Here is a 72,089-nt window from a genome sequence, read left to right as displayed (position 1 = left end):
CCCACATGACTATAAAAATTTAGATCCTTTAGAAAATAGGATCTTTATGAAAACATTTGATCTTTTGAAAATTCAATCTAGCTTTTACCCTAGATAAGTTTTCTGATTTGATCCACCATTGGTGTTGCAAAATATATTTGTGGATCAATATTTTGGCTAAAAACATTTAGGTTCGTGTAATCCACTGCTATCCCGGTATCGGAAAGCACACATCCAGTTTACTTGTTCCGTATATTACCTTTCGGTAAACTACCGTCCGGTTGTAAAGGAAAGCGATGAACAAGAAACTGTTAAGGCAATGTCCCGTGACATGCAGATGATTATGGTCTTTTAACGTGTCGGATGCTAGAACTATCCTTGGTAGGAGCGATAGTAAAGATCATCCTATGATTTTTCGGTCTGGCACAAGGTCCTGTCTCCGACCATGCTATGCAACCACCGTTCTTACGGTTGACACCCGATTTAGTTCAGGTGACCTAATGAATTCCAGGTGAATTCCTAGGATTTTACGTTCAATGGTAATGAACGCATTGAAAATGGTTTTTCAGAAAACAAATCGGTTTGTAATTTTTGATCAAAATATTTTCTCGTTCAAGCTTGAGTTTAGATATCATTGAATTCCATGAGTTTGAATTCTCAATCTTTAAGGTCAATCTCAAGGATTGAGTAATATCAGGCTTAAAAGCTGATTTTTGATCTTTAAGGAGATTATCCTTTCTGGGGATCTGATTCATTAGTCTTATCAAGCTAATTTGCACGGTGCCTCCCCATTGTACGAGATAAATCCTTCTCTTGGTTAGGATAAATCTGACCACATGGCGACCCTGTTTGATGCTGAGGTCCGTGGATTTCCTGCTGATTTTAGTGATGACTTTTCTAGATTTTTCGTCAACCTACAGCTGGTCTGGACGACAACTTCATGACCTAAATCAAGAAGCGCGTGTCTTTTTCGGAAGACTTTACTTCCTTCAAATGATGGAATTGATTCATCGTGTAGATCCATCTCTTCTTTTCTTTCATCGGATAAAACAGTTGATTATCGTTCAAAACAAAAGTATTTTCAATTGTTTGTACAAAAATATGTGATAGATAGTTTTTAATTGAATAACTTGGTACATTCTCCCCACACTTAGTTTCTTTCTTTGCCTTTTTATTCTCCTTTATTCCATTTTAAATGAATTCAAGCGTTTTAAGTTGTTTCTCAATTTATGTCCTTTTCGAGGTAACGATAATTTCGGTATTAACACCTAGTTTTCATCGTTCATAAATATGTATAAACATGATTTTGAGTTCATTTAGTTGAAAATTTTTCAAATTTTTACAAAATTTGGCAAATAAACCAAGTGTAAACCCGAGAGAATTTATAACCCTTCCCCACACTTGAGATCATGCAATGCCCTCATTTGCATGAAATCAGACTACAATTATAAATTCATGAGGGTGATTAGCGTAGAAAAGTTATTAAAAATACCGAGTTTGCAAACATATTGTTGTTATCTCACATTTGATATTGTCGTCAAAATTATTAGCTTTTGCTGAACTTAATGCTAGTCTTTGAAAGTGCGCTGTTTTACCCTGTTTTGTACATAACATAAAATACAAACATATATACATATTTTTGAAGTTTGGTATATAACCCCACGTTCAAAAATTTATAAAACATAGTATTTTTTTTTTGGCATACTTTAAATCAATAAAATTAAAAATAATGATAACAAAATTTTTCGTCCCGCCCTCGGGTAAAGCAATTTCGGTTCAACTACCTAATCTTCAACTCACGACGAATTTTAGAAATCAATTTTTTACTTAATGAAATAAAGTAAATTTTGTTTTTAAATTCACACAAAACTTAAATTTAAAAAGCATATTAATTTCATATAAAACCTACAAAATAAAAAAAATCAGAATGGGGGGAGAAAACTAGTTCTTTAGTGTCTGCTAGCGGAAAAGACCAATCGAATTCCATTCTCGGAACTACACGAGAACAGAACAAATAACTCTAGATAACATTTTCTTAGAACATTTGAATCTCCCCACACTTAGGTAGCTGTGGTGTCGAAATTGTGATTAACTTCATCGTCAATTTCTTTTGGTCCATAATCAACTTGCCTATCTGTGACTTTTTCTTTAAGCCAGTGCCCGGCTTCTTCCGTAATATCCCAAAATTCAACTAGTTTCGCCTTTTCTTTAGGCGACAGATTGGATACTAACCGGTTACATAACTTAAAGTTCCCCTTACTTCTAGCATCGATAGCCCGTTTAAAAAGTTTCTTCATTGAACTGTTAATAACGGGGTCATTTAATTTCGTATCAACAACGGGGTTCTTTATTATCAAGTCATCATTAGGTTTTACTTCATTTTCCCCACACTTAGGTGTTTTATTATTGCTAAGCACTACCGTTGGAGTTGGTAAAACAACATGGTTATTACCAATCGTTTTTACTGGTTTAACGGTTTTAGTTGGTGGAGATTTAGACTTTCGAATCATAAAGGTGATTGATTTGTTACCACTTTTAAGTGTCATTCTTCCATTTCCTACATCAAATAACGCCCCGGTGGACGCAAAGAATGGTCGACCTAAAATTAGAGGAACGTTTGGGTCCTCTTCTATGTCAATGACAATAAATTCGACTAGAAAGGTTAAATTGCCTACTTGAACGGGTAGGTTGTCAGCAATTCCAACTGGGTGCTTAATGGTTTGATCAAAGAGTCGAACACTCATATCCGTTGGACTTAACTTACCTACACCTAATCTCTTATATAAGGAAAGAGGCATAACACTTACACTTGCACCTAAATCTGCTAGTGCATCATACATGACACAATCACTAAGTAGACAAGGAACAATAAATTCACCCGGATCACCTACCCTAGGTGGAGGTTTTGGTGGAACTGTCTTCACCGGGTTTATATTTACGGCTTTTGTTTCTTGCACTTTCTTATTCTTTTTCTTCTTCTTCTTTCCAGAGGTATCACAATCTTTATTACCTATCACTTGCTCATACTCAACTCCTTTTCTTGGAAACGGGATGGGTGGTTTGTATGGTGCCACCACTGGCTTTACATACTCGGGTGGTGGTGGTGTAACTTCTTCATTGTTACTCTCATCTAAAACCTTCCCATCTTCTGGTGCTGGTTTTTCAGAATTCGTTGAAACCATATTAACATTCTCATTCCGAGGATTTACTTCAGTATTACTCGGTAGCTTTCCTTGTTCCCTCTCACTCATCATGCTAGCAAGAGTACCTACGTGTTTTTCTAGATTCAAAATGGAAGCTTGTTGAGTTCTTAATGACTGATCAAATCTCTCGTTCGTTTGGGTTTGAGTTTCAATAAATTGTGTTTGAGATTCAACTAGCTTGAATACCACGTCTTCCATATTTGACTTTTTCTCTTCGGTTTGTTGTTGTGGTTTATATAAGCCAGGTCTTTGTTGATTGAAAGTGTTGTTTTGAGTTGGTTGGTTATTCGGACCTTGTTGGTTATACCAGTTATTTTCGGGTCCTTTTGGATTGTAAAGAATGTTTTGATTTCGATTGAAGTTTAGCTTTGGCGGTTGATAATTATTTTGATAATTATTTCCAGGCCTTTGGTTCATATAGGAAACATTCTCTCGTTGTTCCAATGTTGGTTCAATGTGACAATCTTTCAATAAGTGTGGTCCACCGCATAGCTCACAACTGATTCGTATTGCGTGAATATCTTTATTCATCTTTTCCATTCGTCTTTCGAAAGCATCTATTTTTGCGGAAACGGAATCAAAGTCATGGCTAGAATCGGCTCTAGCCACTTTAGATGAACGAAAAATATCTTTTTCTTGGTGCCACTCATGCGAGTGGGAGGCTGTGTTATCAATAATTTTGTAAGCTTCAGTTGCGGTTTTCTTCATAATGGATCCACCAGCGGTTATGTCGATGTCTTTTCGTGTGGCGATGTCTACGCCTTTATAGAAGATTTGTACTATTTGAAAAGTATCTAATCCGTGTTGAGGACATCCTCTCAACATCCTTCCGAATCTTGTCCACGCCTCATATAATGTTTCATTTGGCTTTTGCGCGAACGTAACAATTTCTCCTTGAAGTCTCACGGCTTTAGATGCCGGAAAGAATTGTTTAAGAAATTTTTCAACTAAAACATCCCATGTGTCAATCGCCCCTTCAGGTAACGATTCTAACCAATCTTTGGCTTCTCCCTTTAAAGTCCAGGGAAACAACATGAGATAGATCTGCTCATCTTCCACTTCTCGGATTTTGAATAGTGTACAAATTCTTTTAAACGTACGAAGGTGTTCGTTAGGATCTTCATTCGGTGCACCACTGAATTGGTATTGGTTAGTTACCATGTGTAGGATTTGTCCTTTAATTTCATAATCTGGAGCATTAACTTCTGGTTTAATAATGGCGTGACCTTGGCCCGTGCGTGTGGCTCTCATTCGATCTTCCATACTTAGAGGTTCCGTTACTTCCATAATTGAATTTGTTGAATACGAATCACTAGAGGATTCTGATTTAATGGTTTGTGGCTCAGGAGGAATAATTAGTGGTTCAGGATCTTGGAATTGTCCTTGAATATGCTCCGGGTTCTTAATTGTGAAGTCGGGTTCAAAAGATGGATTATCGGAAATTTGAGTTGGAGTTCTTGTTCGACTAGATGACGATTCTAAAGAAAAATCAACGGCGACAATATTTGCTAGATGTCTTGATCGAGTTACAGGTGGTGAACGTATGAAAGGTGGTGAACGTTTTGCTCGGTGCATTCACAGAATATCCTATTAGTTATAAAAATAAGAAAAACTTATATAAGTTATCCAATCAATAGACTTTTCTGATTTTGCCCACGTTTCGAATAGCCAAAAGATGCAGCAGAGGGGCAGGATTCGTTTGGTCTCAATATAATTGAGTACTGTTTGGCTCCAATAACCCGGTCCACGTACAAATCCAACTATTACTACGAACCAGAAAATTTTGATGTCTATCAATTTAACCACTTAAAATAAATTTTCGTAATTTTAAGAAATTTAGAGAAGAAGTAGAAAAAAATCTAAGTCCTAAAAACTAGAATGGCGAGAAATAAGAAAGAAAAAGATTGCGCGTCGAAAAAGGTCGAAAAATAAAAAGGTCGAAAAATAGGCGTCGAAAAATAAAAATAAGAAAGTAGTGCGAAATACGGCGTCGTAAAATTCTAAAGCACCTAAAACTTAATCTAAGGAATAAGCACTTAAGGGATTTTACGGCAAAGCCTAAAAATTCTAGAAGTAAAAATAACTATGGTAAAACTAAACTTAATACTAAAAGTTGCGACTATAGTCTAAAAATCTAAAGGTAATAAAACTAAAAAAAAAACAATTTTTTTTATAGACAAAATCTTAAAATATATATATATTTTTTTTTAATAATTTTTTTTTTTTTTTTTACGTTTTTTTTTTACGTTTTTGTTTTTTTTTTTACGTTTTAGTTTTTTTTTTTTAAGTTTTTTTTTTTTTACGTTTTTTTTTTTTTTTTAAAACGAATTTTTTTTCTAAAAAAAAAACGTTTTTTTTTTTACAATTTTTTTTTTTTTTTTTTAAAAAAATGATTTTTTTACAAATTAATACTTTTTTTTATAATTATTATTTTTTTTCAAAACTTTTTTTTTAATTCATTTACTATTCATGAATAGTAAATGAAAAGAAATTAATTAATTTACTATTCACATGAAAGCGACATGATAGAAATTATTAATTACAATTTACATAATATACCCCTGAAGTATTTAATAAATACGACTTTTTAAAACTTTTACGATTCAAAATATATTCTAAAATATTATTATATTATTATATTCTATTTCAATATTATTATATTATTATATTCTATTTCAATATTATTATATTATTATATTTTATTTCAATATTATTATAATTAAAAATATAGCGTTTTAGCGCTCCCCGGCAGCGGCGCCAAAAACTTGATGTTGTAGCGTGAGGGTACGAAATAGTATTATTTTTAATACAAAATACTACAAAATATGACACAAGTTTTATTAATTTACGGATGGGATATACCTAAACCTTGCTACAACACTATAGGCAGTGTACCTAATCGTAGAGTAGTGTAGTTTTTAGTAAGTCCGGTTCGTTCCACAGGGAGCTGGTGATACTTACTATATTTTTAACTATATTTATACAAAATATATATAATTATATAAGTAGTAATATTATTATAAAAGGGGGGTTTTACCGTTTAATGACCGGTTTGTCGATTTTAAGCGTAAAGATAAATGACGATAATTAAAGTGCGTAAAATAATGACAATAAATAAAATGACAGTAAATAAAATTGCGAGTAATAAAATGACAGTAAATAAAGATACGATGAGAAATATAATAAAAGAATTATGCTTATTTAAACTTCCGTAATCATGATGTTTGACGTGTTGATTTTAATTTATTACCATGGGTTAATTGTCCTTTGTCCTGGTTTATTTGATACGTCTATCTGGTTTTTGTCCATAATAGTCCATCGGTCATAAATATAAAGTGCGAGTATCCTCGTCAAATTACCCTTATACCCGAAGTCAAATATTCCAACTGATTAAGGATTTAAACTGTGACGCAGTTATCACTTCTGTCAACAATTACACCAGTTATCACTGTATGTAATCCACCCCTGTTTTAATTAGTTTATGAATATTAATTCATCCACTTGATCAGAATGAATAATCAATTACCCAACCCAATTGATTAATTAAATGATTATAACAGATTCCATATGAACATCACTAAATAGGACAACCATAATCATTATTAATTATTAGGTTAATTAATTTGAAGATAGGTTCGACAGACTCCAATGAGTTGTCACTCAATTAGACAATACCCCCCATCTATTAATAGTCAATAGTTCAATTTCCACAAGTGTCGGTCTTTTGCCCAAACCTTAATTATAGTACAAAGCCCAATTACCCAATTTTAGTAATTAGCCCATCATCATGATTACTTCGTTTTAAATAAGCATAATAATAACTTAGCTACGAGACATTAAATTAAAAAGGTTGAACATAACTTACAGTGATTAAAAATAGCGTAGCGTTACACGGACAGAATTTCGACTTACACACTCAAACGATCTCTATCATAAATCTTATTATTATCATAATTTAAAATTAAAATTAAGATTATTGTTATATCTTATTAAGTTAACATTATGATAGAGATATAGAATATAGATATTGATATTTGATATTAAGGATAAAAAAAAAAGATCGAATAGAAAAAGGTAGAAGAAAAAAAAAGATCGGGAAAAAAAATCTCATTTTCCAATTCATCGTAAATCATCGTTTTATAGCGAAATTAGAATTTGAAATTTTCATTTACGACCCCTGAACTATGCTCAATTAACAACTTTTTATTATTTAATATTATTCTTATTATGAATTATTTAAATATTATATTTTATTCTTGTGCATAGTTGACTCGTAATTTTTACACCGTTGCGTCGAGCGCTGAAAGTTGGTTCATGCCTCGGTTCCGGATTTTCGAACGTCCTTTCGTACAATTTTATATCTTGTACTTTGCGTTTTGTAACTTGTACTCTTGTCATTTTTAGACGTTCTTCATCAATAAATTGAACCTTTTGAATTGTATCTTGTACATTTGAGCTTTTTGGACGTTTTGGTCTTTCAAATCTTCGTTTTTGTCTTTAAATCTTCATTTTCGAGCGATTTGCGTCTTTCGTCTTCGCACTTATTTATTTAACTATTACAACTAAAAATAAGGAAATTACATTTAAAAACTTTACATATTGGAACGATATTGCTACTAAATATATGTTCATTTGGAACACTATCAATCTTGCTCAACCAATCCATACCGATGATCACGTCAAAACTTCCCAATTTGATGGGTATCAAATCAATTTCGAAATCTGCACCAGCTATGTTGATAATAGCTCCTCGACTAATATGGTCAACTTTCTCAAGTTTTCCATTGGCGACCTCGACAAGCATACTCTCTTTTAACGGGACTAATGACCAATTAATCTTATCGCAAAAATGTCTACATACATAACTTCTATCGGCACCAGTATCAAATAAGACAGAAGCTAATAGATTGTTTATAGTGAATATACATGTCACCAAGTCGGGGTTTTCTCGGGCGTCCCTTGCGTTAACGTTGAAAGCTCTACCACAGGGTGGTCTGCCGTCTTTTCGCTTGTTTGGACACGCATTTCTGAAATGGCCCGTCTGTCCGCATTCGTAGCACTTTTTAGGTCCATTGGTGTTCGGCTTCCCATTCAAAGTGGTGACCTTGCAGTCCTTCCCGATATGCCCAGTCCGTTGGCACTTTTCACAAACAACGTTACAATACCCAGTATGGTGCTTGTAGCACCGCTTGCATTGTGGTAAGGTTCCCTTGTAGTTAGGGTTGGAGTTCCCACTGTTGTTGTTTCCTTTGAAACCCTCATGTCATTTCGCCAGGTTCTGATCATAGGTCCTTCCCCTGTTGTTATCCCATTTGCGCTTCTCACTACTACCCGCTTCAGACTTAGCCTTCTCCGATTCATTGATAATAATTTGATTCATTAAAGTATGCACCATGCACATCGCTTCTGGGACATTGGGCGGCTTGGACGAGGTGACGTTTCCCTTAATGCTCTTAGGAAGTCCCCAGAAGTACCTTTCCATTCGTTTGAACCTCGGTGTAACCATTGTCGGACACATCAGGGCTAATTCCAAAAACCTCCGGTTGTAACTATCAAGGTCATTCCCAACGGCCTTTAACTGCATGAATTCAATCTCCATCCTCTGGATCTCGGTCCTAGGGCAATATTCCTCAATCAGGGCCCCTTTGAACTCCTCCCAGGGGGTAGCAAACTCCTCATCAATACCCTTTGCTTGAGCCAACGTGTTCCACCACGTTAGTGCGCCATCAGACAGCGTGCATGAAGCAAACTTGGTCTTTTTCTCCTCTGAACAGTTACTGACTCGAAACACAGATTCTAACTTCTCGAACCATCTAGTGAGACCAACCGGCCCCTCTGTTCCACTGAAGTTGTGTGGTTTGCAGCTTTGGAACTCTTTGTACGTACACCCATTACGAACGGGCTGAATAACCGGTGGCGGTAGCGGTGGAGCTTGTGGTTGCATTTCCGCAATGGCTGCGGCTACCCTTTCGGCAATCATCTCCTTGATTTGGGCTGCGGTAGGTGTTGATGTTGATCGTCCGTTGGCCATGACGTTCTAAACAAAATTTTTGACTCAAGTCAAAATCCAGTATTCAAATAGTAATAATACAGTATAAGTAACCAACACGGAATCAACACATCACATGTTTATTAAGTAATGCAATCTAGGTACAAATACCACATAATCATACAGTAACGTAAATAGAACATCGTGCAAGAATTAAATAACGCAAAGTTCCATTCATTAATAATAATAAGTTGCATACATCTGTATAAGTTCGTACAATACATAAGTGAAACATAAAACTACAACTAGATTACATAAAAAATCTACTACAAAAGTCCTACGGTGATGGTGGGTGTATGATGTCCAATACATGAGACATCTGGTCCTCGAGCTCAGTTACCCGAGCACGGAGGATCTCCACCTCCCTCATTAGTGCCTCGACAGAGGGAGTGGGTGGGGTAGGTGGTGCTGTCGGTACGGTTGGTGCTGGTGGAGCTGGTGGAGCTGGTGGTGCAGACGGTCCGGCTCCGGAAGTAGAGGCTGCGAGGCGGTAAGGCTTACGAATGAAAGGATCAGCAGGATACGGCACAAGCCGCTTACGGGCGGTAACCCTACGACGCCGACCAAATGCGTCAGTGAATGCTCGTCCTCCGTTGATCCCCGGAATAATGGTGCCATCGAAGCAGTACCGCTTCTTCGGCGGGGTGGAGGGTGGCTGAATAGGTGCATCGTCAAGGTCCTCCTCGTCGGAGTCATCATCACTCGAGTCGTCTGTGGATGAATCATCGGATGAAGGATCATCTAAATCGTGTGGAGGTGGCTACACGGGCGGCCCTCCTTGGGCGGATATCATCTGTCAGTAACGGGCGGGTCCGATTGGAATGAGATGTCCATCAGGGGCGCATCGGCACCAATGGCGATACTGGTTACGGAATGGACCCTACCCAAATTCTGCGGGAATCACAACATCACCGGAGCGAGGCTGTGACCCCGAGGGTCCTGGGGCAGATGGAGCTGGAATCTCCGGGGGGTCCTGGGTTCCGTCTACAGTAACCACTGGAGCAGGCGCATGACTGCTAGCTCCGGAAGACGAAGCGCCGGGATCACTGGTGGGTAACGGGATCGGTGGATCGGCAACAGTGGCAGGTGTAGTGGCTGAAGTGTCTGAACTGCCCAAAATGATAGCAGGTGGAATATCCGACATCTGAACAAGGAAAAATAAATTTTCCATGTCAGTAAGTCATAAAGCAAGCACGTATTAGGCCAACAGTCTAAATCATGTATAACGGTAAATAGCATGGCAATAACAGTAAATCGTACAGAAGTAGTATGCAATCGAAAGCAAGTAATATCATGCAGTAGTGAAATCATGTAGTAGCATACGGCATATAGCAGTAAAAGTAAGCGGCAGCATGCAGTAAGTTCAACAGAAACAAGTAAACTAGCAAGTTGTAGATTAGTCCTATTAGTGAATCCTACTCGGGTCGGTCTTAGACTCACTAATGCAACCTAATTCCCTACAACCAATGCTCTGATACCAAATGTGATGCCCCGCACAAAACCATCGTGTACGAATCATCAACAACAGGATCATTACAAGGTCAAACACTATATGCTATTTCAAAATACGTTTGCATCCAAGATAAAAGGTGACGTCATAACTAACGTCGAATGTTTTACATCAAAAGTATGCTTCAATGAATGGAAGCAAATATAATAGTGCGTGACCCTTAGGTCGTTACAAATCATAGTTCAAAAGTATTATAGTTATGAATGCAAGATAAACAGTTCATGCAGTGATAACTCTAGAGCAGCGGGTGTCTACAGTAAGACTAGTATACAGCGGAAGCAACCTTAAGCACCTGAGAAAAACATGCTTAAAAACGTCAACACAAAGGTTGGTGAGCTATAGTTTAAGTATAACAGTATGAAAGGTAGGCCAAGCGATTTCAGCGCTACAAAGAGCATTTCAAAACAGTATGATAAAGTATATGTTAACCGTGGGCACTTGGTAACTAACTTAACGTTTATACCCCCTGAAAGTACACTTGGCAAGTGCGTATGTATATGAAGTATTAAACACTCGTTAAATACTAGCTCTACTAGCCCGAGTGGGGATGTCAAACCCTATGGATCCATATCTAAGATTCGCGTTCACCGGTTCAAAAACCAATGACTAAACGTTACCGAGCTAAAGGGAATGTTTATGCCGTTGTATAACCCACACATATATAAGTTTAAGTACTCATGCCTAGTATGTAAAATGTAAAATGCGCATGTATTCTCAGTTCCCAAAAAAGTTAAAGTAAAAAGGGAATGTTATAACTCACAGTGGTAAAGTAGTGGTAAAGTCGAGTCGGGAAATAAGCAAGTACGTAGGTCCGGAAAGTCCTCAACCTAAGTCAAATAGTACTAAGTCAGTAAATCGTCCCAAAAGGTTTAAATGTATGTCAATAAGGTCTTAAAGGTCATCATCAATCATCATCAAACAAAAGGTGTAAAGTAAGTTTCGTTCAAGTATAGAGTTTAAAACAAAGGCTGAGTTCGATCAGTCACCACGGGCTCTATACCTATTGAAATAAGGTGACACTAGTGGCCATGGCTCCGTATATGAGTCCTCTAGTTGTGGAAAAAATTCCAGAAGCAAACTCATCTTCGTTTGACCGTGGCGACGGTCTAAGTGCGAGTAGGTCAGAATTTTCAGCACAACGTTAAAAGGACATAGTGACGATCGGAGGGCCATAAATCCTAAACCGTAACTCGGATTAAGACGAGTCCTATATGAAAAGTTATCTAATAGAACAGATATATCTGAAAATCATCTTTACAGTAGCCCAGGTCGTACTGATCAGACCCAGAAATAGTAAAACAGTAGGTTCCGGGGTTTCTTGGTACTCGATGCTTATCACGGTTCTCATCCTTGATGCATATAGCTTCAAGTGTACAACTCGTTGATGTGTTTACATCATATTTACCAAGTTTTGACCATCATAACCCAATTGTAAGTCTAAGACAAGTAGCACAACTCAATTAAGTGTTGTATGTAGTTTGATGAACCAAAGTTACATCAAAGTCTTAGATTTAACACATGCATGAACTATAAAAGTAATATTGAACTACAAACTTGAAAGTAAACTAACTAATCAAGATTCTAAGATGTAGAACATAGTTCTTAGTTAGATCTTGAAGATACAAGAGCCAAAAGTCTAGATCTAAAGTTATTAAGTTAAATCTAACACAAGTGTATGAAGTTATAACTAAAGAGTTACACTTCCATGTTCTTGAACTTTCAAGTTAACTTTTAGTTCCAAGAAGTATGAGATCAAGACTAACTTGTAATACTTGACCAAATCACAACTTTAAAGTACATAATATGAAGAAATAATCTAAATAAACAAGTAACAAGTTCATGGGTTTCATACTTTAAAGATTCAAGCCAAAGTCTTGATCTTTAAGAAAGTAAACCTTAAGTTTACAAACATGAATTATAAGTATGCTTTTAACAACATATGAACTTTAATCTTTTAAAACATTTAGTGTAGAACATAAACTAGAAAGTTAATGTTCTTGAATGTCTTGTAAGAATAAGTTAATATGAAGAACAAACTAAAGAGTTTGGTTCTTAGTAATATGTAAGTAAATAACAACAACTAACAACTACAAGAAATCAAACAACAACAAAAACAAAAGATGATGATGATTATGTATGCATATGTTTCGGTTTTAAAGGGAAAAGAAGAGAAGAAAAAGTCTTATGTTACTTACAAACTTGAGAGAGAAAGGTGAGAAAATGAAATGCAAGTTGAAGTATGTGTGAAATGTGAAGTAAAAATGAGAGCATAAGTAATCAAAATTTGAAACAAACACTCCCCCATGTGGACTAGAAGCTGACGGTTTGTAGAGGGAGAAGGGGGAGGGATTTGTCCACAAGATCATTGTATGTAAAGACTTCAAAAGTTGGTTATTTGGTGTATGTGCTTGGGAAGAACAAGTAACTAGATTCTTTAAGTCTTAAACTAACTAGTTAATCCTTAATGTGATACTTACATGTGTGTTGGGTTAAAAAGTCCATTATGATGTAGGGTGAGATTATAAGCCCAAGTATGTATGTAAGTAACAAGTTAAATAAATAAGCCCAAGTCCAAATAAATAATAATCCAATAAAAGCCCAAGTAATTAACTAGTAACTTTAGTTAATCAAAATGATTAATAAAACTTAATCATGAATGTAAATAATATTCAAAAATATTATTCGTGTATTGTACGTGTGTCACAAAGACGTTTCGGGCATTTAAAGTCAAGTATGATCAATCATGGTAACAAGTAAATGTATAACAATACATTCGTTAAATCACAAGTATTAATAATAACAATTATTAATAAATAAGCATTGGAAAAATCCAGGGTCATTACATAATCTCCTTAAAGATTAAAAATCAGCTTTTAAGACTGATATTACTCAATCCTTGAGATTGACTTTAAAGATTGAGAATTACAAACTCATGGAATTCGATGATATCTAAACTCGAGCTTGAACGAGAAATTATTTTGATCAAATTAAAACTGATTTGTTTTCTGAAAACTTATTTTCAATGCGTTCATTACCATTGAACGTAAAATCCTGAGAATTCATCAGAATTCATTAGGTCACCTGAACCTAATCGGGTGTCAACTGTAAGAACAGTGGTTGCATAGCATGGTCAAAGACAGGACCTTATGCTAGACCGAAAAATCATAGGGTGATCTTTACTATTGCTCCTACAAAGGATAGTAATTGCATCCGACACGATATAGACCATAATCAAAAGCATGTCACGGGACATTGCCGTAACAGTTGCTTGTTCAACGCTTTCCTTTACAATCGGACGGTAGTTTACCGAAAGGTAATATACGGAGCAAGTATACTGGACGTGTTGCTTTCCTAATACAAGGTTAGTAAGTGGGTGACACAAAACCATAAGTTTTGAGCTAAAATTTTCAAATCTGAAACCCACAAAACCCACAAAAGAAATTTACAAACACCGGTGAAGGGTTATTCTGGAAAACTTATCTAGGGTAAAAGCTAGATTGAATTTTCAAAAGATTAAATATTTTCATAAAGATCCTATTTCCTTAAAGGATCTAAATTTTCATAGTCATGTGGGACTGTAAACCACATCGTTACTATCATTGTTCATACTGTAGTGACCCGAACTTTTCCGAACCTTTCTATGATTATATGTTTAATGAAAACTATATTTACATAATTAAATGTTTCCAACATGTTAAGCAATCAAACTTGTTAAGACTTGGTTAATTGAAACGGAAATTTTGTAAACGTCTGATTACCCAGTTTGACCAATGATTCACGAACGCTATAAGTTGTATATGACATGATGATACATAAATGAATAAATATATATGTTTAACATGATATAATGATCATCAAGTATCTCATTAAAAATAGTAACAATAAGTTATATACTTAAAAAGGAGACTATTGACGTATGAAACTCGAAATGATACATATAACGATTATCGTTATAACCACGTCTTACTAAATATATATGAAGCATATTAATACATTGTTATATTATATATAACATGATAATTAAATATATCATTAAGTGTATTAACAATGAACTACATAAGTAAAAACAAGACTACTAACTTAAGGATTTCGAAACGAGACATATATGTAACGATTATCGTTGTAACGACATTTAAATGTATATATCATATTAAGATATATTAATATATCATAATATCATGATAATATAATAATTTAAAATCTCATTTGATATTATAAACATTGGGTTAACAACATTTAACAAGATCGTTAACCTAAAGGTTTCAAAACAACACTTACATGTAACGACTAACGATGACTTAACGACTCAGTTAAAATGTATATACATGTAGTGTTTTAATATGTATTCATACACTTTTGAAAGACTTCAAGACACTTATCAAAATACTTCTACTTAACAAAAATGCTTACAATTACATCCTCGTTCAGTTTCATCAACAATTCTACTCGTATGCACCCGTATTCGTACTCGTACAATACACAGCTTTTAGATGTATGTACTATTGGTATATACACTCCAATGATCAGCTCTTAGCAGCCCATGTGAGTCACCTAACACATGTGTGAACCATCATTTGGCAACTAGCATGAAATATCTCATAAAATTACAAAAATATGAGTAACCATTCATGACTTATTTACATGAAAACAAAATTACATATCCTTTATATCTAATCCATACACCAATGACCAAAAACACCTACAAACACTTTCATTCTTCAATTTTCTTCATCTAATTGATCTCTCTCAAGTTCTATCTTCAAGTTCTAAGTGTTCTTCATAAATTCTACAAGTTCTAGTTTCATAAAATCGAGAATACTTTCAAGTTTGCTAGCTCACTTCCAATCTTGTAAGGTGATCATCCAACCTCAAGAAATCTTTGTTTCTTACAGTAGGTTATCATTCTAATACAAGGTAATAATCATATTCAAACTTTGGTTCAATTTCTATAACTATAACAATCTTATTTCAAGTGATGATCTTACTTGAACTTATTTTCGTGTCATGATTTTGCTTCAAGAACTTCGAGCCATTCAAGGATCCGTTGAAGCTAGATTCATTTTTCTCTTTTCCAGTAGGTTTATCCAAGGAACTTAAGGTAGTAATGATGTTCATAACATCATTCGATTCATACATAAAAAGCTATCATATTCGAAGTGGTAAACTAGTAATCACTAGAACATAGTTTAGTTAATTCTAAACTTGTTCGCAAATAAAGTTAATCCTTCTAACTACACTTTTAAAATCAACTATACACATGATTTATATCTATATGATATGCTAACTTAATGATTTAAAACTCGGAAACACGATAAACACCATAAAACCGGATTTACGCCGTCGTAGTTACAACCGGGGGCTGTTTTGGTTTGGATAATTAAAAACTATGAAAAACTTTGATTTAAAAGCTATACTTTTGGGAAAATGATTTTTCTTATGAACATGAAACCATATCCAAAAATCATGGTTAAACTCAAAGTGAAAGTATGTTTTTCAAAACAGTCATCAAGATGTCATTCTTTCGATAGAAATGACTATCTCTTTCAAAAATGACTTGTAACTTGTATTTTCGACTATAAACCTATACCATTTCTGTTTAGTTTCATAAAGTCAAGTTCAATACAAAACCGTGGCCGCTTAAATCACTCAAAACGGATTAGAAACGAAGAAATGGCGAGCAAAACAAAATTGGTAAAAACTACTCATTTTAGCTACGTGAAAATTGGTAACAAATCTATTCCAACCATAACTTAATCAACTTGTATTGTATATTATGTAATCTTGAGATACCATAGACACGTATACAATGTTTCGACCTATCATGTCGACACATCTATATATATTTCGGAACAACCATAGACACTCTATATGTGAATGTTGGAGTTAGCTATACAGGGTTGAGGTTGATTCCAAAATATATATAGTTTGAGTTGTGATCAATACTGAGATATGTATACACTGGGTCGTGGATTGATTCAAGATAATATTTATCGATTTATTTCTGTACATCTAACTGTGGACAACTAGTTGTAAGTTACTAACGAGGACAGCTGACTTAATAAACTTAAAACTTCAAAATGTATTAAAAGTGTTGTAAATATATTTTGAACATACTTTGATATATATGTACATATTTGTTATAGGTTCGTGAATCGACCAGTGGCCAAGTCTTAATTCCCGACGAAGTAAAAAATATGTGAAAGTGAGTTATAGTCCCACTTTTAAAAACTAATATTTTTGGGATGAGAATACATGCAGGTTTTATAAATGATTTACAAAATAGACACAAGTACGTGAAACTACATTCTATGGTTGAATTATCGAAATCGAATATGCCCCTTTTTATTAAGTCTGGTAATCTAAGAATTAGGGAACAGACACCCTAATTGACGCGAATCCTAAAGATAGATCTATTGGGCCTAACAAACCCCATCCAAAGTACCGGATGCTTTAGTACTTCGAAATTTATATCATATCCGAAGGGTGTCCCGGAATGATGGGGATATTCTTATATATGCATCTTGTTAATGTCGGTTACCAGGTGCTCACAATATGATTGAATTTTATCTCTATGTATGGGATGTATATTGAAATATGAAATCTTGTGGTCTATTATTATTATTTGATAATATATAGGTTAAACCTATAAATCACCAACATTTTTATTGACGTTTTAAGCATGTTTATTCTCAGGTGATTATTAAGAGCTTCCGCTGTTGCATACTAAAATAAGGACAAGATTTGGAGTCCATGCTTGTATGATATTATGTAAAAACTGCATTCAAGAAACTTATTTTTGATGTAATATATTCTTATTGTAAACCATTATGTAATGGTCGTGTGTAAACGGTATATTTTAGATTATCATTATTTGATAATCTACGTGATGCTTTTTAAACCTTTATAGATAAAATAAAGGTTATGGTTGTTTTAAAAATGAATGCAGTCTTTGAAAAACGTCTCATATAGAGGTCAAAACCTCGCGACGAAATCAATTAATATGGAACGTTTATAATCAATATGAACGGGACATTTCAGTTGGTATCCGAGCGTTGGTCTTAGAGAACCAGAATTTTACATTATTGTGTCTTATCGTGTTTGTTAGGATGCATTAGTGAGTCTGGACTTCGACCGTGTTTACTTGAAAAATGATTGCTTAACAAATTTTGTTGGAAACTATATATTTTTAACATGTGATTATTATGTGATATATTAATCTCTTAACGTGTTTGATATTATGTGATAGATGTCTACCTCTAGAACAAGTCCCATTGACTCACCTAATAATAATGAAGAGTTAAATATAAATTGGAATGATTCGTGGACTGATTCACAAGTTCCCAAAGAGGAACCGGAAGAAGAGTCAGAACCGGAAGAAGAATCGGAACCGGAAGAAGAATCGGAACCGGAAGAAGAAATAGAACCAGTGGGGGAAATAATAAAACGGTTAAGTAGAAGAAAATCCTCAACCAACCGACCAAAGTTAATTATGATCAATGGTGTTTCCGCCAAGGAAGCAAAGTATTGGGAGGATTACCAATTCTCCGATGAATCGGATCCCGACAAGGATTCCGATGATGTTATAGAAATTACCCCAACACAATTTAATAAGGCAAAAGAGAACAATAAGGGAAAGGGCATAAAAATAGAGAAATTTGATTCCAAACTCGATGAACTTTATATGTATCGTCAACACCCGTATTTCTTAAGTTGTGACAATAACCCGGGAACCTCTAAACCACCAGGTTTTTCTAAACCAATGTGGAAAACGACGGCTCGTATTAGGGGAACATCATATATCCCTAGAAACTTGGCAAAACGAACCAAAACCGAAGAAGAAGAAACGAGCGAGTCGGAATAAGATAGTTGTATTCGTGTGGTGTAATATATGTAATATAGTGTGCTTATGCTTTATGATATATGTAAAAATTGCTTGTATTAATAAGTATTTTTTTTATGAATCTAACTCTTGTCTATTTTACAGTATAAAAACACAAAATGGATAGACAACCCAATATTTTAAGAGACCTACCCGGAGACATGATTGATGAAATCTTGTCTAAAGTCGGTCAGAATTCCTCGGCACAACTATTTAAGGCGAGATCAGTTTGTAAGACATTCGAAGAACGTTCCAAGAATGCCTTGGTTTATAAAAGGCTTTCGTTCGAAAGATGGGAGATATCACATTGGGAAATCCATAAGTTACGATGTGTTTACTTTGACGCATATATTGCGGGGAACCCAAATGCTATTTTACGCAACGGGTTAAGAAATTATTTTGACTCAATATATCCGAATATAGGACTTCGTGATTTAGAAAAAACAGCTAACATGCAACATAAAGAAGCATGTTATGCTTACGGGTTAGTAATGTTCGCTTCTCACCAAAGTGAGAACAAGAACATCGGGCTACAACTATTAAACAAAACGCTCCCACAAGTGACGGACTCAGTAGTTGGGGTGAGAAACAAGGTTTTTAGATTGTTACGGGACTGATGGACATTACGTAACCCTCGTCCCTTTGACGACGTTACAACACGCTGTCTTATCAACGGCCATAATGGTTATGTTCCACAAGACCAAGGATGGGAAGTAGTCCTAGTAAAACCAGAATGCATGACTTGTTTCTGGACGTATGAATTACGTGTCTTTATTGCCTTTGCTGAACGACTTGTGTACTAGCTAGAATTATCTTCACAACTATCTTGTATCAAAGTTATTGTGTGATATATTTCATGTTATATGTAAAATAAGCGGTATTGTAAGTTTGTAAAATATTGTGAAAAAGTTTGAACGCGAAATATTATTATAATCAGTTTTTCATATAGAATTGTAGTAGTTGAATTGTATATTAGCTACTAAGTATGAACTTAACGGGTAGGTACTACCCGAATTTAAACTTATAAAACGCTAATATGAAGAAAAAGCTTTTATAAATGAGTTCATATTATGCTACAAGATACTATTGACTACTCTTAATATTCTGTATGATTAACTTGTTTCACTTGACTATTTGAAAGAAATGGCACCGACTACTCGACAAACCATGAATATGAGCGAAGAGGAATTTCGTACCTTTCTTGCTGCAAACATAGCCGCAGTACAGGCTGCGCTACATACCAACAATAACCTTAGATCTAGCAGTACAGGAAATCGTGTAGGATGCACCTACAAAGAATTCACTGCCTGCAAACCTTTGGAATTTGATGGAACCGAAGGACCGATCGGATTGAAACGGTGGACCGAGAAGGTCGAATCGGTGTTTGCCATAAGTAAGTGTACTGAAGAGGACAAAGTGAAGTACGCTACGCATACCTTCACAGGTACTGCGTTAATATGGTGGAATACCTATCTAGAGTAAGTGGGACAAGATGATGCTTACGCACTACCGTGGTTAGCATTCAAGCACTTGATGAACGAGAAGTACAGTCCCAGAACCGAGCTCAATAAGCTCAAGACAGAACTTAGAGGGTTACAAACCCAAGGATTTGATATTACCACGTATGAAAGTACATTCACAGAATTGTGCCTATTGTGTCCGGGAGCGTTCGAAGATGAAGAAGAGAAGATCGACGCGTTTGTGAAAGGATTACCGGAAAGAATCCAAGAAGATATAAGTTCACACGAGTCCGCCTCCATACAACAGGCATGTAGAATGGCTCACAAACTAGTGAACCAGATTGAGGAAAGAATTAAAGAACAGGCGACTGAAGAGGCCAATGTGAAGCAAGTCAAAAGAAAGTGGGAGGAAAACGGTGATAAGAATCACCAATACAACAACAACAGCAATTACAACAATAATCGCAACAACTATCCCAACAATTGCAACATCAATCGCAACTACAACAAACGGCCCAACAACAACAACAACAACAACAACAACAACAACAACAACAACAACAACAGCAACTATAACAATCATCCCAACAACAATAACAACCGCAACAACAACAATAATCAGAAGCAGCTATGCCAAAGGTGTGAAAAGTATCACTCGGGGTTCTGCACCAAATTTTGCAACAAGTGTAAAAGAAATGGTTATAGCGCGGCGAAGTGTGAGGTCTACGGACCAGGGGTTAACAGAACGAAAGGAACAAATGGTGTCGGAACGAGTAATGGTGGAGCAAGTAGTGTCAGAGCAAGTTATGCCAATGTAGTTTGCTACAAATGTGGAAAACCGGGCCACATTATTAGAAATTGCCCGAACCAGGAGAACACGAATGGACAAGGTCGCGAAAGTGTTTTCAATATTAATGCGGCAGAGGCACAGGAAGACTCGGAGCTTGTTACAGGTACGTTTCTTATTGACGATAAATATGCTTATGTTTTATTTGATTCGGGTGCGGATAGAAACTATATGAGTAGAGAATTTTGTGCTAAATTAAGTTGCCCATTGGCGCCTTTGGATAGTAAATTTTTACTCGAATTAGCAAATGGTAAATTAATTGCAGCAGATAATATATGTCGGAATCGAGAAATTAAACTGGTTAGCGAAACATTTAAGATTGACTTGATACCAGTAGAGTTAGGGAGTTTTGATGTGATAATCGGTATGGACTGGTTGAGAGAAGTGAAAGCAGAGATCGTTTGTTACAAAAATGCAATTCGCATTATACAAGAAAAAGGAAAACCCTTAATGGTGTACGGAGAAAAGAGCAACGCGAAGTTAAATCTTATTAGTAAACTGAAGGCACAAAAACTAATAAGAAAAGGTTGCTATGCTATACTAGCACACGTCGAGAAAGTGAATTCCGAAGAAAAGAACATCAATGATATTCCCATCGCAAAAGAATTTGTCGATGTATTTTCGAAAGAATTACCAGGACTACCTCCACACCGATCCGTTGAATTTCAAATAAACCTTGTACCGGGAGCTGCACCAATAGCTCATGCTCCATACAGACTTGCACCTAGCGAAATGAAGGAACTTCAGAGCCAATTACAAGAACTTTTAGAGCGTGGTTTCATTCAACCAAGCACATCACAGTGGGGAGCTCCTGTTTTGTTTGTCAAGAAGAAAGATGGTACATTCAGGTTGTGTATCGACTACCGAGAGTTGAACAAACTTACCATCAAGAACCGCTACCCACTACCGAGAATCGACGACTTATTTGATCAACTACAAGGCTCGTCTGTTTATTCGAAGATTGATTTACATTTTGGATATCATCAAATGCGGGAGAAGGAGGATGATATTCCAAAGACTGCTTTTAGGACGCGTTACGGTCATTACGAGTTTAAGGTTATGCCGTTTGGATTGACTAACGCACCAGCTATGTTCATGGACCTCATGAACTGAGTGTGTGGGCCATATCTTGACAAGTTTGTCATTGTTTTCATCGATGACATACTTATTTACTCAAAGAATGATCAAGAGCACGAAGAACATTTGAGAAAAGTGCTAGAGTTGCTGAGAAAAGAAAAACTGTACGCTAAGTTTTCAAAGTGTGCATTTTGGTTGGAAGATGTTCAATTCCTTGGTCACATAGTGAACAAAGAAGTTATTCAGGTGGATCCAGCAAAGATCGAAACCGTTGAAAAGTGGGAAACCCCGAAAACTCCGAAACACATACGCCAGTTTTTAGGACTAGCGGGTTACTACAGAAGGTTCATCCAAGACTTTTCCAGAATAGCAAAACCCTTGACTGCATTAACGCATAAAGGGAAAAAATTTGAATGGAAAGATGAACAAGAGAAAGCGTTTCAATTGTTAAAGAAAAAGTTAACTACGACACCTATATTGTCACTACCTGAAGGGAATGATGATTTTGTGATATATTGTGACGCCTCAAAGGAAGGTCTCGGTTGTGTATTAATGCAACGAATGAAAGTAATTGCTTATGCATCTAGACAATTGAAGATTCACGAACAGAATTATATGACGCATGATTTGGAATTAGGTGCGATTGTTTTTGCATTAAAGACTTGGAGGCACTACTTATATGGGGTCAAAAGTATTATATATACCGACCACAAAAGTCTTCAACACATATTTAATCAGAAACAACTGAATATGAGGCATCGTAGGTGGATTGAATTGTTGAATGAAGCACTTTATGGTAGAAAGTGCAGGTCTCCAATTTGTTGGAGTGAAGTGGGGGATAGACAGATTACGGGTCCGGAGATAATACAAGAAACTACTGAGAAGATCATCCAAATTCAACAACGGTTGAAAACCGCCCAAAGTCGACAAAAGAGCTACGCCGACATTAAAAGAAAAGATATAGAATTTGAAATTGAAGAGATGGTCATGCTTAAGGTTGCACCTTAGAAAGGTGTTGTTCGATTTGTTAAACGATGGAAATTAAATCCGAGGTATATTGGACCATTCAAGATTATTGATCGTGTCGGACCAGTAGCTTACCGACTTGAGTTACCTCAACAACTCGCGGCTGTACATAACACTTTCCACGTCTCGAATTTGAAGAAATGTTTTGCTAAAGAAGATCTCACTATTCCATTAGATTAAATCCAAATCAACGAAATACTTCAATTCATCGAAGAACCCGTCGAAATAATGGATCGTGAGGTTAAAAAACTTAAGCAAAACAAGATACCAATTGTTAAGGTTTGATGGATTGCTCGTAGAGGACCCGAGTTCACTTGGGAATGAGAAGATCAGATGAAGAAGAAGTACCCGCACTTATTTCCAGAAGATGAGCCAACACCTCCAATCGCTTAAAATTTCGGGATGAAATTTATTTAACGGGTAGGTACTGTAGTGACCCAAACTTTTCCGAACATTTCTATGATTATATGTTTAATGAAAACTATATTTACATGATTAAATGTTTCCAACATGTTAAGCAATCAAACTTGTTAAGACTTGGTTAATTGAAACGGAAATTTTGTAAACGTCTGATTACCCAGTTTGACCAATGATTCACGAACGCTATAAGTTGTATATGACATGATGATACATAAATGAATAAATAAATATTTTTAACATGATATAATGATCATCAAGTATCTCATTAAAAATAGTAACAATAAGTTATATACTTAAAAAGGAGACTATTGACGTATGAAACTCGAAACGATACATATAACGATTATCGTTATAACCACGTCTTACTAAATATATATGAAGCATATTAATACATTGTAATATTATATATAACATGATAATTAAATATATCATTAAGTGTATTAACAATGAACTACATAAGTAAAAACAAGACTACTAACTTAAGGATTTCGAAACGAGACATATATGTAACGATTATCGTTGTAACGACATTTAAATGTATATATCATATTAAGATATATTAATATATCATAATATCATGATAATATAATAATTTAAAATCTCATTTGATATTATAAACATTGGGTTAACAACATTTAACAAGATCGTTAACCTAAAGGTTTCAAAACAACACTTACATGTAACGACTAACGATGACTTAACGACTCAGTTAAAATGTATATACATGTAGTGTTTTAATATGTATTCATACACTTTTGAAAGACTTCAAGACACTTATCAAAATACTTCTACTTAACAAAAATGCTTACAATTACATCCTCGTTCAGTTTCATCAACAATTCTACTCGTATGCACCCGTATTCGTACTCGTACAATACACAGCTTTTAGATGTATGTACTATTGGTATATACACTCCAATGATCAGCTCTTAGCAGCCCATGTGAGTCACCTAACACATGTTGGAACCATAATTTGGCAACTAGCATGAAATATCTCATAAAATTACAAAAATATGAGTAACCATTCATGACTTATTTACATGAAAACAAAATTACATATCCTTTATATCTAATCCATACACCAATGACCAAAAACACCTACAAACACTTTCATTCTTCAATTTTCTTCATCTAATTGATCTCTCACAAGTTCTATCTTCAAGTTCTAAGTGTTCTTCATAAATTCTACAAGTTCTAGTTTCATAAAATCGAGAATACTTTCAAGTTTGCTAGCTCACTTCCAATCTTGTAAGGTGATCATCCAACCTCAAGAAATCTTTGTTTCTTACAGTAGGTTATCATTCTAATACAAGGTAATAATCATATTCTTACTTTGGTTCAATTTCTATAACTATAACAATCTTATTTCAAGTGATGATCTTACTTGAACTTGTTTTCGTGTCATGATTCTGCTTCAAGAACTTCGAGCCATCCAAGGATCCGTTGAAGCTAGATTCATTTTTCTCTTTTCCAGTAGGTTTATCCAAGGAACTTAAGGTAGTAATGATGTTCATAACATAATTCATTTCATACATAAAAAGCTATCATATTCGAAGTGGTAAACTAGTAATCACTAGAACATAGTTTAGTTAATTCTAAACTTGTTCGCAAATAAAGTTAATCCTTCTAACTATACTTTTAAAATCAACTATACACATGATCTATATCTATATGATATGCTAACTTAATGATTTAAAACCCGAAAACACGATAAACACCATAAAACCGGATTTACGCCGTCGTAGTTACAACCGGGGGCTGTTTTGGTTTGGATAATTAAAACTATGAAAAACTTTGATTTAAAAGCTATACTTCTGGGAAAATGATTTTTCTTATGAACATGAAACCATATCCAAAAATCATGGTTAAACTCAAAGTGAAAGTATGTTTTTCAAAACAGTCATCAAGATGTCGTTCTTTCGACGGAAATGACTACCTCTTTCAAAAACGACTTGTAACTTGTATTTCTGACTATAAACCTATACATTTTCTGTTTAGTTTCATAAAGTCAAGTTCAATACAAAACCTTGGCCGCTTAAATCACTCAAAACGGATTAGAAACGAAGAAATGGCGAGCAAAACAAAATTGGTAAAAACTACTCATTTTAGCTACGTGAAAATTGGTAACAAATCTATTCCAACCATAACTTAATCAACTTGTATTGTATATTATGTAATCTTGAGATACCATAGACACGTATACAATGTTTCGACCTATCATGTCGACACATCTATATATATTTCGGAACAACCATAGACACTCTATATGTGAATGTTGGAGTTAGCTATACAGGGTTGAGGTTGATTCCAAAATATATATAGTTTGAGTTGTGATCAATACTGAGATATGTATACACTGGGTCGTGGATTGATTCAAGATAATATATATCGATTTATTTCTGTACATCTAACTGTGGACAACTAGTTGTAGGTTACTAACGAGGACAGCTGAATTAATAAACTTAAAACTTCAAAATGTATTAAAAGTGTTTTAAATATATTTTGAACATACTTTGATATATATGTACATATTTGTTATAGGTTCATGAATAGACCAGTGGCCAAGTCTTACTTCCCGACGAAGTAAAAAATCTGTGAAAGTGAGTTATAGTCCCACTTTTAAAATCTAATATTTTTGGGATAAGAATACATGCAGGTTTTATAAATGATTTACAAAATAGACACAAGTACGTGAAACTACATTCTATGGTTGAATTATCGAAATTGAATATGCCCCTTTTTATTAAGTCTGGTAATCTAAGAATTAGGGAACAGACACCCTAATTGACGCGAATCCTAAAGATAGATCTATTGGGCCTAACAAACCCCATCCAAAGTACCGAATGCTTTAGTACTTCGAAATTTATATCATATCCGAAGGGTGTCCCGGAATGATGGGGATATTCTTATATATGCATCTTGTTAATGTCGGTTACCAGGTGTTCACCATATGAATGAATTTTATCTCTATGTATGGGATGTATATTGAAATATGAAATCTTGTGGTCTATTATTATGATTTGATAATATATAGGTTAAACCTATAACTCACCAACGTTTTTGTTGACGTTTTAAGCATGTTTTTTCTCAAGTGATTATTAAGAGCTTCCGCTGTTGCATACTAAAATAAGGACAAGATTTGGAGTCCATGCTTGTATGATATTATGTAAAAACTACATTCAAGAAACTTATTTTTGATGTAATATATTCTTATTGTAAACCATTATGTAATGGTCGTGTGTAAACGGTATATTTTAGATTATCATTATTTGATAATCTACGTAATGCTTTTTAAACCTTTATAGATAAAATAAAGGTTATGGTTGTTTTAAAAATGAATGCAGTCTTTGAAAAACGTCTCATATAGAGGTCAAAACCTCGCGACGAAATCAATTAATATGGAACTTTTATAATCAATATGAACGGGACATTTCACATACCGCCGTATTAAAATCACTGATGTACAAAGTGTGAAGAATAAAGAAGTGATTCTTGTAAAGTTATATTCAAGTTCTATATTGCTTGAGGACAAGCAACGATCAAGTGTGGGAATATTTGATAATGCTAAAAACGAACATATATTTCATAGCATTATCCTTCAAGAAAAACAAGCTTTTAGTTGCAATTGTTCTAATTTCAAGTAATTATCGTTTAAATAATAAAAGGTGAAGACAAAAGACAGATTCAACAATTTGAAGACGCAAATGACCAAAAAGCTAAAAAGTACAAAGTACAATTCAAGTGGTTCAATTTATTGATGAGAAACGTCTCAAAATTACAAAAGTACAAGCCGCAAAATGCAAAGTACAAGATATTAAATTATACGAAAAGGCGTTCGAAAATCCTGAACAGAGACATGAACCAACTTTCAACGCTCGACGCAACGGAGCTGAAAGTATAAATCAACTATGCACAAGAATATAATATAATATTTAAATAATTCATAATAAGAATAATAATAAATAATAAAAAGTTGTTAATTGAGCATAGTTAAAGGGTCATAAGTGAAAATTTCAAATCAATAATTCGCAATGAGATATTATTGATTCAACTTTGAATGGTAGCCAGCTAACATTCCACCAACAACAGTATCAATCATTTGCCTATAAAACCAAGGCACGGAGTAATGAAGAAACTACACCTTTTTCTTTTCCTTTCTCATATCATATACGATATATATATATTTATATTTTATAATTATAATTTTAATTTAAGTTTAATAATAATTGGGTTATTGTAAGAATGTTTTACGGGTTTTAAATCGAAACTATGTCCATGTAACGCTACGCTATAAATAATCATTGTAAGTTATGTTCTTCCTTTTTAAATTAATGTCTCGTAACTAAGTTATTATTATGCTTATTTAAGCCGAAGTAATCGTGATGTTGGGCTAAATATTAAGATTGGGTAATTGGGCTTTGGACCATAATTGGGGTCTGAACAAAAGACCGACACTTGTGGAAATTAGACTATGGGCTATTAATGAGATTTATATTTGTTTAACTGGATGATAGTTCGTTAATTTAATATAAAGATTTACAATTTGACTTATCTATAAATAACCACATACACTCGATCGGATACGATGGGTGGGATATTTATAAGTACTAATAATTATTCATTTGACCGGACACGGGGATGTATTAATAGTCAATGGACTCATTAAAACAGGGGTGGATTACATACAAGGAAAATTGGTGTAATTGTTAACAAAGTATTAAAACCTTGTTACAGTTTAAGTCCTCAATTAGTTGGAATATTTGAGTTTGGGTATAAGGGTAATTTGACGAGGATACTCGCACTTTATAATTATGGCCGATGGACTGTTTTGGACAAAAACCAGATAGACGTATCGAATAATCCAGGACAAAGGACAATTAACCCATGGTAATAAATTAAAATCAAAACGTCAAACATCATGATTACGGAAGTTTAAATAAGCATAATTCCTTTATTTTATATCTCATCGTACTTTCATTTATTGTCATTTTATTTATCATACTTTAAATTATCGCACTTTTATTTTTACGCTTTATTTATATTTTTAATTATTGCACTTTTATTTGTTGTCATTTACTTTACTCTTTAAAATAAGTTATATTTATATTTAATATTTTGCATTAGGTTTTAACTGTGATATAAGTCTTAAAATAGACAAACCGGTCATTAAACGGTAAATCCCCCCAAAGTTACCTATAATTACTATATATTACTAAATCTAGTTTAACTACTTAATTAACTAATTTGACCTAGTAAGACACCCAATAATAGTGTCCACGGATCGACCTCCCGGACTTTACCTTAGCTATATTATTACACGATAGGTATACTTGCCTTTTGTGTTTTAGTTTAATTTAGGTGATTTCCTGTAGTAAATAAATATAAAACTGATAGCCGTTTCATACACACCCTCTAGAACACATCAGACATACATTTGGCTGGACGCGAGAGACACCGCCAGTAGCTTTGTCTACGAAGAAGCATAAAGCTTTAAACGAAAAGAAAAATCAAGTCATCGAGAAGATAAATCCGGAAAGAAGAATGAGAGGAATAGATTCTCTCCGTATAGATGAGAGTCTACCCCCGGTATCCTCGGAACCCTGATAAAATTGCCCAAAGAAATCCTCGCCACCGAAAGAGCTGGCCAAGCTTTCAAAGCTCTGCTGAAGCTAGCAAAGGGTAAGCCGAGGGATACAAGCAAATTCTGTGACTTCCACAATGACTACGGGCATGAAACAGATGATTGTATACAGCTAAGGCAGGCCATAGAAGAGGTTGTGCGATCTGGGAAGCTATCACACCTAGTAAAGGGTATACGTAACCTGAAGGTACCCAAACAAGAAGTCAAGCCTGAGGAGAAAAATCCGAACGCCGAGAACGCCATACTGTCGGTAACTGAGTGTTTTGCCATTGAGTCCCGGAGAAATTACAAGAGGGAGAGAACCTACGGAGTAATGGATTAGGAAGAAATCTCGTTCCCGGCATTAGACATGATCATACCGTCTGATAAGCCTGTCACAGTCAATGGCCGAATTTTCGAAAGAAATGTGCATCGAGTATACCTAGATAGTGGGAGTGCATGTGTATCATGTACGAACATTGCTTCGATTAACTCAGTCCTTCCATCAAAGCTCGTTTAAGCCCTTCAAGGGTTCCTCTGGTTGGATTCTCTGAAGAAAGGTGTTGGCCCATTAGAGAAATAGATCTTGATTTTACCATCGGAGAACCACCGTTGTCAAGAACAGAGACACTTGATTTCGTAGTAGTCCGGTCCACCTCACAACCCAATATTCTGCTAGGGAGAATATCCATGATGAAGATGGGGATAATTGTATCAACTGTACATAAACTGGTAAAATTTAACACTCCCGAAGGAATCGGAACTCTAGCTTCAACCTATGATCGTAAAAAGGAGATCATGGCGATCAAGGAGACAGAAGAGAGGTCGGGAGAGTGTATCCTATAAACTAGGGAGTGAAACCTAGGGGAAGAGAAAATCTCCATCAATCCTTTGTTCCCCGAGCAACAAGTAACCATCGGAAGTTCTTTACCTCCAGAAGTAAAGATAAAGCGTTGTAAGCTACTACAAGCCAATGTTGATATCTTCGCTTGGGAATACGAAGAAATGACTGGCATCCCTCTAACGCTCAACGTCGAAGGTTCAACATTCTCCACCGAGCATCGACTTAACGAATACAAGCATTTAGATCCGATACATCCGAAGAAAAGAAACCTTGCTAAGGAAAGGGATGAAGCAGCTTGTAAAGAAGTAGAAGAGTTACTTCAAGCTGATATAATCAGGGAAGAAAAGTACCCGACCTGGGTTGCTAATCCTGTCATGGTCAAAAAATCAGATGGAAGTTGGAGAATGTGTGTTGACTTCGCGAATATCAACAAGGCTTGTCCAAAGGACTGTTATCCCCTACTAGAGATTGACTGGAAAGTAGAGTCCTTAACTGGATATAGGTATAAGTGTTTCCTTGATGCTTACAAAGGCTACCATCAGATTCAAATGGCCGAGGAAGACGAAGAAAAGACATCCTTCTTCACAAGAAAGGGTATCCTCAGCTACAAAAAGACGCCCTTCGGGCTAAAAAATGCCAGAGCTACCTACCAAAGGCTCATAGATAAAGTCTTCTGCAAGCAGTTCGGGAGAAACTTGGAAGCCTATGTCGATGATATGGTAATCAAAAGCGTTGATGAAAATACTCTCTTGAAAGATATCCAAGAAACCTTCGATACACTCAGGGCAGTCAACATGAAGCTCAATCTAAAAAAGTGCTCCTTCGGGGTGAGGAAGGAAGGTTCTTGGGGTATTATATCACGAAGAAAGGAATCTTAGCAAACCCGGAGAAAGTGGATAAGCTTCAACAACTCAAGACACCCACCACGGTCAAAGAAATGCAGAGTCTTAATGGGAAACTAGCATCGCTAAGTCGCTTCCTCTCCATGGGTGCCGAGAAATAGTTACCTTTCCTTAAAGTGCTAAAAGGATGTCTAGGGGCAAAGAAGATAATCTGGATAAAGGAAGCAGAGCAAGCCTTCACTGACATGAAAGCGCATATAGATAGCAAATCTCCCAACTCTCACTTCCCTAAAGCAAGGGGAAACGCTATATCTTTACCTGGAAACTTCCAAGGAATGTATCAGCATAGTACTTGTGGTGGAACGAGAAAGGATACAGGTCCCCATATATTTTTTCATTCGAGTCCTTCAAGGAGCAGAAACTAACTACCCAGAGCTTGAAAAGCTCATCCTTGCTTTAGTACATATCGCGAGGAAACTACAAAGGTACTTCCAAGCTCATCTCATTATTGTGTTAACTGACAAATAGATTAGGCAGGTACTCATGAAGCCCGCAAATTCAGGGCGAATGGCCAAATGGGCCATCGAACTGGGGGAACATGACATTGATTTCGAAGCCTGACATTCGATCAAAGCCCAAATACTAGTGGATTTCATGGCAGAAACAACAGGGACAGATGAAGAAAGTAGCTCTACCTTCGCACAAATCATCACTCCCTCCGTTGAAACAGAGGAATGGAAGTTGTTCGCTGATGGAGCTTCTTGCTCTGATGGCTCAGGAGCAGGGCTAATGTTGGTTAATCCTGAAGGGCAAGAGTTCACATACGCCCTCCGCTTAGAATTCATCACAACCAATAACGAAGCTGAATACGAAGCTTTACTTGTAGGACTTGGAATAGCCAAAGAAATGAAAATCGAGATCCTACAGGCTTTTGTTGATTCTCAACTCATAGCCAATCAGGTCCTAGGTATCTTTGAAGCGAGACAACCTGCCATATAACTCTACTTGTCAAAAGTCGGAGAATTAATAGAAAGCTTAAGAGGTTTCTCCATTGAACATGTGCGAAGAAGTCAAAACAAAAAGGCGGATGCTTTAAGAAAACTCACATCCATTACCTTTGCCCACCTAGCGAAAGAAGTTCTGGTCGAGGTCTTGGAGAAAACATCCATTGAGGTGAAAGAAGTACATGACCTAATCACGGAAGAAGAAAACACATGGATGAAACCACTGAAAGAATACTTAGAGCAGGGTATCTTGCCCGAAGATAAGAAAGAAGCACGAAAGGTTCGAATCAAAGCACAATCATACAAGCTAATGAACTGAGGTCTGTACCAAAAATCCTTCCTCACTCCATGGGTCTGGTGTATTGGACCGAACCAAGCTTCAATGATTATCAAAGAGATGCATGAAGGTATATGTGAGCTCCATTCCATACCAAGGTCGATTGTAGCAAAGATACTAAGAATGGGGTACTACTGGATGACAATGCATGAAGACACGGTCACACTCCTACAAACTTGTGAGCCCTGCCAGATCCATGTTAAAGTTCAAAAGCAGCTAAAACAGGAGTTGATATCGATTCTTTCGGCATGGCCTTTCTCAAAATAGGGTATAGACATAGTTGGACCACTAACTGAAGCACCAGGAGGCTATAAGTGGTTGGTAGTCGCCATAGATTACTTCACGAAGTGGGCGGAGGCAAAACCATTAAGTACGATGACCGGGAAGCATATCAAAAAATTCGTTTGGGAACACATCGTATGTCGATTAAGAATTCCCCAAGAAATTGTTTCTGACAATGAAAAATAGTTCGCCGAAGGTATCTTCCCTGGATTTTGTGAAAGATTACAGATAAAGCAAACCTTTACCTCCGTATACCATCCCCAAGGGAATGGGAAGGTCGAAGTCACCAACAGAGACCTCTTGAAAGGTTTAGACAAGCGGTTAGGAAAATGCCGCCAAGTGTGTGGTACTTATGAAAAGATTTTCATGTCTTGTAATAAAGCCAATTTATTACTTTGAAAATAAACCATTTTATTTTGTCTTAATAACCAATTATCAAATCCTTTTAGCCATTTTAATTTAACCAATTTAAATTAAAGTTTTTCTCTTTTCATGTTGTTAATAATTTCTAATTTAACCAATTAAATTATAGATTAGTTTTGTCAATTTGTTGTAGCAACCAAACATACAATCCATAATCAAACAAAGAAACAACCACACATGCAAAACATTATGTTCACAATCAAGCCTTTTGGTGGACATTTGTTTAGTCGAAAATAAATGTCACCGGTTAATGGGTCAAAACACAAAGTAGGAGATTTTACATCTCCCACTAAATCTTGCATCCAAATGCATTTTTCATGTGTTATTCCTTTGCTCCATATTGTACATCTTCATTTTTACAAAAAAATTATATCCTAATACATTTTTTCTAGAAAATGAAAATACAACCTAATCTATTTTACATACCAAATACAAAATAAATTACATAACCAAATGAATAAATAATATTACATGCCAAATGAATAAATAATATTACATACCAAATGAATAAATAATAAATCAAACAAGCATGCAACCAAACACATGGTCAAGGCTAGGATTGTGAACATCAACATGCAACCAAACATGACCAAAATGGAAGAACCCAAAATCCATTTTGGGTCCCCAAAATTTTGGCCAAAATGAAAACCCACCCAAACCCGAAATTTTTTGCATTCTACTATCATGCATATTCATAAAATGCAAAAATATAGTGGGTTTAAAAGAATATCTCGAAGCATATTCCAATAACTTCGGCTCTAGATACCATTGTTGGAATTTAACAAGTTCATAAAATACTTAAAACCATTTATAAGAATCAAACAAAGCGGAAGCATGAAAACCCGATATAGTACTTGTTAAACTTTAACCATTTTAAAGTTAAATCCCAAGAAGGATCAAGCTATGAAATATACTTACAAACTAAAGTGGGTTTAGAGATTATACCTCCTCAAGCTAGTTGAGGGTTAATTCAAAAGATGATAATGAAGATGATGAAGAATGGAGCTTCTAACGTGAAGCCTCAAGAGTGTAATACCCAAAGCTTTTGTGACCAACACCACCTTGAAGTTGGTTAAGATTTTTCAACACTTGAAGTTGTTTAAAAAAAAACAAGAACCCTCTCCTTTTTTGTGAAAGTTTTGGCCAGCAAAGAAACAAGGAGAAGAGAAGAGTTTTTGAATTACTTGATATCCTTTTGCATGTGTATTTCTCCACCAAATGGACTAGATGCATTTTATGTGGATATGGGAAGTATTAACCAATAAAGTGAGTCTTGGAGAAGCAAAACTACCACTCCCAAGGCCACTAACTTATTTTATAAAATTAGTTTTATAAAATTAGATTTTATATTAACTAAATTTTATAAACTTCCATTATTTGTTATGTACATTTTTATTTTATAAAACCAATTATATAAAATGTAACATAACAAAATTAATTATTTAACCTATAAATAATTAAATCCATATTATATAAATTATTCCATAATTTATATCCATATCAAGTTATATTATTTTAGAAAACCATTTTTCTAAAATCCAAGTGTCGCGTATTTTAATCCGCGATCCAATCGTTAAGATCTAATACGAATAAGGTGTCGGTAAGCTTGTTATTGGGTATGACCCGACTTGGATCAAAACACATTAGCCACATTAATTTAATATGTCTCTCGGGCATACGAAATACCTTCAGATTTTACCTCCTCCTCTCACAAAGTGTTCATCAGCAACTGATCCTGCAACTTTTTCACAGACTCTTTAGAAGAAGCATTAACCATCCTGAGTTCATCCACTTCTTTCTCCAAACATACAACATCATGAGAACTCTGTTTCAGATGAGCAAGAACAATGTGATCATATATTGCAGAACGGTAACAGTTAGCGGTGTACACATCAATAAGCTTGGTTGTGTCTGCTAAAGCATCCTCAAACTCGGGTGGAACCATTTCATCCAGAATGTTATAACAGCCATCCAAAGGAGGAATAGCAGGGAGATCTCCTGCAAACACCAAGAAGTATATAAGAATAAAGCCAAGAGAATTCAAAGGCATAAATAAAAATACATACTAGGAGGGACATTGTCACCATAACCTTCAACATGAACGTCATATTCAGTATCTTCGTCTTGAAGAGTTGATATTGCTCAAAATATACATATTTATCTTCGCTATATCTCCCTACTTTCGTGGCATTTCGATACGGGTTGTGTTCTTGATCTAGGTTGGTTTTCAATTGGCCTTTAGTCAACATAGTAGTGCCAATTATCTTAAGTGATTTTGATAGTTGGGGGTTTTAAGTGATTTCAACCCAAGCTTAATCTCAATGACTAAATCATGCTTAACTCGATCTTAGGATACAATGCTTATGTGAATTCGCAGAGTGTTATTTGATTTGAAGTTTAGTAGTGATGCTAAACATTTAATAGTTCAACAACTTGTGAGATAGCAATTTGGGCGAAACGGGGCAAGCCAAGCATAGAGAGGATTAGATAAGTGAACACTTCTTAGTTAATTTGATTTAAGTCTTAATACTTCGTTACTTGTTTCTTGCTACTAGTTTACTTGTTAAGTTTAAGTTTGATTACTTGCGCATGTTTTAGTTGTTAATTACAATCAATCAAACCCTCCCCCCCAATCAAACAAACCCTAGGACAATTAATAGTTTTAATTATTCAACTTACACCGCTCTCTTGGGATGAACTTGAAATGAATACTTACATTAAAGTACTATAATAACCAGGTTCTAAGTGCTCATTAGTTGTGTGTGCTTATTTGTAGTGTTTGAATCATGTATAAATTTAGAGGGTAAAAGATGTACTGTCACGCACACATCAATACTTTCTTGGTGCCGCTGCCGGGGAGCGGTTAGCTAAGTTGGGTAGTTGGTTTAAACTTTTAGTTGTTCGATCCTTTTGTAAGAATTTCATGCTTGCAAAAGTTACTTTTTGTTTATATTTGCTTGTATTCGGAAAACGTTTGTTTCTTTGTGGTGTGATTAAGCTAGATGGCAGAGTATGATGCTTTGTGTGACTACTTGATGTCAAAAATCGTGAATTATGATCAATAATTGATGGAAGACTCAAGTAACATGGATATGCATGGTGGTTATTTGGGTTATAATGATAATAATGGTTATTTAGGCAACAATGGTGATTATTTGGGTATGAATGATGGTTATGAGTATATGAATGATGGTTATGGGTATATGAATGTTGGTTACATGGGTATGAACAACAACAGTTATATGGATTTGGGTCAAGCTAATGGTGAGCCGGATGGTTATTGTGGTGCTTATGATGGTTGTTATCGAGACGGGGGTTATGATGATTGGTACATGAATGATTTCGCCCCCATTGATCAACCTTGTAATAATGGTCATATTTCCAATTTTGACTTTATGATTCAACCAATGGACTATTGTTATGAGGGGGATGACTCGACATGGGATTCTTCTCAATTTTAATTTCAAAATCAACAACAAGAGGAGATCGATCCGAATTTACTAGAGTTATTCTCAAAAGTCGTAAGAACCCACCTTAATCGTATAGAGGCTTTAATTCAAGGGAGAATAGATTTGAGGGAAATGTTAGAAATTCAACTAGCTTCAATTCAAATCTTAGGGAAAACCGTGAGTTTCATGCTCCCTTTAGTTGAAGATTTTGCATCCACTGCCATTTCACCACCCATCTCACCCGTAGTTTCTACTTCTCGGTCAAATAATTGGGTCTTTTATAATGACGATGATGATGTAAGCTGTTATGCCAAGATCGACGTAGTAGAGATTGCACAAGTACCCGAATCTTTGATAACCAATGATGAAGATGATAGTGAAGACGATGAAGAGGATGAAGATAGTAAGGATGATGAATTTGATGAAGATGATGAAAGTGACGAGGAAGATGACGAATTGATTCAAGATTTATCAAGTCCCAATGTTTTTAAAGTCTATGATAATCCACTCGGGGTTGGTGAAGATGTTTTTGATAAGGATAATGATGAAGGTGAAGAAGATGGTAATGATTATGAAGAAGTCAGTGAGAGTGATGAGGAAGATGATAAAGTGAATGAAACTTTGCCAACACCCAACGTTTATACAATCCATGATAATCCACTTGGTGACGGAAAGTATGATAGTGATGATGATATTGAAGATGATGATGATGAAGGAGATGATGTTGAGAATATCATACCCGAAACTTTCAAAGTGTATAACAATCCTCTCGGGTATGGTATTGATGATTTTAAGGAGGTTTTGCAACCCGAGGTTGATGACTCATGTTTGTGTGAGCCGATTAAGAGAGCAACCATCGTGTTCAAAATCGTGTTTGGAAGAGAGTCTTTTGTTGACTCTCGGATTGGTTTAATCTTCTTCATGCAAATGAAGAAGATTATTCTCTTCTTATACACCACCCGAGGGGTTAATGAATGGCTCACTCTCTTGATTCGTGGAAATTTTTCTACCGATTTCACATGCCGTTCGATAAAGTGTGGGGGAGGACCACCCCGATAAGGAATGTTAAGAAGACGGGGACGAGTCAAGATAAAGACTTGTTAATCAAAATCAAAGCAAAAGGGAAGTTTGGTGATGCGCTTTTGATAAGATAACTTCACGCAATTTGATAATCACTTGTAGAAATGGCTTTTGTTCTCGGGTATCTCTATTTCTCTTCCACTTTTCATTTTGTCCTCTCGAATTTATAACCTATTTCGATTCATGTAATGAGGGCATTACATGATCTCAAGTGTGGGGAGAGAGATAAATTCTCGTGGACTTAATTTTATAAAGTTTTCACAAAATTTTAAAATTTCCCCAAGCGACTTGTTGAACTAAGTGGAAAATTTTGGTCAAGTAAAGCCATAACTTACCTTTTAGGGTGAATCAACTCCACCCTTTTTGTGGAAGTAAAGTCTTCCTTTGTTTTTTAAAAAGTTCAAGTGGGAGTAAAGTCTCCCACTTACAAATGATCCATATGCTTAAAGTTAAAATTTTTAAAGAAATCAAGGTTGTTGCATGTAAGTTAAGTCTTCCATGTGTGTTTCAAAATCAAGTGTTTAAAGCTTTAACACTTCCGGATGAATCGAGTCTCAAGTCTCCCGAATTTTATTTTACTTGGTGTGGGAGACTTCCTAATCCACCATTTCATATTGACATTGATTGTCTCATTATTTCACGATGTTTCAACCGATGTATCATACCGTGGGAAGAGGAGCCACCGAGCTTCACCGCGTGCTATCTTCTTGATGAAGAGCAATTGCTTCGTTCTAGTGTTGCTAGACAACACACGCCATAGCCAAAAGCTATGGCACACTTGTGCTATCAACTAACGGAAAGGTAGTAACTACTTCCTACCTTTTCTCAATATAAGAATAAAAGCTTGTTATGTGGGAAGTAGACGAGTGAATAAAATCTTCAAGATTTAACACTCCCGGGAGAGTCAAGTCCTCCCATCATTTCATTTTGGAAGTCAAGTCTTCCAAACTTGGAAGTAAAGTCTTCCAAGTTATGTTATGTTCCAAGCTTGGGAGTAAAGTCTCCCAAGTCAAGTTCGATCCTTTTTAAGGAAGTTAAAAGTCTTCCTAGTGCTTCAAATTTTGGAATTAACGTCTCTTATTTAGCCACATGGGGCCCTAATTCCACGAACCTCCATCAATGCTTTTGCCCTACTATGAGAGAAACCATAGAGTTGTGATAGAAAGCTTGATGAGTGCCGGTCATCCCTAGCCCGGGGTGACCAATAAAGGTGAGGTACCAAGTCCCTTACCTTTGACACACCCACCTTAACCTTATACTTGGAATTGACGATTATCATCTTTGAAATTGACGAAAATAGGTGTTTTGGGGGTATGGAGGTAAAAGAGGAATAGCCATCGCAGGTTGATGACGTGAACATTCTTTTTGGAGGCATATTCTTTACACGATGCACTTCTTGGTGGATGATGATTTTTATGATATTCATGGCCCTTATTCATTTTGGGTGCATTTTACATATTTTGTGTACACTTCGAGTTTGTTTGAGTAGGTTTGTGCTAGATTGTGATTGATTAGTTTGATGAGTTTATCGTTATCCCATGAATCCTACATATTTGGTCAAGGTTAAGGAGGTCTAGTTTGAGCTTGTGAAGATTTGATACTTTGTGATTGTTGTTTGATGACCTTCTCGTAGATGAAGTTGACTTTGGTCGGGGGAATGATTGATTTGGGTAGACTTAGGTTTGAAATGTGATTGTGTTAGTATTTGAGGATTGAAGACTTGAAGATGTTCTAGTTGAAGAGATTGTTTGAAGTTGATGATGTTATTGCTTGAAGGTTTGAGTTTGAGAAGATTGAAGATCGTTTTTGATTGTTGATTGAAGAGTTTACCCAAATCTCAAGTTCAAGTGATGATTTGAAGAATGGCAAGTTCTTTGAGGTAATACTTTGCATTTTGGCCATATTTATTTAAAATGCAAGTTTGGTTTGATCTTTGTTGCATTTGAGCTTAAGACTACTAGTTTGGGTATTGATGGTTGAGTTTAGAGTGCTTGATCCTATATTGCTTGAGGACAAGCAATGTTCAAGTGTGGGGGATTGAAGAGTAAACTTAGCCTTTTTCAGGGGTGACCCAGAAGCAATCTCTTTTCTCTTCCTTGCAGCCTTTTGACGCCTAGACGCCTAACATGGATACTCTTGGACACGTCAGGCTCAGCATCAACGTCGATAGGTTCATGCTCTGAAGCAACCTTGGCGCTAGCTTCAATCTTGGGGGCACTCGACTCAGCTACTTTTTCTGGTCTACTCTCCACCTCCATAAACCCAGAGCAAGAGGGAGAGCCAAAGTCTTTAACTACAGTCGTGGCTCGAACAGCTTTAGTCATTTATTTTTCTTCGGGAGACTTGATCACGTTCCTCAAAGACATCTCTGCAGAAACCAACGAAAGTTAGATAAAACGAAAAAGCTTGAGAAATATATAAAACAAAGCCTAGAGTAACCAAGACCTACCATTCTCTCCACAAAAAAAACACAGGAATCGCTTTGCCTCTTTCCCATGAAGATGCCATTCCAAGCTTAAACAGAATAGAATCTAGATGAGTAAAGGGTATAATAGGATGACGGCAAATTCCACCAAAGAGAGGGTCACTCTTGGCATCTTCAGGAACAAGATTATTGTATTGTTTGGGAACAACCACCCACTTGCTGTCAACAGCATTGGGGAACTTGTCAGGAAAGAACAAAGCTCTTTTAACATAAATGAAGGAGTTTTTCCAATTTCCGACATCAGGGATAGAAGTATCGAAACACATGGGAGTATCCATTAAACTACCCCTTTTCTTGCGATGTTTGGCAATTGTTACCCACTCACCAGCGTCACCGGTTTGGTAGAAGCAGCGGAACAAGTCAACCGATGGCTGACCACCATATGCTTTGCACATATACTCAAAAGCTAAAATCTTTTTAATAGCAAGAGGTGCATAATGGAAACAAGAACCTTAAAATAATCAAGCACGCTAAGAAAGAAAGATGAGATGGGAATCCTAAGATTTCATTTTGAAAAAGCTTGTGTATACATTCCGACATAGTCCGCCGGAAAATCTAACATAAACTTATCAGATTCCGGCAGAATTATGTCATCATCACCCAGACCTAGGGATTGCCGGAGACGAGCACAACGCTAGGGGGTCACACTACTGCAAATAGAGCAAAGACCTACTTTGGCCATAGATGGAACAATAAGAAACGAGTTTAGAACAATACCTTTCAAAGAACAATGGTGGCAACCGGATCTTGAACAAAAGTGAAAGAGAAAAGAAAAATATGGAGAGAAAATGAAAGAATAAATAAAAACCCTAGTTTTTATTACCTCGAGCAGGAACCGTCCCATCAAATTCAGAGACACTTTGGTAACCATACCAGGCATTTACCCTTTTACCCTTCCTGCCAAGACAAATAAAGGAAAACTCGTAAGGTCAAAAGAGGAAAAGAACCCAGGTGAATGATGAAAGTGATCAGAAGCGTCTAATCAAGCATTAAGTGACATTTTGAGTTTAATTATACGATGCTCGGTTTAAATGCTTCGTAAAATCAAACTGGGGGGCTTGATAGTGTATCCCCTCAACCAACAAACATCCGAAGCTACGTTAACGAAGGTATCACATTTATTGAGGATTGATGACATAAGGATTGGTCACAAGAATACATATGTCAAATACAAGTCAAGGGCGGGAGACCTTCAAACTCAAATACTGGCGCTCAAATGTTAAAAGAAGAATATTCCCAATATGTGATCTTGGTATTCAGATTTAACAAGAAACCGTATCCGTTATACGAAGCTATAGTCCCGAAGGAACATATTGATGAAGAGATCACGGTTACCAATGGATAAAGACTTATCCTGAAGTCACGGGATCACATAGGTTGAAGGAGAGAAGTAAACGGGTTGACTAGCTTGCTTCTACTAACGTCCAAATGACAAAAGAGAAATGCATCAGGCTAGCTTTCTTCAACAGCAGGGATCATAGTCGGCCAAAGGGAAAGTTCCCTTTGTTTTATCAGAGATTGCCTTGGAAACTGATCCCCATCTAGAAAACTGGAGAAGGAGCTGTAAAGTAGCCCTATAAAAGGAGAACATGATCTCTGGAGATGATATTCACTCTAAGTCATAACAACTCACACACATACAACTCACAATGAGTTACCTTCGTATCTTGGTGGCGTAAAGTACAATACCTTCGTACTACCTTCGGGGAATCGCCAACAAGCATACATTCATCATTATACACCTCAATGTCTTACATCAAGTGATCAGATCTTAACATCCTTGTTCTTTCAACAAGGATCGCCAAGAATTGTACAAACAATTCCGTTTCAAGATTAGCGTGAGAGTTTCCATGGCTAAGGTGAATAAATATATCACCTTTTCTAGAAAAGATAATATTACAAAATGACGTATGATGCTTATAACTTTTAAGATATGAATGAAGCTAGGGTTGAATCATTATACACTTCGATAGTTGTATTATCAACATGGCATTTGTTAACTTGTAACTTATAATAAAAAACTAAAGTATATTGGAAAAGAGTATTTGTCTACAGTATTAGGTGTTAATTTGTAACTTATAATAAAAAACTAAAGTACATTGGAAAACTGAGTGTTTGTCTACCCGATCACGCAAGCCACTTCACAACAACCATACAATTTTACTAAATCTTGTTCACTTCAATCTCGATCCTTTATCACTTTGATCTTAAAATGGTCAAAGTGGGCTTTCGCAAAGGACCACATACTTTATCAACACGATTATACACCATTCTTCATTTCTATAAGTTTTTAACTTTTGTTTTTGACCCTTTTGGGAAAAAGGTTCCATTTGGACCCGCTTAGTAGACCGAAAATGCTCATCTGACAAACTGACGATGATAGTTTGGTCATTTGATCTTATAATTGAAGTTGCACTAACAGTCTTTATCTAAATACATATTCCCCATACCATAAAAGTAAACGATGCTACATAAAAAGGAAAGGGGAGTAGCCAAAACGAACATATGAATACAATATATATTGCATAAAGTATATATAAGTCTACATTATAGGATCAAAATTCAACCCAAGTTATAGAGTGGTCCAGTTGAGCCCAACCTAGGATCGTTTCGCATGTTACAAATCTTAACTAGCAACTAGCCTTTGCACTCACTCCTACGCACTCACACCCTCACTTCAACCCTTGCTTATTTTCTTTTTCGCCTAGCATATATATGTCGAGCCGACATGAACATAGCAACTACTCAATAGCTTAGTTTGGCATTGAAAGATAAAATTCTACATTTATAATTCAACTAATTTTCGTATATAGAGTTTCAAAATATATAAATATTGGGGAAAAAAAAATATGAACTCAAGAATACTTGATGTTAAAAAGTTGTATATATATTTGAGGATGGAGAATATGTAGTTAGTGTAGAACCAATAAATCAAAACATTGGCTAAAAAATAAGTCAACTAACACATTTTTTTAAAGTTTTAAACTATTTATAATCATATGAACCAGTAATATCTTGATTTTATAAGAAGTCCAACTTCCACTATGTTAGAATCCCATTAATCTTCACAGCTGAACACTAATCCAGATAATGAGCTCCTTAGCCCAAATCAACACAATTAGCACCCGAAGTGTTTAAATTGGTTAAAGTTTCAAGTTTTCGAAAACCAACAAGATTATACAAATTATCTGAAGTTTAAACAAAGCCGTATATTGCAATATATTCGGTACTAAGCAAAACCCATACGTGGTTCGAATTGAAATTGCTAGAGAAAGCGTTTATTTTTTATAAAGAAAACCTTAAATCTTTAAAATAAAGAGTTTATTTTAATTGAATATTGAATATTCATTTGAATCCATAAATTAAGTTGAGATCCAAGAGACCAATGAGAACATGACATGTGACGCGAAAATCACATGTGAATGAAAAAAAATTTCAAAATTTTTTTAAAAAAATCTTTTTTTCCGAATTTTTTTTATTTTTTTAAATTCTTTTCAAAATTTTTTTTTTACAATCAAATCACATGTGATTTACCTACACAATCACATGTGATTGAATTGTACAATTACATTTTATTGGATTTGACATGTATAATCACAAACCCAATCACATGTGATTAACATTCGGAATCCAGAATCACATTAGATTGTAAAAAAAAAAAAAAATTAGAAAAAAAAAATTCGAATTTTTTTTTTCGGAAAAGAAATTAAAATTTTTGAAATATTTTTTTTTTCAATCACGTGATTTTCGCGCCACATGTCGCAATCTCATTGGTCCCTTGGATTTCAACAAAATTAATGGACAAGGGATTCAACTCTTTTATTCATAAATAAAACCATAGAAAAACTTTAATATGAAAAAATTGTAATCTAAAGATGGTAACTGCAATATAAAATCAAGCTAGCAAAAATAGAACTCAAAAGTATCACCATGTAATCTAGTTTTCAAAAAAGCCTTCATCCAAAATGCTATCCAAAAATGCCTTAAAATATATCCAAATTCACAACCTCCAACCTACAGTTATATATACTTATATATATCAAAACATTATGACTTTTTCTGCTAACAATCTGCTAAATTTTTCAGCAGAGCAACCACATCAGCTGAAGAATTTAACAGATACCTAGCAGTCGACCGCTTCCTTCCAACTGCACACGAAAAATAGTTGTCACCCTGCAGATCCAGCACGGACAAACCGTTACTGGATGAATTAACGTTCGTCATGTTTCCGTTCGTTAAGCATTCATTGTCACCGTTAGAAGTTATAAGAGAACGGTCATCAGACTCGGTTATTAGATCATAATAATTTGGTGAAACCCCGTTGGACAAACTTCCTATACTCGAGCGGGTCGATATTGATGACTCAGCAGACGGAAGATCCGGCTCAAAAAATGTGTATATATCTTCATCCTAAAACAGTAACAAAACACACACTCAAAACCTCAAATACTGATTTGCAATATGTATAAACACTAGAGGTTAATGTCATAACAGGTCGAAATCAAGTTGGGTTGGGTCGAATGAAGTTGACCAAAAACGCATCGGGTCAAGTTGACTTAAATGGGTCGGGTAGGGTCATATTGAACCCGAAGTGGGCCGGGTTGGATCAAGTTGACCCAACATGGGTCACATCATGTTGACCCAAAATGAGTTTGGTCAGGTCATGTTATCCAAAAACGGGTCAGACCATGTTGACCCAAATACGGACCGGGTCAGGCCAAGTTGACCCAGAACACCTTGATATTTACCTTTGGAAGAAAATGACCAACAACAAGTACATAGTCAATTGGAGCCTTCATATCTTTGCCATGTATAACTTGGCCTAAAATGCCACTTACGCCCGCACCCTACATAAAATTTACAACAAAGGTTAGCGTTTACAGTCGACTTTTGTCATAAACACGCCCAGTACTAAAACAGGTCAAAAAAGGTCAAACCTTTGTGACACCATTAGCTCGAACTTCTACGGATCTCCCTCCCTGTACAACCTCTACTGGAGCATTCGATATGGGACCCGTGCACAAATGCTGCAACATGTCCTTTGCTTGAAGTCTTCCAAATTCGATATCTTTTATAAAAAACCAACCAAAGGACAAAAAAAAAATTGTTAATAGTCTGATGTCATGATAAATAAAAGATCCCAACGGGGAGTTAGGTATGAACCTGAATACTTGTAGTTCCACACGAGTGACGTCTCGCGACGCTCGTAAAACGACCTTGGGGTCCGCTCAGTGAAATACTCAAAAACATGCTGCAAAACCAGGCGTCAACTTTCACGAACACACAGATAAAAACAAATAAAAAATAAAATAAAAAAAGACAAACCATTGACACACCTGCACACTCTCGATCCAATCTAAGTTAATATTATCAGTCAAGTTTTGTAACCATTTCTTGTTAGCTGTTCTTATGAATACTCCATGTTCAGCTGCAAGCCACATATTGTAATCTTCAAAGATCTGAAAACAATCAAGTCCTCATCAGATTAATATAATTATAATTAATAACTAAAATGAACAAAAAATTTATATCCAATTGTAATGAACCATTGGTACCTTATCAAGTACAGATCGGTGGCTTCCGCTTACGACAGCAACTGTTGTCCTTGGATCATCACAAAGCTTCTTTAACGGTTCAACTAACTCGGGGTGCAGGTTAAGTTCCATTTCTTTAAACTGATCAACCCGTCCATCCGCATTCACAGGTTCTGATAATGTTGCATTGAACCCCTGTAAAGTGCAAAAAAATAAACGATCAAAAACAACACCACATTTGTAAATATATATATAAAATTATTATTTCCATAATTTTGAATACCAGTATGAGCAAACAGTTATGGGAACATCGATATCTTTCAATCGCTCGTTCTGTTTGAAGCAGAGGTGGAATCTGTGTTGTTCTTAATTGGGCTTCCACAATCGTATCATTGAGTTCACTAAACGAATACAAATAAATTAAATATAGAAACAAATAATACAAAAGAAGTAAACTTTATAGATTTAAATAAGTTATTAACTAACCTAATAAAAGTTTCAGCCCATTCTTGAGATGTATGAGTAGTGACATGCATATAATTATACTGGTGCCGTTTTTCGCGTTCATCAGAAGGCATATTTAGTGCATACGCAATTGCCGACGCTACTTCCGTTATATTCCACGGATTTACCAAAATTGCCCCTGCACCGAGTGACTGTGCAGCTCCTGCAAACTACATAATAATCATAGAATTAAAATAATTACCAACGAAAAAAGAAAAAAAGTTTAAACGCTAAAGATGAATTTAGTACCTCACTCAAAATCAAAACGCCTTTTTTAGAAGCTTGGCACGCGACAAACTCATAACTCACGAGATTCATTCCGTCCCTTAGCGATGTAATGAGTGCCACATCTAAAGTTACGCGAGTTTGCATGATCAGTTTAATATGATAAAATGATAAAATAAAGTTTACTTAATATTAATATAGAACTTAAAAAGATTTACCAGTAATAGCATACAGTGCACATAAGTCATGAAAGTCAAGAGATCGATCCTGCACAATGCACAGCAAAATTAACAAAAATACATATTGGTCAACGTACTCAGAGATTAATCCGTATGAAATAATAGAAACGAACCAAATGATGAATTGGGACAGATGTAAGCGTTCCAAATCTTCCATTAATCCGTCCAACAATTTCATGAACTTGACATTTAAGCTTTTGATCTGTCCACAAAATAACATTTCCATAAACAATTAACCAATCAAATTAAAAGAATAAACTGGTCAACGTAGTCAAACATACACTCAGGGACATTTGCTCTTGTTGGCACAGCAATCTGCAGCAAAACAACTTTATCGCGCCAAGTTGGATTTTCTTCAAGAAACTTTTCGAAAGCTAGTAGCTTTTGTGGTATTCCCTTTATCATATCAAGTCGATCGACTCCTAACATTACCTATATAATCACAAACTTTTAAATTTAAAATATTTTTTTCACATAAAACATTTTTATCATACTATTCGCATAATTTACCTTTCGACCACCAAATCTCTCCTGATATTCTTTTATATGATTTTTGACTAGCGGAAGTTGAATCGCTCTTGTAAATCTATCAGAATCTATCCCTATAGGAAACTGGTTTTTCATGTAACAAAATTAATAACAAAATTTCCAAAACTACACTAATGAAATAATTAATAACTAAAAAAGTGAATAAACTTGTGATTTATATATACCGCAGCTACACGAGTAAGTTTCCCTTGATCTTCCACTCCTTCTGGTGTACCTTCAATCCCGAGAATACGAGTGCAAGCGCTCACAAAATGCCTTGCGTAATCATAGGTATGAAATCTGAAAAACAAAAGATCAAACTTAAAGTTAGAACAAACAAAAGGAAAAACTAAATTTTTTAATGATTATATTGTAACTACCCGACTAAATCAGCTGCAAGAACGGCAGTTAGTAAATCAGATCGAGACGGAATAATCCTGTGGATCTCAGAAGATGGAAACGGAGTATGCAGAAACCAACCAACTTTCATATTCGGATTTTGTTCTTTTAAACATTTCGGAAGAAACATAAGATGATAATCATGGCACCAAACAATATCCCCTTCTTTATAATGTTCGTTTACTACGTCTGCAAACATTTGATTTGCCTTTTTGTACGCATCAAATTGTGACTCGAAACTTTTAATATTTGCAAGCCAATCCTCTTGAGGAAACCCAAAGTAATGAAACAGTGGCCACAAGATATTGTTACAGTAACCATTGTAATATAATTGAACAAGTTCTTCATCAAGAAAAACAGGATAACATTTCTGCACATTTTAAGATCAAATCATTTGTTAATAATTATAAGTATACCTAGAAATTAAGACCCATATTCTCAAATTTGGGTCAATTGGGTCTTGAAAAAAAAAGCCATGCAATGTAAACCCAAAACCTTAAAAAAAGTCCAATGGGTTTCCCTCCAACTTATTGGGTCGTATACAAAATATAAAGGAACATGTCTAATGGGTATGGATTCCTAAAGCTCAATAAATAGAGATAGGACTAATGTGTCTTGTGAATGGGTCCAAATGGATCTTTCATCCGTCAAACATTTATAAATGCATTCATGATTATATCATTATTTATTAGTATGTGTATTATTATTTCCTTCCTTATATGTAATAAGATATAAATAATACCAATAACTAAGTTATATGATACATAGATAACATTTACATAAAAGCTGACCCATTTGACCCATCCAGTTTCAGCCCATTACCCAACCTGACCCGACCTATTTCGACCCGTTAAAAACCCTTGACCCATTTGTCAGGTATAATAATAAGTAACATAAATTTCGAATACAATATTTTATATATAGAATCAACCTTCTTGGCTAAACATTCACTAAGCGATTTTTGTCCAATTTCATCAGCTACATTTACACCAGCCCATCCAATCCAGATTGCTTCAAATTCCGTTATGCCTACACAAAATTTCACCACAGTTCATAAAATTCAAGATATGTAAGTATCCGATATATAAAATATATACCAAAAAGGAAAACTTACCTAAAAGCGCGTTAACTAAGCCACCAGCGCTTACGTCAAGATTCCAACACGTGCTACCCTTTCTAACAGCTGAAACGGGAAGGCGATTGGCTACAACTATCAATCGTTGTTTGAAAGATAGTTTACCATTCAAGCCATCGTTAGTAGTTATTTTTTCGGCGATGATTCTATTAACTAGCTCTTCATCGTTATCCAAATCATCGGTTGTCGATGGACTAACCGGACCATCGTCAATATTACTATCTCCGTTACTGTGAATACCATCATTATGAGACTTTAAAGTTTTCTTTAACTCTCTTTCTTTCAGTAATCTGTCAAGCCTAGTCCTAAGTAGATTTGACTTATTGTTGTAGTCGTCTGAAAGAGTATTCGATTTTTTTAATTCATCCTGCAAGTCAAGATAATTTTTAACATCAGAATTGAATGTTCAATACATATATAACCTTACAATTCACATTTAATGGAATAGTGCAGAAAACGAAATTTAAATCTGTATGCACACTTGTAAATCATATCATATACCGTCTTCAAAACAAATTTTGGATAGAAGAGTACAATACAAAGTTAAGAGAGTACTAAATGGGGGTAAAGAAGACAACTGACAAGTCAAACACTAATTGGGGATACAGAACTGTAACCAATACATAGATACAAATATAATTTATACTATATACATACATACATACATACATATATATATAGTTATATACACAAAAGCATACTGAGCAGAATGAACACAAGAAACAGTTAAATTCTAATCTTCTTGTTCCTAATTCATATGATAATGTAATCACAATCACGAGAACATTTACAAAATTTCCAATATATTTCAAGAATCAAAACAAAATTTGAAATTTACACAAACCCAAATAACAAAATCAAAAACCCATCAAGAATTGAAGTGGGTTTACAAAGTTACGTAAAGAAACAAGAAAAAGATAAAATCTTGAATCACTAGAAGGGTTAATATTACCAAATCATGTTCAAGAATGGTGATTTCATCGGTGGAGTTTAACTTCTGCATTGCTTTGTTTCGATAAACAAAACCCTATTAGCGGTGACGTTGTTGTTTAAGAATTTGATAAATGTATCCATTTAGTTATTTACATTCGAATATATATAGATAGATATAGAAGAAAGATAAAAAAAGGATTGATTTTGAAAATCAGAATTAAAATTGGAATCAAGAAAATAGTAAACACTAAAACCCCCCTTCCATATACGAAATGGGTTCGACACTGATAATTCGCTCTAATCAAATCAAACAAATATTTGTAAAGATTTAGATTATTAGATATAGATAAAGAAATAAGGGATTGGGTGGGTGGGTGGGGGTTAATAGTAATAGAGGGTTACAGCTTATTGGGTTCTTTATAGTCCTCATAGCACAAGGCATTATGCCATGCAGACAGATACTACTGCTGCACAGAGAATGGGGTTTGCTTCATTTTAGTGGGGGTGTTCTTTTTTCCCTCATAATAATAATAAATAAATAACTTATTAATTAATATTAATATTAATATTAATATTAATATTAATATTAATATTAATATTAATATTAATATTAATACTAATAATAATAAATATATCATAAGTATCAACATGGACTGTTGAATTTTTATCAAACAAATATAATAAGTAAAATTATTATTATTATTATATTATGCCTTTAAAAAAGATTATTAGGATCCTTAGACCACCCCCTATGGTTAGTTACCCGCCCATTACCCGCTCATTACCCGTAACTTACCATAGGCACCACTTAGTTACCCACGTTAGTTACCCGCTTTCACCATAGATTTAACGGAAGAGTTATAGGAATTGCGGGTCCCAGTGCTTTTTATTGTTGGACTTGATGCTTTATTGCTTGTATGTTGTATATTAAGAGGAGTATTGTTTTAGCCATGATAGGGAGTGTTTAGTTATGAGTTAGTTATATGATATTGGTGTTGATGTGGCGCTGATGTGGAAGGTTAAGAGGATGAATAGTTTAGTTACGATAGGGAGTGGCCTTATAATAATAATAATAATAATAATAATAATAATAATAATAATAATAATAATAATAATAATAATAATAATAATAATAATAATAATAATAATAATAATAATAATAATAATAATAATGATAATGATGGTTTCCAGTGTTTTCAGCCTAATCTTTCTAGATGTTCAAAGTAAGACATCTTTGAACAACTCATGAAGAAGAAGCAAACTTGAACACGATGTCGGCCGCCAACTTCCGCCAACCTTCCTCGTTCACACCATTCACCGCCATAGAATTTTTGTTATAAATAGAGATGCAAACTTTCATTGTAAATCATCCCAAAATCACTCAGAGAAGTGTAATCACAACCTAGAGAGTGTGTGTGAGTTTGAGAGTTTTTTTTTAAAAAAGTTTTGTAATACTCTGTAAATCTATTCTTGTAAGTAATAGAGTTATTTTCTCTCAAATTTGTATCTCCCAACGTCCAGGCGATCCTCTCTTCTTAACAAGTGGTATCAAGAGCTTGGTTAGAGACGTTGGTTGAGTTTTTTTGGGTCTTCTGAAGTTTTCTCAAAATCCTATTTTGAGTGTACCATTGGATTCGTCGAACCGAGTCCAACGCAAAAAACGGTGACTTAAATGGAGTTATAACGAGCCCAGAAAACGCGGTTTGGTCAACTCGCCGGAATCTCGCCGGAGAAGACGACCGGTGCCGGAATTTTCGCCGGAGAAGAAAGTCATGTAGCAATTCACTGTAGCAGCTGGTGGCACTGTAGCAAGTTCCTGTAGCAGTACTGTAGCAAGTTCCTATAGCAATACTGTAGCAATTCTAAATTTTACAATTTGGTCCCTAAAATTTTCAAAATTTCATTTTTGGTCCCTGAAGTTTATAAAAATTATAATTTTACCCTGTAAGTGGAATTTAAGCCGCGAAGTGTCTATTCCACCATTTTCAACCGTTCTGGACGTAACGGTGATCTTTGTTTTCTACAATTCAACCCCGTTTGTGTTGAAAAATTATTTGTAAGGTGATAATGTCCACAGAAGAGTCAACATCATCTTCCGGAGCTATGATTATGCTCACAACCACAAACTACACGCTGTGGAAACCTCGGATGGAAGATCTCCTCAACTGTAAGGATTTGTTCGATCATATTGAATTGAAGGGTATAAACCCTGATTCTGCCAAAGAGAAAGAGTGGAAGAAATCAAACCGAAAAACTATTGGTCAGATCCGTCAATGGATTGATCATAGTTTCTTCCACCATGTTGCACAAGAGACAGACGCATATGTCCTCTGGAAAAAGTTGGAGGACATGTACTAGGCCAAGACTGCTCGGAATAAAGCCCTGCTGATGAGGCGTTTAGTCAACATGAAGCTCAAAAGTGGAACTTCAGTTGCCGAGCATACCAGTGAGTTCCAGAGCTTGGTCAACCAATTATCGTCTGTAGAGATGCCGCTTGGCGATGAAGTTCAGGCGCTATTGCTACTTAGTTCTCTTCCCGATAGTTGGGAAACGCTGGTAGTAACACTCAGCAACTCGGCCCCGAATGGCAAACTTACCATGTCAATGGTCAAGGATGCCCTATTCAGTGAAGAGGCAAGGAGAAAGGACATGGGCATAGATCAGACCCATGCCTTTGTCACAGAGAATGGGGGGAGACAGCGATTGAGTAGCAAAAATAAATGGAGAGGCAGAAGCAAGAGCAGGGGCAGGTCAGCTGATGGCAGAAAACCAACATATAAATGCCATCATTGTGGATTAGAGGGACATATGAAGAAGAACTGCTACCGATTGAAAGAGGAACAAAGTCAAAGCAGTTCACAGCCGAAGAATAAGGGTGGAGAAACATTAGTTACTATCACTGGTGATGTAGCTTATTGTTCAACCCATGATGAGACATGCCTTTACGTCTCACGAGAAGACACGGAATGGGTGGTAGATACTGCAGCTTCCTACCACGTGACTCCATACAAGGAATACTTCACAACATACAAAGCTGGTGACTATGGAGCTGTGAAGATGGGAAATTCCAGTTCCGCTGATATTGTCGGAATTGGTGTTGTCAAGATAAAGACAAGTTCCGGGAGCACAATCACTCTGAAGGATGTCCGTCATGTGCCAGATCTTCGACTGAATTTACTTTCTGGGGTAGCTCTCGACAAACAAGGCTATAATAGTCATTTCAGTAGAGGCACATGGATATTGTCAAGAGGCGTTATGATAGTCGCTCGAGGACACATTTGTGGCACACTGTACAAGACTCATGTGAAAATCTGCACAGACAGCATTAATGTTGCAAAAAAGGGGGCTTCACAAAATTTATGGCACCAGAGACTCGGTCACATGAGTGAGAAAGGGTTGTCTACCCTAATAAAGAAGGAGCTTATCAATGTAGACAAGGACGCTGCACTAGATCCTTGCAATCATTGTCTGTTTGGTAAGCAGCATAGAGTCTCGTTTAATTCCTCTTCAACGAGAAGATCAGAGTTACTCAGTCTGGTACACTCTGATGTTTGCGGTCCCTTGGAGGTTGAATCAATTGACGGCAACCGATACTTTCTAACGTTTATCGATGATGCTTCTCAAAAGGTGTGGGTATATTTCTTGCGGACGAAGGACCAGGTTTTCGATTACTTTAAATAGTTCCATGTCATGGTAGAACGTGAGACAGGAAAGAAGTTAAAGTGTCTTCGATCTGACAACGGCGGTGAATACTCTTCCGGGCAGTTCGACGCCTATTGCAGATCATATGGCATCCAACATGAGAAGACAGTTCCACGTACCCCTCAACACAATGGTATAGCAGAAAGAATGAACCGAACAATCATGGAACGTGTTCGGAGCATGCTCAGTATGGCAAAGCTGCCAAAGCCATTCTGGGGAGAAGCAGTCAGAGCCGCATGTTACTTGATCAACCGATCTCCATCAGTACCACTGAATTTTGAAGTTCCGGAGAAACTTTGGTCTGGAAAGGATCCATCATACTCTCACTTAAGAATATTTTGATGTTTGGCATACGCACATGTATTCAAGGAGCTCAGGCAGAAGCTGGATGCAAGAACCACTCCATGTATATTCATAGGCTATGGAGATGAAGATTTTAGATACAGATTATGGGATCCAAAGGAGAAAAAAGGTGATCAGAAGTAGGGACGTGGTGTTCCATTAAAGCCAGACAATAGAAAATATTGAAAAGCCAACAATATCTCAGAAGACAAATGTTGCTGCTCAGGTGCCAGAGGCAACAACGGAATCATTCATGAGAAATAAATTTTCAGTGCAAGAAGAAATGCCAGAAGTAGAAGATAATGAGGAAAATGACGGTGCTGAGCAAGGGGAGCCACAACCCCATTTCCTAGATGTTCCAGAACCATCACAACGCCATGATGATGGTGGATCTCCTCAGAATATTCTAGAAGTTCGTAGATCTGAACGAAGCCGGATTCCATCGAGTAGATATCCAGAATCCGAATACCTTCTACTTACTAAAGATGGAGAACCAGAGAGTTTTCAAGAAGCAGCATCTCATAAGGACAAAGAAAAATGGTTACTCGCAATGCAGGATGAGATGGATTCTCTGTAGAAAAATCAAACTTATGAGATTGTAGAACTTCCACGCGGGAAGAAGGCACTGAAAAGTAAATGGGTGTTCAAGCTGAAAAAGGATGGTAGTGGAAAAGTGGTGAAATACAAAGCACGACTTGTAGTCAAAGGATTCCAACAGAAGAAAGGGATTGATTTTGACGAGATATTTTCACCAGTAGTCAAGATGACTTCAATTAGAGTCATACTTGGATTGGTCGCAAGTATGAACTTGGAGCTTGAATAGATGGATGTAAAGACAGCTTTTCTTCATGGAGATTTACATGAAGACATTTACATGGAGCAGCCGGAAGGTTTTGAGGTTTCAGGAGATAACCTCGTATGCAAGCTGAAGAAAAGTTTATATGGTTTGAAGCAGGCACCTAGGCAGTGGTACAAGAAGTTTGACTCGTGCATGGTGAGTCAAGGGTACAAGAAAACTACAGCAGATGAGTGTGTCTACATTCAGAAGTTTTCTGAAGGAAATTTCGTTGCTCTTCTACTATATGTAGATGATATTTTGATCGTAGGGAAAGACGCAACGAAGATCAACCAGCTGAAGAAAAAACTCTCTAAGTCTTTTGACATGAAAGACTTAGGTCAAGCTCAACAAATTTTGGGAATGCAGATAACTCGAGATAGGAAGAATACAAGGTTATGGCTATCTCAGGAGAAGTATATTGAACGAGTGCTTTCACGTTTCAATATGAGCAATGCTAAACCTGTTATCATTTCATTAGCCAACCATTTCAAGTTAAGCAAGAGTTATTGTCCCTCATCCAAGGAAGAGAAATGTCTTCAGTACCATATTCTTCAGCAATTGGAAGTTTGATGTATGCGATGGTGTGTACAAGGCCCGATATTGCTCATGCAGTGGGAACGGTGAGTCGTTTTCTCTCCAACCCCGGGAAAGAGCATTGGAATGCGGTAAAATGGATTCTCAGATATCTTAAAGGTAAAAAGAATCTATGTCTTTATTACGGGGGAGCTGATCCAATCTTGGAAGGCTATACAGATGCGGATATGGCCGGAGATCCTGATAGTAGGAAATCTACTTCAGGATTCATTTACACTTTTGCATGAGGAGCTGTTTCATGGCAGTCAAGACTACAGAAGTGTGTTGCATTATCCACAACTGAAGCAGAGTATATTGCTGCCGCAGAAGCTAGAAAAGAAATGTTGTGGTTAAAGCGTTATCTTCAAGAATTTGAAATCAAGCAAAAGGAGTACAAGGTATATTGTGACAGTCAGAGTGCTCTAGATTTGAGCAAGAACTCCATGTACCATTCCTGTACAAAACATATTGATATTCGCTATCATTGGATACGCGAGGTAATTGATCGACAACTGTTGAGACTAGTGAAGATCCATACAAAGGAGAATCATGCGGATATGTTAACAAAGGTGGTGACTCGAGAGAAGTTGGAGTTATGCAGAGACATAACTGGAATGTTCGTGGATTTGGCTAGAGGGGGAGAATTGATGGTTTCCAGTGGTTTCCAGCCTAAACTTTCTAGATGTTCAAAGTAAGACATCTTTGAACAACTCATGAAGAAGAAGCAAACTTGAACACGATGTCGGTCGCCAACTTCCGCCAACCTTCCTCGTTCACACCATTCACCGCCATAGAATTTTTGCTATAAATAGAGATGCAAACTTTCATTGTAAATCATCCCAAAATCACTCAGAGAAGTGTAATCACAACCTAGAGAGTGTGTGTGAGTTTGAGAGTTTTTTTAAAAGTTTTGTAATACTCTGTAAATCTATTCTTGTAAGTAATAGAGTTATTTTCTCTCAAATTTGTATCTCCCAACGTCCAGGCGATCATCTCTTTCTAACAGATAATGATGATAATAATAATGGGGTGTGTTTAAAAAAAATAATGGGATGTATAGTAGAAAGCTAAAGCTGCAAGCTGTAGCTTATTGTTCAATGCGGGAACTTGTTTTTCTAGTATGTCTTTATTAAAGTAGTTTGAGCAATAAACATTATTGGTGTATTTGTATATTAATATAATGACACACATATAAAATGTAAGGTAATATGTAAATGATTTTTCATTAGTAATTTTAATTTTATAAGTTCTACTTTATTCAAAAGTTAGTTTACAATATGTTTTTAAGATCTTATTATTTATGTAAGTTATATGGCTATCTTTTATCATCTATCGAACAACAATTATAACTTTGGAATTTGAATAAATGAATAAGCTTAAATTCATATTCATATAAGTTCTTATAAGCTAGTTGAAAAATATACCCTTATATTCCACTATCGTATGTAATTATACTACCTATGACATATGATGAGGTGATTTTTGGTTGTTTGCATTAATTGTCTAGTGTAATTTTGGAGGTGAATTTACACCAACTAAATTGACATATCTTCTAAAATTATATGTATCAAATATTAATAATATTGTACAAGTACATATAAATAATGCAAATTTATTAAAAGTTTGGGTGGATTTATCATACCATTGATTAAAATTAGTTACGAATATTATATCAGATTTAATTTAGTTCATTAATTAAACAAAATAAAGAAAAGAAAGAAGATATTCCTTCCATATATGCATTTCCACTATTTCCATATTTCATATGCGGAGTGATTAACTAGTTTAATATAACAATATGTGAAGATCAGATCCATGAATAAAAAGATCGTGAATTCATATGGAATCGTCAACTCTACATACTTTAAATTCAAAGGCAAATAACCTAAAAAGATAAAGTAAGTAATCAAATTTTTCAATAAAGATAATTAATGACGTACGTCTGGTAAGGCTATATCACGTGATCACTGGCGAATCTAGGATTCGAACTCAATGGGGTCCTTAAAAAGTTTATTGGATAACTTGCTTGAACTAAAATTTAATGTGTTCGGGTTGTGCCGGGTTTTATTGCGACAAAAGTACAAACAAATAACAAAAGTTAGGTAATATTATTAGAAATCAAAGTTTTTATAAAATTAACATATATTTCAATCTTCAAAATAGTAACTGCAACGTTTCACTTTTGTCTACGAGGCTTTATACGATAAAATTCATCCATAATTGCATTATTACTTATACCATTTAACACATCTTTCTCAATATATGAAAGTATACAATCATTTATAAATTGATCTCCCATTTTGTTTCGCAAATCGTTCTTTATTAACTTCATTGTTGAAAAAGGCACGTTCCACTGTAGATGTTCCAACGGGCAAAATTAACGCAAGTTTCAAAATAAGATAAACCTTTGAATATATTATACTCTTGTTTGTTTTAACCATCATCTTTGCAAGGGATCCAATTCCTTTCAAATGACCAAACCCTTCATCACCACTTACATCACGAATGTAATTATTAAGTGGTCCTCTGATGTGTTGTCAAATACACACTAGTAAAACAATTAAGAAATAGACACACAAATCACGGGAAAATGTAACCCGATCATCATAACAACAAGCAAGTATTCCACAAGTTCGTTTCACAGAGAGCGTGTTTTAAATTGGATTATCGAAAAATAATAATTATCATAAGAAAGGGGGGGTTTTGTAGTGATTTTAGAATTTAAACTAAACTTATAACTAGCAAAGTAAAATAAGCGAAAGATAACAATTAACTAAAACGTGTCCACTTGTTTGATCAACTTTAAGTATTGGATTTCCCTTTTACCCCTTTGTTGCACAATGATGTTGAACTATTATAAGTCTAGTGTCACCACTAAACCTTGATCAGTTAAGGTTATGAACTCACGTAAATTCCCTTACATAAGCAAGTTACGTTGAGAAATCGTTAAGACCTTGACCTTGGATTAAACTCGCATAAAACCTTTTAATCACGACGATCACTTGGAATGACTAACACTCACATAATTTTAACTAAAAGCCCTTGGAACACCAATCAATTTAGAGAAACAATCATTTGAAATCCCTAACTTATTAATTTAGATAACTTATTAGTGTTGAATTATAAATTGAATCCCAATTCAAATCACTAAGCAATGGTTAACAAATTATATGATCAAAGAAAGTTTGAAACTAATATAGTAGTGGGTTATCAATCAAGCTTAACAATAATACTCATTATTTCATTCAAACATCAATTATCATAAATTTAGGGCAAATCAATACAATAGAGGTTCACAAACAAGCAAACATTAGAGATCTAGCCAAGCATGGCTAGAATACCACAAATCAAACTATGAATTACGCAAAAAAAACAACATTATTTCAAATTAGATAAGATTGTACCAAAATTGAAATTGAAAAAAAAACTAGAAATGATATAGAAGATGAAGATCTTCACAAAACCAAGTGAATCCTTGAGCTAGCTACAAATTGCACCTTCAATCCTTGATCTATGATGAAGATGATGATTTTTGGGTGAAATTCGAGATGTAAAAACTTTAGCTCATTGATCCAAACCTTATCTCTTTATCTTTAAAGTAGACAAAAACTGGACAACAATCAGCAATGGTGCGACGCATTTGATAGTAGTTGCGCCTCATTTTCTGCTTTTGTAGCGGTGCGCCGCATCCCTTTTGAGATGCGATGCATTCTCCGTGGGGAAGGTGAGCCGCATTCAGGAACTGCTGCGCCACATTTTCATAAGATCGAATTCATTGTCGATAAGAGGGTCAAGAAACCACTAGGTGCGGCGCATATGCCCTTTTGGTTCGCCGCAATTTTGGTTGGTCCACTAGGTGCGCCGCAATTGATGACTGGTGCACCGCATTTACTTGTTTTGCTGCACTATTTCCTTGTTTTGCACTTTGGCTCACTTTTAAGGCTAAATCTTGGTCAATTTTGCACCAATATGAAGGATTCACTTTGAACCAACTTTTGATCAATAAATGAAACAACCCAACCCGTATTCAACACGAATTTTTTTTAAAAAAATTAATAAACCATTAACGCCTAATTAAATGGTTACATAACGTGAAACGTTCCATACAACCCGTTTAAAACAATACAACAAGTTTAATGTTTACAAAGAAGGCACGAAGGCCCTTAATCAAATGTAATGTAAGTTCGACCCATTAACATGATAGTTTTAATCCAAACAACACCCGAGCATGGTTTGGGGCTAAACTACCCAAAACGCCAGGTCGACTTCCAAAAGCTTCAACAAGCATCCAACAAGGGAAACTAGTGCCCAACAACCCCCTTCCCTTTCTCCACACCTGCATCTAAAAAGTAAACAACGAGAGGGGTAAGCTAACGCTTAGTGAGTGCAATAAGTATACACATGCATATATAATATACCTATTTTCAATCACCTACTCATACACCACAAACATGCTAGCAATATAATATTAGCATACGAACTCCAAGTAAAAAGCTAATAACCTCCATTACCGCAACTAGCATAAACAATAGCATATACTCCAAAACATAATATGCTACACTACAACACATACACAAACTATATGGTTAACCATACACACGTCATGGTGCTACCGGCTCCTTGGTTCACACCATACGTAATGCTATGACACTACCGGTGTAGTGACCCGAACTTTTCCATGTTTATATATATATATTAAATGAAATTATTATTTACATGATTAAGTGTTTCCAACATATTAAGCAATCAAACTTGTTAAGACTTGATTAATTGAAATAGGTTTCATATAGACAATTGACCACCCAAGTTGACCGGTGATTCACGAACGTTAAAACTTGTAAAAACTATATGATGACATATATATGGTTATATATATAGTTAACATGATATTATGATAAGTAAACATATCATTAAGTATATTAATAATGAACTACATATGTAAAAATAAGACTACTAACTTAATGATTTCGAAACGAGACATATATGTAACGATTATCGTTGTAACGACATTTAACTGTATATATATCATACTAAGATATATTATATATCATAATATCATGATAATATAACAATTTACCATCTCATTTGATATAATAAACAATGGGTTAACAACATTTAATAAGATCGTTAACCTAAAGATTTCAAAACAACATTTACATGTAACGACTAACGATGACTTAACGACTTAGTTAAAATGTATATACATGTAGTGTTTTAATATGTATTCATACACTTTTGAAAGACTTCAAGACACTTATCAAAATACTTCTACTTAACAAAAAATGCTTACAATTACATCCTCGTTCAGTTTCATCAACAAATCTACTCGTATGCACCCGTATTCGTACTCGTACAATACACAGATTTTAGATGTATATACTATTGGTATATACACTCCAATGATCAGCTCTTAGTAGCCCATGTAAGTCACCTAACACATGTGGGAACCATCATTTAGCAACTAGCATGAAATATCTCATAAAATTACAAAAATATGAGTAATCATTCATGACTTATTTACATGAAAACAAAATTACATATCCTTTATATCTAATCCATACACCAACGACCAAAAACACCTACAAACACTTTCATTCTTCAATTTTATTAATCTAATTGATCTCTCTCAAGTTGTATCTTCAAGTTCTAAGTGTTCTTCATAAATTCCAAAAGTTCTAGTTTCATAAAATCAAGAATACTTCCAAGATTGCAAGTTTACTTCCAAGTTTTCTAAATCCATTCCAAGTAATCATTCAAGATCAAGAAACCTTTGTTACTTACAGTAGGTTATCTTTCTAATACAAGGTAATAATCATATTCAAACTTTAATTCAATTTCTATAACTATAACAATCTTATTTCGAGTGGAAATCTTACTTGAAATTGTTTTCGTGTCATGATTCTGCTTCAAGAACTTTCAAGCCATCCAAGGATCCTTTGAAGCTAGATCCATTTTTCTCATTTCCAGTAGGTTTATCCAAGGAACTTGAGGTAGTAATGATGTTCATAACATCATTCGATTCATACATAAAAAGCTGTCTTATTCAACGTTATAAACTTGTAATCACTAAAACATAGTTTAGTTAATTCTAAACTTGTTCGCAAATAAAGTTAATCCTTCTAACTAGACTTTTAAAATCAACTAAACACATATTCTATATCTATATGATATTCTAACTTAATGATTTAAAACTCGAAAACACGATAAACACCATAAAACTGGATATACACGGTCGTAGTAAAACCGGGGGCTGTTTTGGTTGGGATAATTAAAAGCTAAGAAGAACTTTGATTTAAAAGCTATACTTCTGGAAAAATGATTTTTCTTATGAACATGAAACTATATCCAAAAATCATGGTTAAACTCAAAGTGAAAGTATGTTTTTCAAAATGGTCATCAAGATGTCGTTTTTTTCAACGGAAATGACTACCTCTTTCAAAAACTACATGTAACTTGTATTTCTGACTATAAACTTATACTTTTTCTATTTAGATTCATAAAGTTAAGTTCAATACGAAACCGTGGCCACTGGAATCACCCAAAATGGATTAGAAACGAATAAATGGCGAGTAAAACAAGATTGATAAAAACTACTCATTTTACCTACGTGAAAGTTAGTAATAAATCTATTCCAACCATAACCTAATCAACTTATATTGTATATTATGTAATCTTGAGATACCATAGACACGTATACAATGTTTCGACCTATCATGTCGACCCATCTATATATATATTGCGGAACAACCATAGACACTCTATATGTGAATGTTGGAGTTAGCTATACAGGGTTGAGGTTGATTCCAAAATATATATATAGTTTGAGTTATGATCAATACTGAGATACGTATACACTGGGTCGTGGATTAATTTAAGATAATATTTATCGATTTATTTCTGTACATCTAACTGTGGACAACTAGTTGTAGGTTACTAACGAGGACAGCTGACTTAATAAACTTAAAACATCAAAATATATTAAAAGTATTGTAAATATATTTTGAACATACTTTGATATATACGTATATATTTTTATAGGTTCGTGAATCAACCAGTGGCCAAGTCTTACTTCCCGACGAAGTAAAAATCTGTGAAAGTGAGTTATAGTCCCACTTTTAAAATCTAATATTTTTGGGATGAGAATACATGCAGGTTTTATAAATGATTTACAAAATAGACACAAGTACATGAAACTACATTCTATGGTTGAATTATCGAAATCGAATATGCCCCTTTTTATTAAGTCTGGTAATCTAAGAATTAGGGAACAGACACCCTAATTGACGCGAATCCTAAAGATAGATCTATTGGGCCTAACAAACCCCATCCAAAGTACCGGATGCTTTAGTACTTCGAAATTTATATCATATCCGAAGGGTGTCCCGGAATGATGGAGATATTCTTATATATGCATCTTGTTAATGTCGGTTACCAGGTGTTCACCATATGAATGATTTTTATCTCTATGTATGGGATGTGTATTGAAATATGAAATCTTGTGGTCTATTGTTACGATTTGATATATATATATAGGTTAAACCTATAACTCACCAACATTTTTGTTGACGTTTAAAGCATGTTTATTCTCAGGTGAATACTAAGAGCTTCTGCTATTGCATACTAAAATAAGGACAAGATTTGGAGTCCATGTTTGTATGATATTGTGTAAAAACTGCATTCAAGAAACTGATTTCGATGTAACATATTTGTATTGTAAACCATTATGTAATGATCGTGTATAAACAGGATATTTTAGATTATCATTATTTGATAATCTACGTAAAGCTTTTTAAACCTTTATTTATGAAATAAAGGTTATGGTTTGTTTTAAAAATGAATGCAGTCTTTGAAAAAACGTCTCATATAGAGGTCAAAACCTCGCAACGAAATCAATTAATATGGAACGTTTTTAATCAATAAGAACGGGACATTTCAGTTGGTATCCGAGCGTTGGTCTTTGAGAACCAGAATTTTGCATTAGTGTGTCTTATCGAGTTTGTTAGGATGCATTAGTGAGTCTGGACTTCGACCGTGTTTACTTGAAAAATGATTGCTTAACAAATTTTGTTGGAAACTATATATTTTTAACATGTGAATATTATGTGATATATTAATCTCTTAACGCGTTTGATATTATGTGATAGATGTCTACCTCTAGAACAAGTCCCATTGACTCACCTAATAATAATGAAGAGTCAAATGTAAATTGGAATGATTCGTGGACTGATTCACAAGTTCCCGAATCGGAACCGGAAGAAGAATCGGAACCGGAGGAGGAGGAACCGGAAGAAGAAATAGAACCGGTGGGGGAAATAATAAAACGGTTAAGTAAAAGAAAATCCTTAACCAACCGACCAAGGTTAATTATGGTCTACGGTGTTTCCGCCAAGGAAGCAAAATATTTGGAGGATTACCAATTCTCCGATGAATCGGATCCCGACGAGGATTCCGATGATGTTATAGAAATTACCCCAACTGAATTTAAAAAGGCAAAAGAGAATAATAAGGGAAAGGGCATAAAAATAGAGAAATCTGATTCCAACCCCGATGAACTTTATATGTATCGTCAACACCCGTATTTCTTAAGTTGTAACAATAACCCGGGAACCTCTAAACCACCAGGTTTTTCTAGACCAATGTGGAAAACGACGGCTCGTATTAGGGGAACATCATATATCCCTAAAAAATTAGCAAAAAGAACCAAGTTCGAAAAAGAAGAAACAAGTGAGTCGGAATAAGATAGTTGTATTTGTGCGGTGTAATATATGTAATATAGTGTGCTTATGCTTTACGATATATGTAAAAATTTCTTGTATTAATAAGTGTCTTTTATGAATCTAACTCTTGTCTATTTTACAGTATAAAAACACAAAATGGATAGACAACCCAATATTTTAGAAGACTTACCCGGAGACATGATTGATGAAATCTTGTCTAGAGTCGGTCAGAATTCCTCGGCACAACTATTTATGGCAAAATCAGTTTGTAAGACATTCGAAGAACGTTCCAAGAATGCCTTGGTTTATAAAAGGCTTTCGTTTGAAAGATGGGGGATATCACATTGGGAAACCCATAAGTTACGATGTGTTTACTTTGACGCATATATTGTGGGGAACCCAAATGCTATTTTACGCAACGGGTTAAGAAATTATTTTGACTCAATATATCCGAATATAGGACTTCGTGATTTAGAAAAAGCGGCTAACATGCAACATAAAGAAGCATGTTATGCTTACGGGTTAGTAATGTTCGCTTCTCACCAAAGTGAGAACAAGAACATCGGGCTACAACTATTAAATAAAACATTCCCACAAGTGACGGAGTCGGTAATTGGGGTAAGAAATGAGGTTTTTAGGTTATTACGAGACTGTTGGTCATTACGTAACCTTCATCCTTTTGACGACGTTACAACACGTTGTCATACTATCGGTCACAACGGTTACGTTCCACAAGACCAAGGATGGGAAGTGGTAATAGTAAAACCAGAATGCATGACTTGTTTCTGGACGTATGAATTACGTGTCTTTGTTGCCTTTGCTGAACGTCTTATTTATTAACTAGAATTATCTTCGCAACTACTTTGTATCAAAGTTTTATGTGCTATATTTCATGCTATATGTAAAATAGCGGTATTGTAAGTTTGCAAGTTATTGTATAAAGGTTTGAATATGATATTTTTTTTTTTGTGATTAGTTTTTCATATAGAATTGTAGTAATTGAAATAGTATGTTAGCTACTAAGTATGAACTTAACGGGTAGGTACTACCCGAATTAAAGAGTATAAAACGCTAATATGAAGAAAGAGCTTTTATAAATAAGTTCATATTACGCTACGAAATACTATTGACTACTCTTGATATTCTATATGATTAACTCGTTTCATTTGACTATTTTGAAGGAAATGGCACCGACTACTCGACACACCTTGAATATGAGCGAAGAGGAATTTCGTGCCTTTCTTACTTCAAACATAGCCGCAGTACAGGCTGCGCTACATACCAACAATAACCTTGGATCTAGCAGTACAGGAAATCGTGTAGGATGCACCTACAAAGAATTCACTGCCTGTAAACCTTTGGAATTTGATGGAACCGTAGGACCGATCGGATTGAAACGGTGGACCGAGAAGGTCGAATCGGTGTTTGCCATAAGTAAGTGTACTGAAGAGGACAAATTGAAGAACGCTACGCATACCTTCACAGGTTCTGCGTTAATATGGTGGAATACCTATCTAGAGCAAGTGGGACAAGATGATGCTTACGCACTACCGTGGTCAGCATTCAAGCACTTGATGAACGAGAAGTACCGTCCCAGAACCGAGGTCAATAAGCTCAAGACAGAACTTAGAGGGTTACGAACCCAAGGATTTGATATTACCACGTACGAAAGACGATTCACAGAATTGTGCCTATTGTGTCCGGGAGCGTTCGAAGATGAGGAAGAGAAGATCGACGCGTTTGTAAAAGGATTACCGGAAAGAATCCAAGAAGATATAAGTTCACACGAGCCCGCCTCCATACAACAGGCATGTAGAATGGCTCACAAACTAGTGAACCAGATTGTGGAAAGAATTAAAGAACAGACGACTGAAGAGGCCAATGTGAAGCAAGTCAAAAGAAAGTGGGAGGAAAACGGTGATAAGAATCACCAATACAACAACAACAGCAATTACAACAATAATCGCAACAACTATCCCAACAATCGCAACATCAATCGCAACTACAACAAACGGCCCAACAACAACAACAACAACAATAACAACAGCAACTACAACAATCATCCCAATAACAATAACAACCGCAACAACAACAACAATCAGAAGCAGCTATGCCAAAGGTGTGAAAAGTATCACTCGGGGTTCTGCACCAAATTTTGAAACAAGTGTAAAAGAAATGGTCATAGCGCAGCGAAGTGTGAGGTCTATGGACCAGGGGTTAACAGAACGAAAGGAACAAATGGTGTCGGAACGAGTAATGGCGGAGCAAGTAGTGTCGGAGCAAGTTATGCCAATGTAGTTTGTTATAAATGTGGAAAACCGGGCCACATTATTAGAAATTGCCCGAACCAGGAGAACACGAATGGACAAGGCCGTGGAAGAGTTTTCAATATTAATGCGGCAGAGGCACAGGAAGACCCGAAGCTTGTTACGGGTACGTTTCTTATTGACAATAAATCTGCTTACGTTTTATTTGATTCGGGTGCGGATAGAAGCTATATGAGTAGAGATTTTTGTGCTAAATTAAATTGTCCATTGACGCCTTTGGATAGTAAATTTTTACTCGAATTAGCAAATGGTAAATTAATTTCAGCAGATAATATATGTCGGAATCGAGAAATTAAACTGGTTAGCGAAACATTTAAGATTGACTTGATACCAGTAGAGTTAGGGAGTTTTGATGTGATAATCGGTATGGACTGGTTGAAAGAAGTGAAAGCAGGGATCGTTTGTTACAAAAATGCAATTCGCATTATACGAGAAAAAGGAAAACCCTTAATGGTGTACGGAGAAAAGGGCAACACGAAGCTACATCTTATTAGTAATTTGAAGGCACAAAAACTAATAAGAAAAGGTTGCTATGCTGTTCTAGCACACGTCGAGAAAGTACAAACTGAAGAAAAGAGCATCAATGATGTTCCCGTCGCAAAAGAATTTCCCGATGTATTTTCGAAAGAATTACCGGGATTACCCCCACATCGATCCGTTGAATTTCAAATAGATCTTGTACCAGGAGCTGCACCAATAGCTCGTGCTCCTTACAGACTCGCACCTAGCGAGATGAAAGAACTGCAAAGCCAATTACAAGAACTTTTAGAGCGTGGTTTCATTCGACCAAGCACATCACCGTGGGGAGCTCCTGTTTTGTTTGTCAAGAAGAAAGATGGTACATTCAGGTTGTGTATCGACTACCGAGAGTTGAACAAACTTACCATCAAGAACCGCTACCCACTACCGAGAATCGACGACTTATTTGATCAACTACAAGGCTCGTCTGTTTATTCAAAGATTGACTTACGTTCTGGGTATCATCAAATGCGGGTAAAAGAAGATGATATTCCAAAGACTGCTTTCAGAACACATTACGGTCATTACGAGTTTATGGTCATGCCATTTGTTTTAACTAATGCACCAGCTGTGTTCATGGACCTTATGAACCGAGTGTGTGGACCATACCTTGACAAGTTTGTCATTGTTTTCATTGATGACATACTTATTTACTCAAAGAATGACCAAGAACACGGTGAACATTTGAGAAAGGTGTTAGAAGTATTGAGGAAGGAAGAATTGTACGCTAAGTTTTCAAATTGTGCATTTTGATTGGAAGAAGTTCAATTCCTCGGTCACATAGTGAACAAAAAAGGTATTAAGGTGGATCCGGCAAAGATAGAAACTGTTGAAAAGTGGGAAACCCCAAAAACTCCGAAACACATACGCCAGTTTTTAGGACTAGCTGGTTACTACAGAAGGTTCATCCAAGACTTTTCTAGAATAGCAAAACCCTTTACTGCATTAACGCATAAAGGGAAGAAATTTGAATGGAAGGATGAACAAGAGAAAGCGTTTCAGTTATTGAAGAAAAAGCTAACTACGGCACCTATATTGTCATTGCCTGAAGGGAATGATGATTTTGTGATTTATTGTGACGCATCAAAGCAAGGTCTCGGTTGTGTATTAATGCAACGAATGAAGGTGATTACTTATGCATCTAGACAATTGAAGATTCACGAACAAAATTATACGACGCATGATTTGGAATTAGGCGCGGTTGTTTTTGCATTAAAGACTTGGAGGCACTACTTATATGGGTCAAAAGTATTATATATACCGACCACAAAAGTCTTCAACACATATTTAATCAGAAACAACTGAATATGAGGCAGCGTAGGTGGATTGAATTATTGAATGATTACGACTTTGAGATTCGTTACCACCCGGGGAAGGCAAATGTGGTAGCCGACGCCTTGAGCAGGAAGGACAGAGAACCCATTCGAGTAAAATCTATGAATATAATGATTCACAATAACCTTACTACTCAAATAAAGGAGGTGCAACAAGGAGTTTTAAAAGAGGGAAATTTAAAGGATGAAATACCCAAAGGATCGGAGAAGCATCTTAATATTCGGGAAGACGGAGCCCAGTATAGGGCTGAAAGGATTTGGGTACCAAAATTTGGAGATATGAGAGAAATGGTACTTAGAGAAGCTCATAAAACCAGATAATCAATACATCCTGGAACGGGAAAGATGTACAAGGATCTCAAGAAACATTTTTGGTGGCCGGGTATGAAAGCCGATGTTGCTAAATACGTAGGAGAATGTTTGACGTGTTCTAAGGTCAAAGCTGAGCATCAGAAACCATCAGGTCTACTTCAACAACTCGAAATCCCGGAATGGAAATGGGAAAACATTACCATGGATTTCATCACTAAATTGCCGAGGACTGCAAGTGGTTTTGATACTATTTGGGTAATAGTTGATCGTCTCACCAAATCAGCACACTTCCTGCCAATAAGAGAAGATGACAAGATGGAGAAGTTAGCACGACTGTATTTGAAGGAAGTTGTCTCCAGACATGGAATACCAATCTCTATTATCTCTGATAGGGATGGCAGATTTATTTCAAGATTCTGGCAGACATTACAGCAAGCATTAGGAACTCGTCTAGACATGAGTACTGCCTATCATCCACAAACTGATGGGCAGAGCGAAAGGACAATACAAACGCTTGAAGACATGCTACGAGCATGTGTTATTGATTTCCGAAACAGTTGGGATCGACATCTACCGTTAGCAGAATTTTCCTACAACAACAGCTACCATTCAAGCATTGAGATGGCGCCGTTTGAAGCACTTTATGGTAGAAAGTGCAGGTCTCCAATTTGTTGGAATAAAGTGGGGGATAGACAGATTACGGGTCCGGAGATAATACAAGAAACTACCGAGAAGATCATCCAAATTCAACAACGGTTGAAAACCGCCCAAAGTCGACAAAAGAGCTACGCTGACATTAAAAGAAAAGATATAGAATTTGAAATTAGAGAGATGGTCATGCTTAAAGTTGCACCTTGGAAAGGTGTTGTTCGATTTGGTAAACGAGGGAAATTAAATCCAAGGTATATCGGACCATTCAAGATTATTGATCGTGTCGGACCAGTAGCTTACCGACTTGAGTTACCTCAACAACTCGCGGCTGTACATAACACTTTCCACGTCTCGAATTTGAAGAAATGTTTTGCTAAAGAAGATCTCACTATTCCGTTAGATGAAATCCAAATCAACGAAAAACTTCAATTCGTCGAAGAACCCGTCAAAATAATGGATCGTGAGGTTAAAAGACTTAAGCAAAACAAGATACCAATTGTTAAGGTTCGATGGAATGCTCGTAGAGGACCCGAGTTCACCTAGGAACGAGAAGATAAAATGAAGAAGAAATACCCGCATTTATTTCCAGAAGATACGTCAACACCTCCAACTGCTTAAAATTTCGGGACGAAATTTATTTAACTGGTAGGTACTGTAGTGACCCGAACTTTTCCATGTTTATATATATATTAAATGAAATTGTTATTTACATGATTAAGTGTTTCCAACATATTAAGCAATCAAACTTGTTAAGACTTGATTAATTGAAATAGGTTTCATATAGACAATTGACCACCCAAGTTGACCGGTGATTCACGAACGTTAAAACTTGTAAAAACTATATGATGACATATATATGGTTATATATATAGTTAACATGATATTATGATAAGTAAACATATCATTAAGTATATTAATAATGAACTACATATGTAAAAATAAGACTACTAACTTAATGATTTCGAAACTAGACATATATGTAACTATTATCGTTGTAACGACATTTAACTGTATATATATCATACTAAGATATATTATATATCATAATATCATGATAATATAAAAATTTAACATCTCATTTGATATAACAAACAATGGGTAAACAACATTTAACAAGATCGTTAACCTAAAGGTTTCAAAACAACATTTACATGTAACGACTAACGATGACTTAACGACTCAGTTAAAATGTATATACATGTAGTGTTTGAATATGTATTCATACACTTTTTAAAGACTTCAAGACACTTATCAAAATACTTCTACTTAACAAAAATTCTTACAATTACATCCTCGTTTAGTTTCATCAACAAATCTACTCGTATGCACCCGTATTCGTACTCGTACAATACACAGTTTTTAGATGTATGTACTATTGGTTTATACACTCAAATGATCAGCTCTCAGCAGCCCATGTGAGTCACCTAACACATGTAGGAACCATCATTTGGCAACTAGCATGAAATATCTCATAAAATTATAAAGATATGAGTAATCATTCATGACTTATTTACATGAAAACAAAATTACATATCCTTTATATCTAATCCATACACCAACGACCAAAAACACCTACAAACACTTTCATTCTTCAATTTTATTCATCTAATTGATCTCTCTCAAGTTCTATCTTCAAGTTCTAAGTGTTCTTCATAAATTCCAAAAGTTCTAGTTTCATAAAATCAAGAATACTTCCAAGATTGCAAGTTTACTTCCAAGCTTTCTAAATCCATTCCAAGTAATCATCCAAGATCAAGAAACCTTTGTTACTTACAGTAGGTTATCTTTCTAATACAAGGTAATAATCATATTCAAACTTTAATTCAATTTCTATAACTATAACAATCTTATTTCGAGTGGAAATCTTACTTGAAATTGTTTTCGTGTCATGATTCTGCTTCAAGAACTTTCAAGCCATCCAAGGATCCTTTGAAGCTAGATCCATTTTTCTCATTTCCAGTAGGTTTATCCAAGGAACTTGAGGTAGTAATGATGTTCATAACATCATTCAATTCATACATAAAAAGCTGTCTTATTCAACGTTATAAACTTGTAATCACTAGAACATAGTTTAGTTAATTCTAAACTTGTTCACAAATAAAGTTAATCCTTCTAACTAGACTTTTAAAATCAACTAAACACATATTCTATATCTATATTATATTCTAACTTAATGATTTAAAACCCGGAAACACGATAAACACCATAAAGCTGGATATACGCCGTCGTAGTAAAACCGGGGGCTGTTTTGGTTGGGATAATTAAAAGCTAAGAAGAACTTTGATTTAAAAGCTATACTTCTAGAAAAATGATTTTTCTTATGAACATGAAACTATATCCAAAAATCATGGTTAAACTCAAAGTAAAAGTATGTTTTTCAAAATGGTCATCAAGATGTCGTTCTTTCGACGGAAATGACTACCTCTTTCAAAAACGACTTGTAACTTGTATTTCCGACTATAAACTTATACTTTTTCTATTTAGATTCATAAAGTTAAGTTCAATACGAAACCGTGGCCACTGGAATCACCCAAAACGGATTAAAAACGAATAAATGGCGAGTGAAACAAGATTGATAAAAACTACTCATTTTACCTACGTGAAAGTTAGTAATAAATCTATTCCAACCATAACCTCATCAACTTATATTGTATATTATGTAATCTTGAGATACCATAGACACGTATAAAATGTTTCGACCTATCATGTCGACCCATCTATATATATATTGCGGAACAACCATAGACACTCTATATGTGAATGTTGGAGTTAGCTATACAGGGTTGAGGTTGATTCCAAAAAATATATATAGTTTGAGTTGTAATCAATACTGAGATACGTATACACTGGGTCATGGATTGATTCAAGATAATATTTATCGATTTATTTCTGTACATCTAACTGTGGACAACTAGTTGTAGGTTACTAACGAGGACAGCTGACTTAATAAACTTAAAACATCAAAATGTATTAAAAGTATTGTAAATATATTTTGAACATACTTTGATATACATGTATATATTGTTATAGGTTCGTGAATCAACCAGTGGCCAAGTCTTACTTCCCGACGAAGTAAAAATCTGTGAAAGTGAGTTATAGTCCCACTTTTAAAATCTAATATTTTTGGGATGAGAATACATGCAGGTTTTATAAATGATTTACAAAATAAACACAAGTACGTGAAACTACATTCTATGGTTGAATTATCGAAATCGAATATGCCCCTTTTTATTAAGTCTGGTAATCTAAGAATTAGGGAACAGACACCCTAATTGACGCGAATCCTAAAGATAGATCTATTGGGCCTAACAAACCTCATCCAAAGTACCGGATGCTTTAGTACTTCGAAATTTATATCATATCCGAAGGGTGTCCCGGAATGATGGGGATATTCTTATATATGCATCTTGTTAATGTCGGTTACCAGGTGTTCACCATATGAATGATTTTTATCTCTATGT

The 72,089-nt window shown here is 35.4% G+C and overlaps 1 protein-coding gene across 1 annotated transcript; it reads right to left on the bottom strand.

Annotated features, from left to right (window-relative positions):
• Positions 1-43,878: 43,878 nt before the first annotated feature.
• LOC139871347 (alpha,alpha-trehalose-phosphate synthase [UDP-forming] 1-like) lies at positions 43,879-49,383 on the bottom strand. Its single transcript, XM_071859068.1, has 18 exons — positions 49,333-49,383; positions 48,360-48,747; positions 48,177-48,274; positions 47,227-47,615; positions 47,032-47,146; positions 46,829-46,930; positions 46,600-46,750; positions 46,432-46,520; positions 46,298-46,346; positions 46,104-46,204; positions 45,837-46,024; positions 45,634-45,751; positions 45,372-45,545; positions 45,153-45,275; positions 44,980-45,067; positions 44,754-44,884; positions 44,565-44,663; positions 43,879-44,226 (listed from the first exon to the last, which is right to left on the bottom strand). Exons 1-18 carry the CDS (start codon positions 49,381-49,383, stop codon positions 43,879-43,881), a joined length of 2,802 nt encoding a protein of 933 aa, XP_071715169.1.
• Positions 49,384-72,089: the final 22,706 nt, after the last annotated feature.

Source organism: Rutidosis leptorrhynchoides, chromosome 1 (assembly GCF_046630445.1).
Source record: "Rutidosis leptorrhynchoides isolate AG116_Rl617_1_P2 chromosome 1, CSIRO_AGI_Rlap_v1, whole genome shotgun sequence".
NCBI lineage: Eukaryota > Viridiplantae > Streptophyta > Magnoliopsida > Asterales > Asteraceae > Rutidosis > Rutidosis leptorrhynchoides.
This window is presented reverse-complemented; position numbering and strand designations above follow the sequence as displayed.

Bases quoted from the DNA above. Each gene is read 5' to 3' on its own strand.
- LOC139871347 (XM_071859068.1), bottom strand. From the start codon at position 49,383: ATGCAGAAGTTAAACTCCACCGATGAAATCACCATTCTTGAACATGAT. The intron at 46,751-46,828 runs GTAAATTATGCG...GTGATTATATAG, and splicing joins AGAGATTTGGTGGTCGAAAG to GTAATGTTAGGAGTCGATCG. The intron at 44,885-44,979 runs GTTCATACCTAA...TTTTTATAAAAG, and splicing joins GTGGAACTACAAGTATTCAG to ATATCGAATTTGGAAGACTT.